Raw genomic sequence first — 53,294 nt, 5'->3', positions numbered from 1 at the left:
TGAGTGCTTTCTGTGTGCAGAGCACTGTACTAACAGTATAAAATAGCTGAGTTGGTAAACACGTTCCTTGCCCACAAGGAGCTTACAGTCCGGAGGGGGAGACAGACATTAATGTCAATAAATAAATTATGGATATGCACGTAAATGCTGTGGGGCTTGGGGTGGGACGAATAAAGCATGCAAATCCAAGTGTATTCCATATTCCTCTATGGTATATGAAGTTTTCCCACATATTCAAAGATTATGTAGCACCAATAGTAATGTCTGGGTAAAAAGGCCAAACCATGATTGACAGTACCTTTCACACGGAACAGAGACACAGATCAACCCTGTTGTCCTGATGTTTTTTCTATTCGCAGTGAGTTTGGCTGTTTTGGATTGTCTCTGTCTCGAAATCTTCTGAAAGCATCTGCTCAAAAAGCCCACCCCGTTTCTTGATTGCTACTTAGGAAGGTCAGTCAACTTCCACTGCCAGGCCAACTCATCATCATCATCATCAATCGCATTTATTGAGCTCTTACTATGTGCAGAGCAGTGTACTAAGCGCTTGGGAAGTACAAATTGGCAACATATAGAGACAGTCCCTACCCAACAGTGGGCTCACAGTCTAAAAGGGGGAGACAGAGAACAAAACCAAACATACTAACAAAATAAAATAAATAGGATAGATATGCACAAGTAAAATAAATAAATAAACTCATTTGAGGCTGGGCTTCACTGCAGCCCTCACATACCTCCTCTCCTCTGTTTCTGGGTACCCCACTTCAGTCCTCAGACCATGTGTCTGGGACTTGGTCCTGGGAGTAATAATGATAATAATAATATCATTATAATAATATATGTTGCCAACTTGTACTTCCCAAGCACTTAGTACAGTGCTCTGCACACAGTAAGCGCTCAATAAATACGATTGATGATGATGATGATGATAATATAATTGTGGTATTTGTTAAGCGCTTACTGTGTGCCAAGCACTGTACTTAGCACTGGGGTAGATATAAGATAATCAGGTCCCATGTGGGGTTCACAGTCTGAGTAGGAGGGAGAAAAGGCACTGAATCATCATTTTGCGGATGAGGGAACCGAGGCACAGAGAAGTTGAGTGATGTCATCAGGGTCACACAGCAGGTAAGTGCCAGAGCCGGAATTAGAACCCAGGTCCTCTGACTTAGAAACTCGTGCTCATTCCATTAGACCATGCTGCTCTGCTCCTCAAACTCTCTCCAGTTTCTGAAGGAAGAGGTAAAACTAGACCGCAAACTCCTTGTGGGTAGGGAATGTGTCTTCCAACTCTGTTTTACTGTACTCCCCCAAGTGCTTAGTACAATGCTCTATACACAGTCAGCACTCAAATACCATTGATGGTGATGATGATGATGATTGATTGATTGATAGGAGAGTGTTATTGTTCAAGATCTCATCACCTTTCCCAATAGAAATTGCCCCAAGACTCTGTTCAGTCCTTAGTAGATAATAATACTAATGATGGCATTTGTTAAGTGCTTACTATGTGCAAAGCACTGTTCTAAGCACGGGGGAGGATACAAGGTGATCAGGTTTTCGCACGTGGGGCTCACAGTCTTAATCCCCATTTTACAGATGAGGTAACTGAGGCACAGAGAAGTTAAGTGACTTGCCCAAAGTCACACAGCTAACAAGCGGTGGAGCCGGGATTAGAACCCATGACCTCTGACTCCCAAGCCTGGGATCTTTCCACTGAACCACGCGGCTTCCCTAAGATGTTAATAGATGTTGGAAGGGACTGGCGGCTGGCAGTTCTGAACCTTGCCCTCACCTCCAGAAAACTGGGTTACCATTCATTCATTCATTCAATCGTATTTGTTGGGCGCTTGCTGTGTGCAGAGCACTGTGCTAAGCGCTTGGGAAGTGCAGATTGGCAACATATGGAGATGGTCCCTACCCAACAGTGGGCTCACAGTCTAGAAGGCTCACAGTCTACCAAATTTTGGGTTGTGATAACCATTTAGAGGGGTGTGCTATCTATATTCAAATCACTATGTATATATGTTTGTACATATTTATTACTCATTTATTTATTTTACTTGTACGTATTCTATTTATTTTGTTAATATGCTTTGTTTTGTTGTCTGTCTCCCCCTTTTAGACTGTGAGCCTGCTGTTGGGTAGGGACCGCCTCTATATGTTGCCAACTTGTACTTCCCAAGCGCTTAGTACAGTGCTCTGCACACAGTAAGCGCTCAGTAAATATGATTGAATGAATGAATGAACCTCCTGGAAGCAGAGAAAGGGGCAGAGGAAAGAGCTTTGCCTGGGAATCAGGAGAGCTATGCTCTAGGTCCAGCTCACCACCAGCCTGTTCTGTGAACTTGGGCAAGTTACAAAATGTCAACTGATTATTTAAAAAGATTAGCCCTGCACTGGACTTTAAACAGTTTACGACTCTTCAGTCCGGAAAGATGAAGGCTGAGAAAGGACTCGTCGGAAATTACAAAATCATGAAAAGTTTGGAAAGGATGCACATGATATCGTTGCTCATCAAATTCTACACCATCAGGACTAAGGGGCCTCCACTGAAGCTTGAAAGTGATTGTTCAAAACAAACATAAGGCAATTTATTTCCACAGAGAAGAGGCTAAACATATGGAAGTGGTTACCACAGAATATCATCCAGTAGGAAAACATCAATAAAAACAAGAAGGGTTTGGTTAGATTCATGAATAAGAGGTTCTTTTGGGTTGCTTTAAGGAAAATGAGGGAGGTAGAGGGAAGTCTGAGAAGCAGCATGGCATAGTGGATACAGCACGGGTCTGGGAAGGTCATGGGTTCTAATCCCAGCTCCACTACTGGTCTGCTGTGTGACTTTGGGCAACTTCTCTGGGCCTCAGTTACCCCATCTGTAAAAGGGGGATTGAGACTGTGAGCCCCATCTGGGACAGGGACTGTGTCCATCCCAATGGGCTCGTATCTACCCCAGCACTTAGTGTGTGCCTGACACATAGTAAGTGCTTAATAAATACCATAATTATTATTAAGTTAAGGGTGTTAGATATTTTTAATGACATTTGTTAAGCACTTATTATGTCCCAGGTACTGCACTACTCACTGGGATAAATAAAAGGTAATCAGGTTGGACACAGTCCCTGTCCCACACGGGGCTCACGGTCACAATCCCCATTTTACAGATGAGGTAACTCAGGCACGGAGAAGTAAAGTGACTTACCCGAAGTCACACAACAGTCAAGTGGCAGAGCCGGAATTAGAACCCACAACCTCTGACTCCCAAGCCTGTGGTCTTGTCACTAGGCCATACTGCTATTTTTGAATTATTGGTTAAAATAAGACTTTGTTGTCTTTGGGGTCTGTGGATTTAAATTCTCCATGGATTTCTATTACCTATTATAGCTCTGCCTCTTTTTATGACTAACTGAGTGTTAGCTATATGGCCAACTACATTGTTCTGTTCCTTCAAGGCCGCCTCTCGTTCAGTGGAGTGAAAATGAGAAATGAGCTGTGGGTTTTGGTGGAGGAGGTGAGATCAGGGAAATGGGTAGCTTAAATAGATGAAATCTTCCTCAACCAACTCTTTTGTTTCATAATCCTCAAAAGGTCTGAAGAGTTACTTAGGCTAATTCTGATGTAAGTAATTGGCTGACCATGGCCTGCAAAGTCCTATGGGTTGCGGGATTCACTGTGTCCCATTTCTCCACCCAAAAAGTACAATTCTGTTCTCCTCTTCCTAAATCTTAGATTGATTTGTTTCCTCCCTTTTCTTCTGCCCTAACAATCACTTGTTTTTCTGAGGTCACCCCTCGGATGTCCATGACTGTTCTAGTCTCTGCTCTAAACTTTCCCAAGTCAAGATTGGGTCGTTTAGGGCAATGACTTGAATGGGGCAATGACTGGGCAGCTGTGGGGTGACCCCAGGAAACTTGAACAACTAATTGTCAGGGCAGGAGAAGCATGGAATAATGGACAGAGCACGGGCCTCGGAGTCAGAAGGACATGGGCTCTAATCCCGGCTCTTCCAAGCTGTGTGACCTTGGTTAAGTCACTTTGCTTCTCTGGGCCTCAGTTCCCTCATCTGTAAAATGGGGATTGAGATTGTGAGCCCCACGTGGGACAGGGTCTTTGTCCAACCCAATTGCTAGTATCCACCCCAGTGGTTAGTATAGTGCCTGGCACATAGTAAGCGCTTAACAAATACCACAATTATTATTATTAGTCCCTCTGCTCCCTCCACCCCTAAAACCTCATGCCCCAATGGCTCCCTCCCAAAAGCCACTGGATCTTTGGCCCCTGGAGATCCGTCAGGGGACCCGGCCGTTTGACTCCAGACAGTTCACAGTTCTCCTCCTCTACCCGGCAGCGACCAGGGAGAGTAGCCGGAGAAAAGGACCAGGCCGCTCCCAGCGCAGACAGGCAGCATGGGAAGCAGCATGGCCTAATAGCCAGAACACGGGCTTGGGAATCAGAGGAAGTGGGTTCTAATTCCGCCTCCGCCACTTGTCTGCTGTGTAACCGTGGGCAAGTCACTTAACTTCTCTGTGCCTCAGTTACCTCATCTGTAAAGTTGGGATTAAGACTATGAGCCCCACGTGGGACTATCTGATTACCTTGTACCTACCCCAGCGATTAGAACAGTGCTTGGAACATAGTAAGTGCTTAGTAAATACTATAATTATTATTATTATCAAGAGGAACGTGGCTGCTCCCGCCCTGGCAGCCAGATGACCAAATCTGCATTCTGAGGTTAGGGGAGCGGACAGAGAAGCAGCGTGGCTTAGTGACAAGAGCACGATCTGTGGGGGGGGGGGGGGGGGGGCGGGGGTTAGAGGTCGTGGGTTCTAATCCCGCCTCCGCCACTTGTCAACTGTGCGACTTTGAGCAAGTCACTTCACTTCTCCAGGCCTCAGTGCCCTCACCTTTCAAATGGGGATTAAGACTGTGAGCCCCACGTGGGACAACCTGATTACGAAGTATCTACCCCAGTGCTTACAACAGTGCTTGGCACATAGTATGCGCTTAACAAATACCATCATTATTCCGAATTGTACTTTTCAAGCGCTTAGTCCAGTGCTCTGCACCCAGTCAGCGCTCAATAAATAGGACTGAATGACCGAATTGAATAACACACCTTTTTGCCCCCAGGTGGAGTGACCTCTCTTCCCCTTCCTCCTCTCCCCTATTCATTCATTCAATCATATTCATTCATTCATTCATTCAATCGTATTTATTGAGCGTTTACTGTGTGCAGAGCACTGTACTAAGTGCTTGGGAAGTACAAGTTGGCAACATACAGAGACGGTCCCTACCCAACAGCGGGCTCACAGTCTATTCATTCATTCAATCGTATTTATTGAGCGCTTACTGTGTGCAGAGCACTGGACTAAGCACTTGGGAAGTACAAGTTGGCAACATACAGAGACGGTCCCTACCCAACAGCGGGCTCACAGTCTATTCATTCATTCAATCGTATTTATTGAGCGCTTACTGTGTGCACAGCACTGGACTAAGCGCTTGGGAAGTACAAAGTGGCAACATATAGAGACAGTCCCTACCCAACATTGGGCTCACAGTCTAAAAGGGGGAGACAGAGAAAAAAAACCAAACATACTAACAGAATAAAATAAATAGAATAGATATGTACAAGTAAAATAAATAGAGTAATAAATATGTACAAACATATATACATATATACAGGTGCTGTGGGGAAGGGAAGGAGGTAAGATGGGGGGGATGGAGAGGGGGACGAGGGGGAGAGGAAGGAAGGGGCTCAGTCTGGGTTCCCTCATCTCTAAAATGGGGATGAAGACTGTGAGCCCCACGTGGGACAACCTGATCACCTTGCTTCCCCCCAGCGCTTAGAACAGTGCTTCGCACATAGTAAGCGCTTAACAAATGTTATTATTATTATTATTATTATTATTATTCTCCCCATTTTACTAAGCGCTTGGGAAGTCCAAGTTGGCAACATATAGAGACGGTCCCTACCCAACAGTGGGCTCACAGTCTAGAATGGGGAGATAGAGAACAAAACAAAACATATTAACCGCGCTGAGACCCCCCTTCCCCCCCCGCCCCCAACTTCACCCGTCCGCCCCCGGCTCACCCTCTCGCCTTCGAAATGGTCCAGGAGGCGAGTTCAGCGTCCTCCCGTTACCATGGCAGCGGCTCGGCGGCTTCCCTCGCCGCCTTCCTCTCGAGCCAATCAGAGGAGACCATCGCGGGCAGCCAATAGGACGCTCGGGATCCATCCAGGGGCGCGCTCCGTCGCGGCCTCCTAGCCCCTGCCCTTATTTGAACGTCAATCAAGCGCCCCGCCCGCCCATTGGCCGCGCCGCCTGGCGTCAGCGTGACGTCACGCGCAGGCGGCTGTCGCGCAGGCGCAGTGGGCCGAGGGGTCGCGGGAGGGCCCGAAGCGGGAGCTGGAGTGGAGGCTGAGGAGGCTGAGGCGGCTGAGGCGGTGAGTTGGGGTGGTTTTGTTCGGCGTGTCCCCCATCCCTGACAGGCCGCTCCGCTCCCCACCATGGCGGCCTTACCTTTCTTAACCCGGAAACGGGTTGGCAGGCCCCGCCTGGCAAGCCTGGGGGGCGAGGTGGCGTCTCCCCCATCCCTCTCCACGTGGCCACCCCCACCAGGACTGGTTTTCGTCGAGGCCCCTACATCAGTCGTATTTATTGATCAACTGTCGTCCGCAGGACACTGCACCACGTCCTCCCCCGGGCCTGGAATGGCCTCCCTCTGCCCCTCCGCCAAGCTAGCTCTCTTCCTCCCTTCAAGGCCCTGCTGAGAGCTCACCTCCTCCAGGAGGCCTTCCCACACTGAGCCCCTTCCTTCCTCTCCCCCTCGTCCCCCTCTCCATCCCCCCCTTCTTACCTCCTTCCCTTCCCCACAGCACCTGTATATATGTTTGTACATATTTATTACTCTATTTTACTTGTACATATCTATTCTATTGATTTTATTTTGTTAGTATGTTTGGTTTTGTTCTCTGTTTCCCCCTTTTAGACGGTGAGCCCACTGTTGGGTAGGGACTGTCTCTATATGTTGCCAATTTGTACTTCCCAAGCGCTTAGTACAGTGCTCTGCACATAGTAAGCGCTCAATAAATACGATTGATGATGATGATGATTTATTATTATTATTAATAATAATAATTGACATTTTTTAAGCGCTTACTATGTGCAAAGCACTGTTCTAAGCGCTGGGGAGGATACAGGCTGATCAGGTTGTCCCACGTGGGACTCCCAGTCTTAATCCCCCTTTTACAGAGGAGGGAACTGAAGCCCGGAGAATAATAATAATAATAATAACATTTGTTAAGCGCTTACTATGTGCGAAGCACTGTTCTAAGCGCGGGGGGGATACAAGGTGAACAGGTTGTCCCACGTGGGGCTCACAGCCTTCATCCCCAGTTTAGAGATGAGGGAACTGAGGCCCGGAGAAGTTAAGTGACTTGCCCAAGATCACGCAGCAGACATGTGGCGGAGTCGGGAGTCGAACCCATGACCTCTGACTCCAAAGCCCGGGCTCTTTCCGCCGAGCCACGCTGCTGCTTAAGCGCTTGCTATCAATCCATCAATCAGTCGTTTTTATCGAGCGCATACTGTGTGCAGAGCAGTGTACTAAGCGCTTGGGAAGTACAAGTTGGCAACATATGGAGGCGGTCCCTACCCAACAGTGGGCTCACAGTCTAGAAGGGGGAGACAGAGAACAAAACCAAACATACTAACAAATTAAAGCAAATAGAATAGATATGTATAAATGAATGGAGTAATAAATATGTACAAACATATATACAGGTGCTGTGGGGAAGGGAAGGAGGTAAGATGAGGGGGATGGAGAAGGGGACGAGGGGGAGAGGAAGGAAGGGGCTCAGTCTGGGAAGGCCTCCGGGAGGAGGTGAGCTCTCAGTAGGGCCTTGAAGGGAGGAAGAGAGCTAGCTTGGCGGATGGGCAGAGGGAGGCCATTCCAGGCCCGGGGGATGACGTGGGCCTGGGGTCGACGTGCCGAGCACTTTTGTAAGCCCTGGGCTGGATATCAGGTGATCAGGTTGTCCCACGGGGGGCTCACAGTCATAATCCCCGTTTTACAGATAAGGGAACTGAGACTCTATTTTTATTTATGTTTGTACATATTTATTCTATTTATTTTATTTTGTTAACGTGTTTTGTTCTGTCTCCCTCTTCTAGACTGTGACCCCACTGTTAGGTAGGGGCCGTCTGTATATGTTGCCAACTTGTACTTCCCAAGCGCTTAGTACAGTGCTCTGCACACAGTTAGCGCTCAATAAATACGATTGAATGAACGAATGAATTAATTGTTCATGAATTAATCGTATTTATTGACCGCTTACTGTGTGCAGAGCACTGTATTAAGCGCTTGGGAAGTACAAGTTGGCAACATATAGAGACGGTCCCTACCCAATAATAATAATGATGTCATTTGTTAAGCGCCTACTATGTGCCAAGCAGAGCACTGTACTAAGTGCTTGGGAAGTACAAGTTGGCACCATATAGGGATGGTCCCTACCCAATAATAATAATGATGTCATTTATTAAGCGCTTACTGTGTGCCAAGCACTGTTCTAAGCACCGGGGAGGCTACAAGGTGATCAGGTTGTCCCACGGGGGGCTCACAGTCTTCATCCCCATTTTACAGTGAGGTAACTGAGGCCCAGAGAAGTCAAGTGACTTGCCCAAGGTCACACAGCTGACAAGTGGCAGAGCCGGGATTAGAACCCATGACCTCTGACTCTCAAGCCCGGGCTCTTTCCACTGAGCCACGCTGCTTCTCTAAGCACTCAGGAGAGTCCGATAGAACAATAAACAGACACATTCGCTGCCCACAACAAGCTCACAGTCTGGAGGGGTGACACACAGTAGGAACAGGGACTGTCTTATCTGATTATTCGTATTAATTATTATTATTAAAAGTATTTACTGAGTGCTTATTGCGTTGCTTATTGCTTGGGAGAGTACAGTATAGCATCAAGCACATCTTGTATCTATTGTACTTTCCAAGCGCTTAGTAATAATAATAATAATGAAGGCATTTATTAAGCGCCTACTATATGCAAAGCACTGTTCTAAGCGCAGTAAGCGCTCAATAAATACGACTGAATGAATGAATACAATATAGCATCAAACACATGTATGTACCCCAGCCCTGTGAGCAGGGATCTTCTCTTTTTTATTGCCGTATTGTACTTTCCAAGTGCTTAGTACAGTGCTCTGCACAGACTAACCGCTCAGTAAACACGAATGAATGGCTGAAATTATCTAATTAATTGTTATGTTATAAAGAGAGGTTTTGATTCCAAGCCCACGGCGAGCTTACAGAAATTCATAACTCAGGAAGACACCGAGCTTCTGTTTGGGCTCTTCCCGCCAACTGCTGAGCCCGCGGGTGGGCGGGAGAAATAAATACGGTGACCTGAGTAACATTCATTCATTCAATCGTATTTATTGAGTGCTTACTGGGTGCAAAGCACTGTACTGAGCGCTTGGGAAGTACAAATCGGCAACATATAGAGGCGGTCCCTACCCAACAACAGGCTCACAGTCTAGAAGGGGGAGACAGACAACAAAACAAGGAGATAGGTGTCAATACCTCTAGAATAAATAGAATTATAGCTATATACACATTAATAAAATAGAGTAAATATGTACAGATATACACAAGTGCTGTGGGGAGGGGAAGGGGGTAGGGCAGAGGGAGGTAGTGGGGGTGATGGGGAGGAAGGGAAAAGGAGCAGAGGAAAAGAAGGGGCTCAGTTTGGGTAAGACCTCCTGGAAACAGCCTCATTGCGGTCTGGGAGTAACTCCTTTCTTCACCCAGAGCCACAGCTTCATTCATTCAGTCAGTCGTGTTTATTGAGCAATTACTGGGTGCAGAGCACTGTACTAAGCGCCTGGGAGAGTACAGTGCAACAATCAACAGCACATTCCCTGCACACAACGAGCTTACAGCCTGGGGAGGGGAGATAGGTAGCAATACAAGTAAATAAAATTACAAGGTAGGGACATAAGTGCTATGGGGCTGGAAAGAGGGAAGAGCAAAGGGAGTGGGAGAAGAGGAAAAGTGGGGCTTTGTCTGGGAAGTGCTCTCAGAGGAGATGAGCCTTCAATAAGGCTTTGAAAGGGGGGAGAATCCCTGTCGGATTTGAGATGGGAGGGTGTTCCAGGCCAGAGACTTCAAATGGCTGAACCTGTTCCTTAAATCAGTCATATTTCTTGAGCACTTACTATCAATCAATCAATCGTATTTATTGAGTGCTTCCTGTGTGCAGAGCGCTATACTAAGCGCTTGGGTCTATGTGTAGAACACTGTAATAAGAGTTTGGAAGTATAAATTCCCCTGGCCTTGAATGCCCTCCCTCCACACATCCGCCAAGCTAGCTCCCTTCCTCCCTTCAAAGCCCTACTGAGAGCTCACCTCCTCCAGGAGGCCTTCCCACGCTAAGCCCCCTTTTTCCTCTCCTCCCCATCCCCCCATCCCGTACCTCCTTCCCCTCCCCACAGCACCTGTATATATATGTACAGATTTATTACTGTATTTATTTTACTTGTACACATTTACTATTCTATTTATTTTGTTAATGTTGTGCATATGGGTATAATTCTGTTTGTTCTGACAATCTTGACACCTGTCTGCATGTTTTGTTGTCTGTCTCCCCCTCCTAGACTGTGAACCTGTTGTTGGGTAGGGACTGTCTCTATATGTTGCTGACTTGTACTTCCCAAGCGCTTAGTACAGTGCTCTGCACACAGTAAGCGCTCAGTAAAGACGATTGAATGAATGAATAATATATCAGATTTGACGGACATGTTCCCTGCCAACAACAAGCTTACAGACTAGATGGGGAGACAAACATTAATATAAAGAATTTATTGATATATACATAAGTGCTGTGGAAGTGAGGGAGGGGTGAATAAAGGGTGAAAAACCAAGTGCAAATGCCTGCTTTTAATAATAACGATTGTTAATTACTGAGTACCAGGCACCCAGAAGCCTCAGGGGTCAGTGCAAGGTAATTAGATTGAACACAGTTCGTGGCCCACTGGGGGCTCATAACCTGAGGAAATCAGTCAGAGCCCGTTATTGGGTAGGGATTGTCTCTATCTGTTGCCGAATTGTACTTTCCAAGCGCTTAGTACGGTGCTCTGCACACGGTAAGCGCTCAATAAATACGATTGAATGAATGAATATTGTGCATTTAATGTGTTAAGAGCACTGTACTAAGTGCTTGGGAGAGTACAGTACTACAGAGTTGATAGATGTTTTCTCTGCCCACCAGGAGCTTACTGTCAATGCCCTTATTGACAGAAGAGGAAACTGAGGCAGGTAAAGGTTGACAATCACTCTGCCATCCTCTTTCCTGTGGCCTGGAATGCCCTCCTTCATATCTGACAGATTATCACTCTTCCCACCTTCAAAGCCTGAGAAGCAGGTGGTGGATAGAGCACCAAGTGGGAGTAGGAAGGATCTGGGTTCTAATCGTGGTTCCACCTCTTGTCAGCTGTGTGACCTTGGGCAAGTCACTTACTTCTCCATGCCTCAGTTCCCTCATCTGTAAAGTAGGGATTAATAATAATAATAATGATGATGATGATGATGGCCCATTTGTAGACTCCCTGAAGGCACGGAGGGGCAGGCCCGGTGGAGCTGGTGGAAAGAGGGGAGTTGAGACTAGGCAGAAGTTGGAAGCTCCTGGTGGGTCAGGCCCCCAGGGAGGTTTTGGCTCAGTTTGGGCCTCCCAGCGCTGGGGCTGAAGAAGGGGATGGGAGAGGGATTACGACAGGTTGTAAACTCTTCCACTAGACTGGAAGGTCCTCCACTAGACCGTATGCTCCTTGAGGGCAGGGATTGTGTTGACCAGCTTTATTGCACTCTCCCAAGTGCTTAGTACAGTGCTTTGCACAGAGTAAGTGCTCAGTAAGTACCACTGATTGATTGGGGCGATTAGAGTCTGCCTGTGGATCATCACGGGATTGAGAATCCAAGGATTCCCCCAAACAATCGCACATCTGGGTCCAGATCCCTTCCTATCCTGGACTGACCCTGGCCTGTCTCGGACACTAGAGCCCTAGAGCTCAAGCCGGCCTGAAAGGGCCAGCGCAGTCATTGGACATGGACACAGCAGACCGTGGGGATCGCTTCCAGAGAGTGCAGAAGCTCAAGCCGGCCTGAATGGGCCAGCGCAGTCTTTGGACGTGGACACAGCAGACCGTGGGGATCTCTTCCAGAGAGGGCAGAAGCTCAAGCCGGCCTGAATGGGCCAGCGCAGTCTTTGGACGTGGACACAGCAGACCGTGGGGATCTCTTCCAGAGAGGGCAGAAGCTCAAGCCAGCGTGAATGGGCCAGCGCGGTCATTGGACATGGACACAGCAGACCGTGGGAATCTCTTCCAGAGAGGGCAGAACTCCAACCACATCATAGGAAGTAATGTGGTCCGGTGGACAGAGCATGGGCTCAGGAGTCAAGGACCTGGGCTCTCATCCCAGTTCTGCCACTTGCCTGTGGTGTGAATTTGGGCGAGTCACAATTCTTCCCTGTGCCTGTTTTGGGGATGGGGATTCCATACCTGTTCCTCCCTCTCCTTAGACAGCAAAACCATGTGGGAACAGAGAGTGTGGAGACACCCTGGGGTCTCTGCCCTGCCCTGTCGCTGCCTCAGGGCTGTTCTGGACATTGCTGATTAGGACAGTACTAAGAGCTGGTGTCCGTCAGTCACTCCTGGGTCTCAGGGCTGGTTACTGCACCCGACTAGGACTGCTAGCCCTCTTGCCATCATCATCATCATCAATCATATTTATTGAGCGCTTGCTATGCGCAGAGCACTGTACTAATCGCTTGGGAAGTACAAATTGGCAACACATAGAGACAGTCCCTACCCGACAGTGGGCTCACAGTCTGAAAGGGGGAGACAGAGAACAAAACCAAACATACTAACAAAATAAAATAAATAGAATAGATATGTACAAGTAAAATAAATAAATAGAGTAAAAGATATGTACAAACATATATACATATATACAGGTGCTGTGGGGAAGGGAAGGAGGTAAGATGGAGGGGATGGAGAGGGGGACGAGGGGGAGAGGAAGGAAGGGGCTCAGTCTGGGAAGGCCTCCTGGAGGAGGTGAGCTCTCAGCAGGGCCTTGAAGGGAGGAAGAGAGCTAGCTTGGCGAATGGGCAGAGGGAGGGCATTCCAGGCCCGGGGGATGAGGTGGGCTGGGGGTCGATGGCGGGACAGACAGCCTGGCCTTCCCAGACTGAGCCCCCCTTTTCCTCTCCTCCTCCCCGTCCCCCCGCCCTACCTCCTTCCCCTCTCCACAGCACCTGTTTGTACAGATTTATTACTCTATTTTACTTGTACATGTTTACTATTCTATATATTTTGTTAATGATGTGCATCTAGCTTTATTTCTATTTATTCTGATGACTTGACACCTGTCCATGTGTTTTGTTGTCTGTCTCCCCCTTCTAGACTGTGAGCCCGTTGTTGAGTAGGGACCATCTCTATATGTTGCCAACTTGTGCTTCCCAAGCGCTTAGTACAGTGCTCTGCACACAATACGTGCTCAATAAATACAATTGACTGAATTTATTAAGCACTGTTCTAAGTGCTGGGGAGGTTACAAGGTGATCAGGTTGTCCCACGGGGGGGCTCACAGTCTTAATCCCCATTTTATAGATGAGGTAACTGAGGCACAGAGAAGTTGTGACTTGCCCAAAGTCATACAGCTGACAGTTGGCAAAACCGGGATTTGAATCCATGACCTCTGACTCCAAAGCCCATGCTCTTTCCACGGAGCCACGCTGCTTCTTAAGATTCTTAAGATTGTAACCCCTATGTGGGACGGGGACTGCATCCAACCTGATTTCTTTTATCTACCCTAGTGCTTAGAACAGTGCCTGGCACATAGTAAGCGCTTAGCAGATACCCTTAATATTATTATTATTGTTGTTGGCATATTTCCAAAAGCCTTCCCTGACCAGGCCCCCCATTTCCTCTTCTCCCACTCCCTTCTGCGTTGTCCTTGCACCGGGATTGGTACCCTTTATTCATCCCTCCATAGCCCCAAAGCACTTATGTTTGTATGCATAATTTGTATTAATATCTCATCCTCTAGACTAAGCTAATTATGGGCAGGAACATGCCTTCTATTTCACTGACTTCGTAGTACAGTGCACTGAAGTCAGTAAGCACTCAATAAGTATGATAGGAAAGAGACAGTTGGTGAACTTAGTCTTCCTTCATGTACTGCCTTTGGGATATGATTTGGTTGAGAACTTCCCGGTTCTGCCACATACCTGTTGTGTGACCTCAGACAAGCCACTTAATGACTCTGGGCCTCAGTCTCCTCATCTGTAAAGTGGAGATTAAATATGTATTCTCCCACTTTGAGGTCATTCAGTTGAATTAATTGAGCACTTTGTGCAGAGCACCGTTCTATGCGCTTGGGAGAGTACATTATAACAATAAACAGACACGTTCACTGCCCTCACAGAACTTATAGTCTAGAGTGGGAGACACATTAGTATAATTAAATAAATTACAGCTCCATGTGGGACAGGGACCGTGTCTGATGTGATTACCTTGTATCTTCCCCAGCACTTTGTGTAGTTGGCACATAGTGAGTACTTAAATTCCCTAATTAATTCTTATGCTGTAATGGGAGAGTTTGATTATCAATAGACTTCATTTGTCCACCATTGCATTAGAATAGAAGATGAGTTGTCTTGGCAAGTGTGTTTATTTTTCCAAAGTTCTTTCACGTCAGTGATCTCATTTGAACCTCACAGCACTATTATGAGGTAGGGAATATTCCCATTTTGCAGGAAATGCACGGGGGAAAGCTCACGGCCAGCACCCAGCAGTCCACGGGAAACCTCCTTTAACAGGCTGGCAAGCCTAGAAACAGAAGTGCACCTCTCTTATCTATTAGCTGATACCCTGGCAAAAACCAGCCTTCGCTGTGCTTCTTAGTTATTGTATTAAATGGTCACTGTAGTGCTGAGCATTGTGCTAAGTCCTGGAGTAAGTACAGTGTAATCAGATGGGGAACAGTCCCCATCCCATACTGGATTCATAGTCCAAGGAATGGGGAGAGCAGGTATCTGATCAATCAGTCAATCAATCGTATTTATTGAGCGCTTACTGTGTGCAGAGCACTGTACTAAGCGCTTGGGAAGTACACGTTGGCAACATATAGAGACAGTCCCTACCCAGCAGTGGGCTCACAGTCTAAAAGGGGGAGACAGAGAACAAAACCAAACATACTAACAAAATAAAATAAATAGAATAGATATGTACAAGTAAAATAAATAGAGTAATAAATATGTACATCTCTAGACTGTAAACTCATTGTGGGCAAGGAACGTGTTTACCAACTCTGTTACATTGTGCTCTCCCAAGCATTTATTACAGTACTCTGCGCAGAGTAAGCACTCAGTGAGCACCACTGATTGATAGTGTTTATGGAGGTCTGCTAAGGACAAGGCAGTATACTAGGTCCTTGGGAGAGACCAATGGAAGCAAAACACAGGTTCCCTGCCCTCAAAGAGTCTTATGGTCTAATCAGTCAATCATCAATCAATCATATTTATTGAGCGCTTACTGTGTGCAGAGCACTGTACTAAGCGCTTGGTCTAATAGCACCATGTGCTGGGTATCAGCTGAGGGGATAACATCTGCCCAAAACTCTGCAAGTGAGCAGAAGTGGAAAAGTCACCCAGTCAGTGTTGCAGCACAAAGGGAGAGTGACTTGCAGAAGCCCATTGTCTTTAGCTTGAGAAGCAGCTTAGCGTAGTGGAAAGAATACTGGCTTGGGAGTCGGAGGTCGAGGGTTCTAATCCTGGCTCCTCCACTTGTCAGCTGTGTGACTTGGGCAAGCCACTTAACTTCTCTGTGCCTCAGTTACCTCATCTATAAAACAGGGATTGAGACTGTGAGCCCCACGTGGACACCCTGATTCCCCTGTACCTACCCAAGTCCTAAGGACAGTGCTTGGCACATAGTAAGCGCTTAACAAATACCACTCTTGTAATTACTATTATTTAGCTCGAGACTGTGTCAGGCTATTCCTCACAGCCATCTCACAATGGAAGCCAGGACAGAGAGCAAACTGTGCCTTTGTATATAGCTATAATTCTATTTATTCTGATGGTATTGACACCTGTCTACTTGTATTGTTTTGTTGTCTGTCTCCCCCTTCTAGACTGTGAGCCCATTGTTGGGTAAGGACCGTCTCTATATGTTGCCGATTTGTGCTCTCCCAAGTGCTTAGTACAGTGCTCTGCGCACAGTAAGCGCTTAATAAATGAATGAATGAAAAATAACTCCAGCACGTGTCCTGACAGCAGGCCCTTCTTCCCTCTTTCCCCAAACTCTAGTGAGATGACAGACAACAGGACCCAACGTACCTAGACAGATAGACTAGGGATGCGATGCACCCAGTAAGATAATTAGCCAGAAACTGTCCTGCCATATTTTTGGCTCCTTTGGTGACACTTGTTCTCATGGATGAAGTTCCAGTGCCAGCAGAGGCATCTTCTATTCAGAAGTGCGTTTTTGAATGCACACACTTTTCCTCACTCAGTAGTGTTCCAACTGCATTGTATTGTACTCTCCCAAGTGCTTAGTACACAGTGCAGTGCACACAGTAAGCACTCAGGGAGTGACTTTTATATATGTTTATGTTCATCCAAGTGCCCCACCTTCTGTGTAGTCCATTAGTTCCTATTTGCCAATACTTAATTAACTAAAATGTTACCTAAATAGTACTATCATTTGAAGTTCATTAATCAGTGGCATTTATTTGGAGAGGAAACATGTCACTCCTTAATTCTGTACTTCTCAAGCAGCTAGATCAGTGCACTCCACCAAATAGGTGTTCAATAAAGAATAATAATAATAATAATTGTGGTGTTTGTTAGGCACTCACTTTTGGCCAGGCACTGTACTAAGCATTGGGGTAGATACAAGCAAATTGGGTTGGACACAATCCCTGTCCCATGTGGGGCTCACGGTCTCTATCCCCATTTTACAGATGAAGTAATTGAGGCACAGAGAAGTGAAGTGACTTGCCCAAGGTCACACAGCAGAGCAGTGGTGGAGCCAGGATTAGAACTCATGACCTTCTGATTCCCAGGCCTGTGCTGTACTATCTGCTCTGTGCAGAGCACTGTACTTCACCGGAAGTAGATGCCGCAGCCCCTACCTCGAGGGTGTTCACAATACATCTCTTTTTAAAAAGCATGCTATTGACTCATTTTCCACATTCTTGAAAATCTGGGGTTCATGAATGTTTAATGGACATAGATCTAAATAGAGGGTCAGATGACAAATCTAGAATTGGTTCCAAAAATTAGAATGATCGATCAGGCCCTTGGGAAAGGATCTTTGTAAGTTTGCATGTGCCACAAGTGAAGACCCCAATTCCATTTGAAATCAATCGCCTAAGGACCTCCCTAGGATATGCAACATGTGTTGCACGATTTTTTTGGGTGAGAAAAATAGAATTATAGGAACAAAAAATGAAAACATCCTCTTCCAGATTTGAGTATCTGGCAGTGTGAATTCAGAATGGCATTGGATGGTAATGTTTTTCTTTTTTCTGTTTGCTTTTTTTCCCCCCACTTCAGGGTTTGGAATCATGAGTCAATTTAATTTTGGCACATCCGGTACTACCGGAGGAGGCTTCAACTTCGGCACCGCCAAGCCAGCAACGACCACGGCCGCCACGGGATTTTCCTTCTCCACCCCGGGGACCGGAGGAGGCTTCAGTTTCGGCACCCCCTCCCAAACTCCTGCCAATACCCAATCCACCAGCCTGTTCTCCCTTCCCACCCCAGCTGCAGCCACCTCGACCCCAGGATTCAGCTTTGGAACACCGGCCACAACGACTCCGGCCCCAGCGGCAACTGGGTTTTCTTTGGGGTGAGTGAGAGCCAGGTAATTTGTGCCACAGAGAGAACCCCTTCAGAATAGGCTTCTGATGTGGAACAAGATATGGGAATGGCTTTTCCCACAGACGCGTCTTGGAAGGAAAGTCAAGTTTGAGGCACAGTGATCTCTCCTTTCTTGACATCCTTTTTTATTTTATTTTTTTTGGTGAGGCACTGAAGAGTCGAAGTGCTTGAAGGGTTTTAGACAGCTCCCTTCTTGCGAAATATGCTGCTTCTTATTAAGTGGTTCTCTCGAGAGACATCTTTTATCGGTTGACTGTTGTAATGACCTTGAACACATTGTGGTTCACTCTTTTCCTTCTTTGATCTCAGTTTTAAAAGATGCTCATGATGGCACTTTTCTTTTTAAAATTCAGTTCCATTCTTTGGTCTCACCTTCCTCCCTGATCCCTTTCCCCCTTTCTCTTCTGTCTGCTCTACATTTTCCCTCTCCCTTTGCCCTCCCTTTTCCATCTTCCCCTTTCGCTATATTTTTTCAGAGTGTCTTCCCCATTAGAGTTTATTCTTTTCACGTGCCAACACAGTGCACTGCATCAAGGGGGCCTTAGTAAATGCTGCTACAACTACTATTAATACTCTTACTACTCTCCTTTTGCTATTTATAGCACGTTTGATAGTGTGAGAGATGCTTTCTTAGTGAATTTTTCTCTTCCCTTCAGACCAGCCTCTAATGGTGTGAGGTGTACCTTTCCTTTGGAAGGCAGTTTGAATACTGGAGTTTTTATCTGGGGCCGTGAGTCACGTGTAGAGCGATTGAGGAACTGAATTTTCCCTCAACGCTGAGTAGATATGGTTCTGGAGAAAGAAATCTGATAAATTACCTCCAACAATAATATTAGCTCACGTTGCGGGAAGGGAATATGTCTCTTGTACTCTCCCAAGAGCTTAGTACAGTGCTCTGCGTACAGTAAGCGCTTGTAAATACGATTGAATGAACGAATGGATTAACAGTAATTGTCTTTTGGTAACTTAGGCTGTAATGCAGGAGCTTAGCTCCAATCAATCAATCAATCAATCGTATTTATTGAGCGCTTACTGTGTGCAGAGCACTGTACTAAGCGCTTGGGAAGTACAAGTTGGCAACATATAGAGACAGTCCCTACCCAACAGTGGGCTCACAGTCTAAAAGGGGGAGACAGAGAACAAAACCAAACATGCTAACAAAATAAAATAAATAGAATAGATACGTACAAGTAAAATAAATAAATAAATAGAGGAATAAATATGTACAAACATATATACATATATACAGGTGCTGTGGGTAAGGGAAGGAGGTAAGATGGAACTCACATCTAGTGAGTTCCACATTCAGCTCTGAGACATCAATCAATCAATCAATCAATCGTATTTATTGAGCGCTTACTATGTGCAGAGCACTGTACTAAGCGCTTGGGAAGTACAAATTGGCATCACATAGAGACAGTCCCTACCCAACAGTGGGCTCACAGTCTAAAAGGGGGAGACAGAGAACAGAACCAAACATACCAACAAAATAAAATAAGTAGGATAGAAATGTACAAGTAAAATAAATAAATAAATAGATAAATAGAGTAATAAATATGTACAACCATATATACATATATACAGGTGCTGTGGGGAAGGGAAGGAGGTAAGACGGGAGGATGGAGAGGGGGACGAGGGGGAGAGGGAAGAAGGGGCTCAGTCTGGGAAGGCCTCCTGGAGGAGGTGAGCTCTCAGCAGGGCCTTGAAGGGAGGAAGAGAGCTAGCTTGGCGGATGGGCAGAGGGAGGGCATTCCAGGCCCGGGGGATGACGTGGGCCGGGGGTCGATGGCGGGACAGGCGAGAGCGAGGTACAGTGAGGAGATTAGTGGTGGAGGAGCGGAGGGTGCGGGCTGGGCAGTAGAAGGAGAGAAGGGAGGTGAGGTAGGAGGGGGCGAGGTGATGGAGAGCCTTGAAGCCCAGGGTGAGGAGTTTCTGCTTGATGCGCAGATTGATCGGTAGCCATTGGAGGTTTTTGAGGAGGGGAGTAATATGTCCAGAGCGTTTCTGGACAAAGATAATCCGGGCAGCAGCATGAAGTATGGATTGAAGTGGAGAGAGACACGAGGATGGGAGATCAGAGAGAAGGCTAGTGCAGTAGTCCAGACGGGATAGGATGAGAGCTTGAATTAGCAGGGTAGCGGTTTGGATGGAGAGGAAAGGGCGGATCTTGGCAATGTTGCGGAGCTGAGACCGGCAGGTTTTGGTGACGGCTTGGATGTGAGGGGTGAATGAGAGAGCGGAGTCGAGGATGACACCAAGGTTGCGGGCTTGTGAGACGGGAAGGATGGTAGTGCCGTCAACAGAGATGGGAAAGTCAGGGAGAGGACAAGGTTTGGGAGGGAAGACAAGGAGCTCAGTCTTCGACATGTTGAGCTTTAGGTGGCGGGCGGACATCCAGATGGAGATGTCCTGAAGGCAGGAGGAGATGCGAGCCTGGAGGGAGGGGGAGAGAGCAGGGGCAAAGATGTAGATCTGGGTGTCATCAGCGTAGAGATGATAGTTGAAGCCGTGGGAGCGAATGAGGTCACCAAGGGAGTGAGTGTAGATTGAGAACAGAAGGGGACCAAGCACTGAACCTTGGGGAACCCCCACAGTAAGAGGATGGGAGGGGGAGGAGGAGCCTGCAAAAGAGACTGAGAAAGAACGACCGGAGAGATAAGAGGAGAACCAGGAGAGGACGGAGTCTGTGAAGCCAAGGTCAGATAACGTGTTGAGGAGAAGGGGGTGGTCCACAGTGTCAAAGGCAGCTGAGAGGTCGAGGAGGATTAGGACAGAGTATGAGCCGTTGGATTTGGCAAGCAGAGGTCATTGGTGACCTTTGAGAGGGCAGTTTCCGTGGAATGAAGGGGACGGAAGCCAGACTGGAGGGGGTCGAGGAGAGAGTTGTTGTTGAGGAATTCTAGGCAGCGCGTGTAGACAACTCGTTCAAGGAGTTTGGAAAGGAATGGTAGGAGGGATATGGGACGATAACTAGAAGGTGAGGTGGGGTCAAGAGAGGGTTTTTTTAGGATGGGAGAGACATGGGCATGTTTGAAGGCAGAGGGGAAGGAACCAGTGGAGAGTGAACGGTTGAAGATGGAAGTTAAGGAGGGGAGAAGGGATGGAGCGAGAGATTTCATAAGATGAGAGGGAATGGGGTCAGAAGCACAGGTGGCCGGAGTAGCACTTGAGAGGAGGGAGGAGAGTTCCTCTGAGGATACCGCTGGGAAGGGTGGGAGAGTAGCAGAGAGTGTTGAGAGCCGGGGGGTTGGAGAAAGGGGGGAAGAGACTTTGGGGAGGTCGGACCTGATGGATTTAATTTTGTTAATGAAGTAGGAGGCCAGATCGTTGGGGGTGAGGGAAGGAGGAGGGGGAGGAACCGGGGGCCTGAGAAGGGAGTTGAATGTACGGAAGAGCTGGCGGGGGTGATGGGCATGGGTGTCAATAAGGGAGGAGAAATAGTTTTGTCTGGCAGAAGAGAGGGCTGAGTTAAGGCAGGAAAGGATAAACTTGAAGTGAACGAGGTTGGCATGGTGTTTAGACTTTCGCCAGCAGCGTTCAGCAGCTCGAGCATAAGAGCGAAGGAGGCGGACAGTGGCAGTGATCCAGGGCTGTGGGTTAGTGGTGCGAGAGCGGCGAAGTGAAAGGGGAGCGAGCGAGTCTAGCTGAGTAGAAAGGGTAGAGTTGAGAGCAGTAATCTGATCATCAAGACTGGGTAGAGAGGAGAGGGCGGCGAGGTGGGGTGTGAGGCGCTCCGAAAGATGGGTGGGGTCCAGAGAGCGGAGATCTCTGTGAGGGAGTAAAACTGATTTACAGGGGAAAGGAGTGTGAGTGAGGAGGCAGGTGAGAAGATTATGATCAGAGAGAGGGATCACAGAGTTGGTGAGGGTGGACACAGTGCAGCGGTAGGAGATGATGAGGTCGAGGGTATGACCAAGTTGGTGAGTGGGTGAGGTGGGGTGGAGGAAGAGGTTGGCAGCGTCAAGGAGAGATAGAAGGCGGGCGGCAGAGGAGTCGTTAGGGATATCCATGTGGATATTGAAGTCTCCGAGGATCAGAGTGGGCATGGAGAAGGAGAGAAGGAATGTGAGGAAGGGGTCAAAGTCGTTAAAGAAGTTGGAAGTGGGGCCCGGAGGGCGGTAGATGACGGCTACAAGAATCTGGAGGGGGTGGTAGAGGCGAATAATGTGGGCTTCAAAGGAAGGGAAGGAAAGGGAAGGGGGAGGAGGGATAGTGCGAAAGCGACATTGGGGGGCGAGAAGGAAACCGACACCTCCTCCTTTTCCGGTGAGTCTGGGGGAGTGGGAGAAGAAGAGGCCTGCACTGCAGAGAGCAGCAGAAGAGACCGTGTCGTCCGGCGACAGCCATGTTTCAGTTAGGGCGAGGAGGAGTAGAGAACTGGAAAGGAAAAGGTCCAGGATGAAAGGGATCTTACTTAAAGCGGAGCGGGGGTTCCAGAGGCCACACTTGGCATCAGCTGTCGAGGGTGGGGAGGGAGGGGGAAGGGTGCGAGGGGTGGGGAGGGTTTGGATTGGGATGAGTTGGCGGGGGCCTGGGCGGGGAGAGTGGAAAGGGGGGTGGCGATGGGAAAGGAGAACTGGGATGGGGTGGGGACGGGGAGAAGGGGAGGAGGGGGGCTGGGAGGGAGAAGCGGAGGACCTGCGCTGGTACAGAGGAATCCTTGGTAGGGGTTGAGGGGGAGCGGTCTTGGTGGGTGAGAGGGAGGGAAACAGCTGGGTGGGAGAGGGGAAGGGGAAGGTGAGGAATGGGAATGGCAGTTGGGAGCAAGGGAACTGAAAGTTCATAGTGAGGTCAGCAGGGCGAGTGACAGTACCGCGGGGGGTTAACAATTGAGATGCAGAAGCAATAAAACAGTAGCAATGATAAAAGTAGGCGATGGCATGACAGGGTGTAGTTGAGCAATCAATATGCTATGGCAATAATAGAATTGGCAGACAATGATGCCACAGAGAGCAGATACAAACTATTAAGAGCTGGAGTAGGGTGGGCCAGTTAAGGGGGGTCAGGGAGCAGAGATACCTGGGGAGGGGAGCGAACAGTCAACTAGCATGGGAGGGCTGAGGAGGTGTGAATGAGGTTGTCGTTAATGTAACATGTAACATGGTGCTAACATGGTGCTAACAAGGTGCTAACAAGGGCTTTTTGCCTGGGGGCGGGGGAGAGTCAGTCAGGACCGGACCGGGAAGATGGGGGGGGATGAGGGGCGCTTTACGGAAGGCCTCCGAAGTGGGGGGGTGGAAGCAGGGGGGGCGTCCGTGGGGGCGCTGAGATGGCGGGAGGGTGGGCGGCCGGGCCTCTCGGGAACGGAGTCCCGGGCGTCTATGACGGCGCTCTGAGGAGAGGATCCTTCCGGGAGCAGCAAGGCCTCGCGGTGTGATGGCGGGCGGGCCTCTCGGGAACGGAGTCCCGGGCGTCTCGCGGTGTGATGGCGGGCGGGCCTCTTGGGAACGGAGACATAGACATAGACTGGGCAAGACAAATATGAACAAATACTTGGAGTTTTGCAGGTAACATCACTTCTGTGGGATGGTAAAATGATGAGTTACTTTTCTATATTAGTGAAAGAGTACTTTGGAAACAACATTACCATTGTGGTATATCAGCTGCCTGGAATGGAGAGCTGAAACCAACTGCCAAAGGGTCAAGCAGATTCATTCTGGATTCGGCGAGACCAAAGAGAGAGGAGCCTTTGCAATGGGGTTCATATCACCTTTAATCTCGCGGCGGCCGGTCGAGGTCCTGGTGCAAGGACAGCCCCCTTCCACGGGACATCCGTGGAGCATCCGCACCGCAAAAGGTGTGGGGCGGGCTTTTATACAGAACCGGACAAAGGTGGCCGCTTCCCAAAGGCTTATCTAAGGCCTACATAAATGTGGCGCAGTTGGAAATATACGGCGCATGAGCAGAAAGCAGAGCAGGGAATTCGAGGTATCGTAACAAAGCGAGGGATCCTGGATATCACAACAAAGCGAGGGATTCTGGGTATTCTGTGGACGTACATAGGCCAACTGGGTTGCTTCGTTATCCGCTGGGCTGACCGTGCTTTTCTCTGTTTAGGGTAAATACACCAAAGCTGAACCTGGGAACCACCAGTACTACACAGTCAACAGGAATCACAGGGGGCTTTGGGCTGGGCAGCAGCACACTCGCCAATTCCGTGCCCAGCAGCGTCCCAACGAGCCAGGCAGCAGCACCCACCAGCTTTGGTTTCGGCACCACCACCGCCACCGCCACCGTGGCCCCCGCCCAGCCCACGGCCTCCACGGGATTCTCCTTCACCAGTGGAGGCACAGCTCAGACCGGGAGCACGGCTTTTAACATCGGCTCGATAGGGAACACGGCCCAGCCGACGGCACTCACGGGCTTGACCTTTGCTGCCGCTGCCCCAGCCTCCACTTCGGCCCCTTCCACCACGCCAGCTCTTGCCTTCAGCCTGGGAGGACAGTCCACAGGTGAGCCGGGAACCCAGCGGTCTCGCCGAGAGCGTTGTGGTCTGGGGGTCTTGAGCTGTTGTGGACTTCCAAGCCAGGTGACTCGTCCCTGGAGAATCTGAGATGGGAGGCCGCGTTGTCTGTCCAGATTGAATATTCCAGACAAAGTGATAATTTCCTTTAATTTTGCCTGCAGGTGTAAGGCCGGCAGCCTGGGTTGATGTCCAGCCAGCTCCACTGAGCCTCTTGCATATGTGTTTCACTCAATCTATTAGTGGTATTTAGTTTATGGCCATACACCTGTTCTAAGTATAGTCCTTTGGCCACATTTTACTTTCTAACCGGTGAAATGGAATCTCGGAGCGGGGCAGAGAAAATGCCACGCCTCTCTCACCGGGAGGATTTCAAAGCTCATTTGGAAAAATAGTTGCATAGTGGGATGTAATGGAACTGAAAATATACTGAGTGGAATCTTAATGGGGGTATAATTGTTTTGTGATGGTTTGATTGAAAAGGATTTTGTAGACCTGGGTGTGACATTTAGTGGCTAAGAAATATTAATCAGAGAAAAAGGGCGTGGATAAGTTTTCTGCAGGTGTATGACATGATGAACAAAATGTTTAACTTCTCTCTTCCTTAAGTCCAGCTATTTATAAAGCAAGACCCACCTCAGAACGCACTTGTCAGATTTTGGCATAGAGTAATTGTTTTTTTAGAATTCCTTTTACAGCACTATGACTCCAGGCCGATAACCCTCTGACAAGTGTGTAGATCAGGTTGCTGTTCTCATTTCTTGTTCGTGAATATGTGATGATGGGATGTAATGCCAGTGCTTTATCCTTGTGCTTTTTAGTGTCTCTTTTGATTAAAAAAATAAGTGGAAGAAAACACTAAGAACTCCAGAAAGTGATTATAGTCTCTGCTGTCCTGCAGTTATATTACTTTTGAACATTGGTTTGGGGAAATGATAGCATTGTATTTATATGTTAGTTTTCACCTAGGAAGAGTCTGAAATTTGATGCTCGTTACCTACCATGTACTCTGTCGGGATTAAATTTGCCGCAGATTGAAAACTAGGATTTGTTACATGGTGTTGAATTGTTCATACAACTTTGGTTCTGATTCAGGAGCAGGATTAGCCATTTTTCCAGGCCATTGAAAATGGGAGAATTTGACAGAGTTAGTAGACCTGATCCCTGCCCTCCAGGAGCTTAAAATCTCCAGTTTCCTCCAGTTCATTGATTAGAATTGCATATAATATTCCAGGTGAGAAGGCATTCCAAGGTGATAATACTAATTGGGTGCTATTTAAGCCCCTACCATATGCCAAGCATTAGGTGGACACAGTCACTGTCCCATATGGGGCTTCCAGTCCAAGAGTGAGACAAAACAGGTATTGAGTTCCTATTTTGCAGATGAGGAAGCTAAGGCACAAATAATTTTTTATTAGTAATAATTATTTTGGTTTAATCAATCAATCATATTTATTGAGCGCTTACTATGTGCAGAGCACTGTACTAAGCGCTTGGGAAGTACAAATTGGCAACATATAGAGAGAGTCCCTACCCAACATTGGGCTCAAGTGCTTATTATGTGCCAAGCACTGTACAAATAGCTGGGTAGGTACAAGATAATCAGGTCAGACACTGTCTCTATCCCACACTGCACTCACAGCCCAACTAGGAGAGAGAAAGGTATTCAAATCCCAAACCGAAGCACAGAGAAGCTGTGAACTTGCCTAAGGTCACATTGCAGGCAAGTGGCAGATCTGGGATTAAAACCCAGGCCCGTTCTCTTTCCACTAGGCCACACTGCTTCTCTAGTGTAAAACACCTTTCATTTTGTTTTCTCTCTCCTTCTTGACAATGGTCTTTTTGGTAGATGCCACCCTTTGGACCAATGCTTGAACCGCAACCCCGAGATCTTTCCTAAATCATGATGGATAGCTCTGGGTCCATTATCATGGGACCAGTGTGGATGATCTTTCCTTCCAGGCTTTAGTCTACGCATCCTCAGTTTGAGGTTCATCTACCAATATTCAAGATCTCTCCTTCAGCTTTGGGGAGACTTTCTGGACTGTAGTCTGTCTTCATGGTATTTCCCGGCCTAGCAGAACTTTGGTAAGGTCATAGGCACGCTTGGAGGCTTCACTGCTTACTCCCTCTTCTAGGTCACTTATGACCAAAACTGGTCCTATCACAACTCTCTGGGAGGTTCTCTCTCCAAGTTCTCTGAAAAGTGAGCTCCTTATCCCTATACCTTTGTTTCTGAACTATCCCATGACTTCTCAGTTAAAAAAAAAAAAAATTAGGGTGGAATCCTTGCCAAGGTCTTTTGACTTTCTCCTTTTCAACCATAAAAGCACCTTTTTAATCCCAGAATCAACAAGTCCTTCCACTGGTTCCCTAAGCTGGCTTCTGGCCTTGGGTATGTCGGAAGGATTTTTTTTTTTTTGGCTTTGGCATCCCTTACAAAATGCTTTTCAAGTTCCTTTTTGATTTATCTAATTTTTTGCCAGCACCCAATCTGCCACTTTTTATGGGTTTTCCCATTTCCTTATATAAGGGAGCATTTATATTGTTGAAAGACTGTCTTTTTTCCTCTGGCACCACCTAGCCATGCAGGGTTGTGGTTTTGTCACTTTTTTGTGGTTGTTGCTCTAGAGCACACATTTTACCTGGGCCTTTCATCATCATCATCATCAATCGTATTTATTGAGCGCTTACTATGTGCAGAGCACTGTACTAAGCACTTGGGAAGTACAAATTGGCAACATATAGAGACAGTCCCTACCCAACAGTGGGCTCACAGTCTAAAAGGGGGTGACAGAGAACAAAACCAAACATACTAACAAAATAAAATAAATAGAATAGATATGTACAAGTAAAATAAATAGAGTAATAAATATGTACAAACATATATACATATATACAGGTGCTGTGGGGAAGGGAAGGAGGTAAGATGGGGGGATGGAGAGGGGGATGGGGGAGAGGAAGGAAGGGGCTCAGTCTGGGAAGGCCTCCTGGAGGAGGTGAGCTCTCAGTAGGGCAGTTTCAGTTTCAGTTTTTTAGCGCCTAGAAGGTAGTTCCAAAGAGGGACCACCGCATGTATGCAGATAAAGCAGGTATTTTGAAAAATTCCCAGGCTTCATACCGCAGCCCGTCTAACCCTAAACACAACTGAGTTTTGGGGGCACCTCACCCTGACCCATTGATCCATAAAAGAGAGGAAGAGCGAAAGCACTGAAGTCCTCCTAGCTGACTAACAAGGGGCACTGCTTTCTTCCAGGAGGCAATTGGCCGACTGATTTTTCCCTCTTAGCACTGTGTGCTCCTAGAGCCCTTTTCTCTTCCTGAAACCAGAAGCTGGGAGGGAGGGAGTGAGAGTTATCCCGCCCCCAACTCTGACCCTACCAGTTCATGGTTGGAGTCCCAGAGAGAACTGCAACTGCCGCCCATTAGCTTGCAGAAGCGCCGGAGAGGGGAGAATGCAAAGGGTTCTCGTGTCACCTGTTGTTACTCCGGCTGCTGATTTTTTCTTTCCCACTCTCGGCGAAACACCCAGCCTTCAGGAAGTAGGAGACTCTGTCTGGTGGGTGAGACATTCCACAAGTAGTTTTTCCTCTGGTGGGGGTTGACTTTTTGTGAAATAAAGGAGCAGTGTCTCTGAAAGGGAAACTTGATGACTCACTGTGGCGGAGGAGCTTAAAATAGCATACAGTTAGTGCTTTCACTATTTTATATAGGATTATTTTTGTCTCCACTCTCTCCCCACTTTTTATTCTGAGTGAGATTTTGCAGCATTATCTTCAAATGTTTCAGTACAAAGGGCGGTGGTCTATGTGAAAGAGAGGAAGTTCTTCCCTGGCATTGCAGTTTGTAGTTTTGAAGAAGTTTGTCACGCAGTTGCTTCCTTTGTTCCTAATCCTTGATTTCTGTCTGGTTCTTTTTTTGCGGGGGGGGTTTCCTCAAGTTTAGGATTTGGAATATTGGCCTCTACAGCAACTGCCGCTGCCCCCACGGGAACACTGACGACAACCACTGGCCAGGGAGCCGGCCTGACTTTTGGAGCTAAACTCCCAGGTAGGAAGCGGCTGAAGCCAGGAGCTCAGTTTCTCAAGTCCTCCCAGCAGGATTTGATGTCAGGGAGAGTTTGGGGCTGGGGAACAGGGCAGAGGGAGGCCCTGGGCAGCTGGAGCCATGCAGTGGTGATCCCATTCCGTCCTTTTCACTGGCCAAAAGCTGGACAGTGACACCAGCACTGGAGGACTGTGACAAGAAGCAGTGTGGCCTAGTGGAAAGAGCACAGGCTTGGGAGTCAGGACACCTGGGTTCCAATCCTGCCTCCGCCACTTGTCTGTCATGTGACCCCTGGCCCACGTCCTACCTCTGGCCTGGAAACCGAGCCTCAGCTTCCTCATCTGTAAAATGGGGATTCAGTACCTATGCTCCCTCCCTCTTAAACTGTGTGCCCCGTGGGGGCAGGGACTGTCTCTCATGTGGTAATCTTACAGTGCTCTGCACACAGTAAGCGCTCAATAAATACGATTGAATGAATGAATTGCTACCCCAGTGCTTGGCATGGGGCTTGGCACATAGCACTTAGAAATACTTGTTTCATTATTGTCATCGTCATCAACGTTATTACATAACATGGTAAGATGATTGCTCCTGGAGAACAGGCAATCTGACCTTTTAGCACTGGTTTGAAGACTTGTTCAAATCCCATCTTCTCCATGGGATGGGACTGACATTTACTAGTACCCAAGAAATTCAACAAAACTCACATTTCCATTTAGATTACAGTTAGTCTGCCTGGGGCAGATAGAGTTTTTAAAGGAGTCATCGTATAGAAAATTCTGCCTCCCTCTGCTTTCCCCAGTTGCGAGAGGCCTATTTCACCACAGACACAGCCTCAGGTCACTGGGGAGTGTGGGCCTGGGAATCAGAAGGACCTGGATTCTAATCCCAGCTCTGCCATTTCCCCGCTGTGTGACTTTGGGTAAAAGTCACTTAACTTCTCTGTGCCTCATTGCCTCACCTGTAAAATGGGGATTAAGGCTGAGAGCCCCATGTGGGACAGGGACTGTGTCCAATCTGATTTACTCGTATCCACTTGCCTGGCACACAGTAAGCACTTAACAAATGTGACAGTTATTATTATTGACCTTTGAAACATTTTTGGAACCACTTTCCAGTCATCCCACTTTTGAGTCCTTGGTATTCCTGTTCTCAGCTTGCCCGCCTGAGGGACAGAAACCGTTTCAGGCTCTTGCCTTTTCCAACCCTGCCTCTTCCATCATGGAGAGCCCAGGAAGCTGCTAGACAAAGCTGACTGATAATGGGGTGAGGTGAGCCGCTCCGCTCCCAGCATTCATTCATTCATTCAATCATATTTATTGAGCGCTTACTGTGTGCAGAGCACTGTACTAAGCACTTGGGAAGTACAAGTTGGCAACATATAGAGACAGTCCCTACCCAACAGCGGGCTCACAGTCTAGAAGGGGGAGACAGACAATAAAACAAAACATGTGGACAGGTGTCAAGTCGTCAGAATAAATGCAATTAAAGCTAAATGCACATCATTAACAAAGTAAATAGAATAGTAAATATGTACAGTGTACCTGCATTCCAGGCAGGTGCTCTCAAGCCGAGGCGCCTGTGGTCTCTGAGCCCATTAGGAAACACGAGTTGAGATAGTATTCAAGTAAAAACACAGGCACTGCAATAACCACAGAAAACGCAGGCCTATGCTGCTACCGGGAAGGAAGGATCCTAGTACAGTGAAGCGCTTATTATGATGTTCTGCGCACAGTAATAACTCAGTAAATATCATCGATTGATCCTTGGGCTCCTTGCTGCCAATGAGCTGAAACAGTCACAGGTCAAGAAAGTTGTACAAGTAGAGATGGTCTAACTTCTGTCTGTTGTCCCCCACTCCTGGAACAAGTCTCCTGGGGCCTCGGGGGTGCGGGGGGCGGTGATGCAGAGTGAAGACACTCGCATGGGGTCTGTAATTTGTTTCTTCCCTGAGATTCCCCCCCTAAAAATTCTACTTACCCAGCTCAACCTGCAAAGAGACTATAGGTGCCTGTAGGCCAGACCAGGTAAGGTAAGGCAGGACTCTAAGGGGATGCCCCAGCGGGGGGTGTGATCTGATTTTGCAGAAAAAAAACCCAGAACCTTCCACTTGCCCCAGCACACATCAGTGATTTTGAATCCTACTGCAGTCAGTTGCACCAAAAAGTACTAGTATAAAATCCGCTCTGCAGTAAATCTATCATAAGGCCATTGTGAAACGTGTGGAGTTGGTGGTAAAAAATTGGAGCCTGCTATGAGCGTAGCCCAGTGCAGACCAACCTGTTGGCCTCGTCCGTCCTTCTAGTTGCCGATCGCTGCTTCTAGGTTGTATTCGCTTTTTCCCAGCACTCAGTATAGGGCCACGGATCCAATGGGAGCCCAGTAACCGTGGCAGTGAGTGCGGGGGATGATGGTTTGGTTTTGCTGTCGTGATCTGCTTGAGTGGAAAACGACCCAAACTGTTTGTCCCTCTTCCTTCCAGGTTTGACTCCAGCTACAACTGCTCCCGCCACCACTTCCGGGCCCACGCTGTTTGCTTCCATAACAAGCTCTTCAACTCCGGCCTCCACTTCTGCCACGAGTCTCTCCCGTAAGCCACTCACTCCACAGAAAGATGTATTTTTCATGACACAAGACTCCTTTACAGTGACATAGCTGGGAAATCCAAGAATCTCCTGACCTCCAAATGTATTTTAGACAGAGCTTCATGTTGCATTTGAGGATTTCCTGTTGGGTCAGGTTATAAATCATCCCCATGGCCTTGCTTATACAATTAGAAGTCAGAACTGTGGGTCTATATGTGTACCCTGTGTGTGTGTGTGTGTGTGTGTGTGTGTGTGTGTGTGTGTGTGTGTGTGTGTGTGTGTGTATACATATATATACACACACACACACACACATATATATATATATAGCAACATTGCAACAACTGATTAGGACTGATAGCCAAGGTGGGAGCTTATATGCTTCACATGGGAGAGTGTCCATTTGAACAAGATGGACTAAGGGGAGGAAGAGTAAAGATTCAATAATGGGTTTTATATCAACCCTGATAAAGGCTGGCACGATTCCAGGAAATCTAATTCTTGCCAAAAAATGCTACCTTTTTTCTTTGGTGGAATAATAGTGGCATTTTTCCCCAGTGAGTTGGCATGGGTGAATACCCCTGACAGTTGCTCTTAATTATCTGCAGGCCATGAACATTTTGTTACCAAGGAAAAATTTCATTTCGTGGCAAAGTTGTAACTTGGAGAGACTTTCTTTGGCCGTCAGCCAGAACAGATTTTAATAACGGAGAGGTGCAGGCTATGCATTAGGATCCCTTGGGCTAATTGTTCATTTCATCATCAATCAAATGAATGACCATCGGCAAGTTCTGTTCTCCCTGGACTTCCCGCGATGGCTCAGTGGAAGGAGCCCAGCCTGGGGAGTCAGGTTGTGGGTTCTAATCCCCGCTCTGCCACTTGTCAGCTGTGTGACTTTGGGCAAGTCACTTAACTTTTCTGGGCCTCAGTTCCTTCATCTGTAAAATGGGGATTAAGACTGTGAGCCCCACATGGGACAACCTGATCAGCTTGTTTCCCCCCCCAGTGCTTTGCACATAGTAAGCGCTTAACAAATACCATCATTAGTATTATTATTATTCCCTGCCCACACAACAGGGCAGGTGAACCCGTGGTTGCCTCCGTGGAAGTATTTGCTTGTTAGATACATTTGGGCAGTTCTCCCATATAAAATGGGGTGATTGTTCAAGTGATTAAGCGCTCCAATCTCTTAACATTTAGTGGGCGCCCCGTCAACGACAGCAACCGGAGCATCTGGTCTTGGGACTTTGGGATTTGGATTAAAGGTCCCCGGAATGACGGCCACGACAAGCTCCACTGCCTCAAGTAAGACCTGAAGACCTTGGGGCTGGGGAGGCGGTGGGGGCTGGGTGCTAAGGATTCATCTTTTCGGGGGCCAGAAAAGGGGAGGCCCAGTAGCTGTGAAAATAAGAAGACGCCGAAATCTCTGACCGCTCACTCAGACTCAGGGCATTGAAGGCTCGAGGCGTATCCAACTTGTACTTCCCAAGCGCTTAGTACAGTGCTGTGCACACAGGAAGCGCTCAATAAATACGATTGATTGATCTAAGAGATTCCACTTTATGTCATGGTGGCTGAGTTGGTGGCCTAGGAGGAGGTTCCTGAGACCAGCAGAGTAGGAGAGAGGCAGCAATAACGGAGGAGCTTTCCATGCCCTTTCGGTTGGCCAGAGATGAGGGAAGCAGTTCCAAGCCAAGACTGTCATCCTGCCTCTCGAGTTGCTTGGTTTTAAGAAGGGTTTGCAGTGTTCCTAAAAGATGTCTCCTAGATAGGTTGTCCCAAAAATCCTTGAGCACGGAGGTGCAAGGAGCTAGTCTCAGCCAGTGATGGAATCTTCACTCTAAATCTCATTGCTTTCCTCAGCGTCAATCAAAACGTCAACATGATGTAAACGTTGCCAGCGATGTCAGCGCTAATTTATGGCTTTTTAAAAATAGGATAAAAGAACGAGGGGGAAACAAAGACAAATCTCAAAACTAGAATAATCTTCCCATTGTGTCTTTGAGTACTTAGGCTTTAAGCCTCTGTGACACTCAGACTGAGAGGAGGATAGTATAGGGAGGTGAAGAGTTCAGTTCCTGTGAGTGGGGAAGGGTTTATTGATGGCCGCGGGGGAGGGTTTCACCAGTTGAGACGATGGAGATGGGTGTTTAGTTGATGGAACTCAAGTGTTTTCCGCTTTGACACCAGGGAAGGTTCAGGGCCCCAGTTCCTTGTGTGAATGAAGCTCTTAGGAATGATGATGGAATCTCCCACACAGTTACCCACGTTTTCTGCCCGCTTTTTGTCAAGCTCTAAACTCCTCGTGGCAACCTCTGTGTCCCATCTTTCCTTCCAAAATTTAGCGTCGTTTCTTTAAAGTTCTGTGACTTGAACTTCTGAATGCGTTTGGAAGGGAAAGAGACTAATGAACAGCGAAGTGGTCTAAAGTCACGTAGCAAAGGGAGTCGAGAGGTAAAGGGCATGGATAATCTTAAGAATTGTTAATTGGGGTTTGAATTGGGAACTCCGTGCCAGAGCCGCTGGTTGGGATTGACGGCTTTGCCCCTGAAAGGGGATTCCAGTGTAATGATTCCCAGCGGGTCCGTCTGTAGTTCATGAGTGACTTGGGTTGTGAGCTGTTCTATGTCCCACGGGTGAGCACCCGTTCACAGAGGCCCCGGGGGTCATCGGGACCGAGCTTCATTGGCAGGACAGAATCCAGGACCGGCAGTAAAGGAGGGAGGGCTGCCGATCTCGATGAAAACCACTCTCTAATTCGAGGGCTCTGTCTTCAGGTACGTCTTCGGCTCCCAACACAGGCTTTGCCTTGAACCTGAAGCCTCTGACGACGTCCGGCACGGCCACCTCCGTGTCTTCCACAGGCCCTTCCGTACCGTCAGTCGCTCCCACTGCCACCAGGTGAGACCTCTTGACTTGTTCCAGGCACAGCCGGAGTCCCGGTGCCTTGATTAGGTCGAGTGAGTGATTGTCTGAAGGGCATGATCCCCTCGAAAGTCTCCACGAGGCATTTCCAGAACCCATGAGCCACATCTAGGTGGAGGGAACTCTGGTAAGACAAAGATGTAGTGCAGTGAGGGGAGCGGGGTGGTACTTGACATTTACAGTGTACTTTTTCTTATCAAGGCCCAAGGGGACGCACAAGATGTTTTAACACGGGTGTGTAATAATAAAAGTACGTTGGTATTTAAGCGCCCACTATGTTCCAAGCACTCGAGGAAGCTCTGGGGTAGGTTCATGGTAATCATGGACTCAGCATTATCAGGTGGGCCACCGGAGGAATAAGTCCAGAAGCTTGAAAAATACCATTCCTTTGGCCCCAGGCTCAGATGGGCCGAAGCTCATTGGCCAGTTCACCTGTGGTGTTTCTGAAGATGATGGTCTGACCGCACCTCGTGCTTGGCTGGCAGAGGCCACTGCTGTGGAGTCAGGGTCGGACCGACCTTTTCACTTCCACATGGGGCTTTTCCAAGCTGCCAAAACCCCATTGAGAACCGGAGGAGGCTCGAGGAAATGTGGCCGAGTATTAGCGCTGCTCTTGTAACCAGGGACTTTCTCCTCATTATAGCTTTGCCAATCCTCACCTACAGGCCCTCTTTTCTGGCCTGACTGCTGCAACCGCGCTCCCACGCCCCGCCAGAATTGGGGAAAATGTTTCTATCAGTGTTGATACTCTGCAGGTAGCATACATCCGGCGATGGAGCTTAATTAACGTTCTTTAGACTGAAAGCTGATTGTAGGCAGGGAAGGTGTCTACCGATTCTGTTGTACTCTCTCAGGCACTTTAGTACAGTGCTCTGCGCACAGAAAGCGCTCATTAAATGCCATTGGTTGGTTGATTGCATCTCATACTCGGTTTTGAAAGCACAGAACACAGCAAACCCAAGCTCCAAATAAGCATGAGGGAATTGTTTGAATCAAGAGGGAGAAGCCATGGTTAGCTCTGGTCGTTCGGGCTTCTTCTCGAGACTTCTTCCATGCTGTTCCTCCGTTCTTCAGTACAACCCCAGTGATGACCTATGCCCAGCTAGAGAGTCTGATAAACAAATGGAGCCTTGAACTGGAGGACCAGGAGAAACACTTCCTGCACCAGGCCACCCAGGTCAATGCCTGGGACCGGACGTTGATTGAGAACGGTGAGAAGGTAGGTCTGTCCGAGCCCTTTGAATTCCAGCGGTAAAGGTGGGCGGGAGTTTTTTTGGTTTTTGGTTTGTTTTTTTAGCTCTTGGTCAGTAGTGACTCTCAGTGACATTTCTCCTATTTGTTGTTGCTATTAAAACACTGACTTCCATATCCGAATTCTGCTTTAAAGGCATTTAGACTATAAGCTCATTGTAGGCAGGGAACATATTATTATTATTATTATTATGGTATTTGTTAAGCGCTTACTATGTGCCAAGCACTATTCTAAGCACTGGGTAGATACAAGGTAATCAGGTTGTCCTGCGTGGGGGCTCACATTTTACAGATGAGGTAACTGAGGCCCAGAGAAGTGAAGTGACTTGCCCAAAGTCCCACAGCTGACAGGTGTGGGAGCCAGGATTAGAACCTATGACCTCCGACTCCCAAGTCCGTGCTCTTTCCACTAAGCCACGCTGCTTCTTGAAATTTTATTTTTTTAATTATTTTTTATTTTTTTTAGATGATTAAGGGAATGTAGAAACTTCCTTAGGAGGGAAGTCTGAAAGAAGGCTCTTTGCTCTGGAAAGGCGCAGGCTGAGAGAGGATAGGATTGAAGTTTCCAAACTCCTGCAGGGTGTGGGCATAGCAGACGCACCATAAACCATAACAACGGAATAAGGGCATATCCATTAAGACCGAGGGAAGTACGTTGAAAATAAAGAAAAGGAAATGATTCGTCAACTGTGGGTGGTAGACATATGGAGTTTGTCACTATAGAAAGCTTTGCAGACAGCAATTTAGGGATGTGGAGGGAAAAAGTTAGACATGTTAGAATATCTCTGACAGCATCAGTGTCAAAGAAGGCAAGCATTTCATAGTACGTCTAAGCTTGCTGGTGCCACAGTGGGAGACAAAACATGGGTCTCAATAGAATGATTTATGTGCTTTTATGTTTCTGTACTTTTATGTTAGATCCCTAAATGAGTAAAACACCATTGTAACTAGAATATACCCTTCTCCCCACATCCAGTCAGTCACCAATGCAAGAAAATAAGTAGGCCATCAAAGAAGAAACCTGGTCTGTACACTGAAATCAGGAAAACAAAGCCAGCTCAAAATATTCCTCTGGGTTAAGAATACTATTGGAGATTCACTTTGTGAGAAAAGGAAGGAAATGGAATTCATAATGAGCATGTGTGTCTTTAGGACAGAAAAAACTTGTATTCCAGTACTGAGATCAGTAAAAGAGCTGCATGACTAACAGGCTGGATTCCTGGTTTTGGATATTGGAAATACAAACTATATAGCTTCTGCTGTTAGGAATGCTCACTAAATACTGCCTAATATTAAGGCCTTTTACCAATTCTGTTGTCTGGTACTCTCTGGAGTGCGTAGAATAGTTCTGTGCATATGGTAAGTGCTCAGTAAATACCTTCGATTGCTTTGGCGACCCCTTAGAAGACTAATATAGCGATTTCAGCATATTCCCATTTTTTCCCAGATTACTTCATTGCACAGAGAAGCAGAGAAAGTGAAGCTGGATCAGAAGAGGTAAAACACCTTGTCTGGAGACATGTTTCAATCTCTCTGCTGAAATGAAGAGGTTTTCCTGGTGCTGCTTTTCGTCCATGTGCTTATCGTTTGGCTTGATTTTATTCAGGTTGGACCAGGAACTAGACTTCATCCTTTCTCAGCAGAAGGAGCTGGAGGACCTGCTGACCCCTCTCGAAGAGTCCGTCAAAGAGCAGAGCGGGACCATCTACCTGCAGCACGCCGACGAGGAGCGGGAGCGAACGTACGTCACTTAATTAATGACAGAGTAGGGGGCCAGAGGCTTGAGCTTTCCCAGCTCCTTTCTAGCAGACAGCCAGAATTGGGTTGGCCAGGCAGGGAGAGAGAGCAGGCTGTAGCTTAGTGGAAAAAGCAATGGCCTACGAGTCAGAGCACCTGCGTCCTAATTCTGGTTCTGCCACTTGTCTGCTCTGTGACCTGGGGCAAGTGGCTTCATTTCTCTAGGCCTCGGTTTCCTCACCTGTAAATTTGGGGATTAAATCCTTCTACCAAGACCGGGAGCCCCGGATGAGGTAACCGAGGCCCAGGGAAATTAAGTGACTCGCCCAAGGCCGCACAGACAGGTGGCGAAGCCGGGGTTAGAACCCAGGTCCTCTGACCCCCAGGCCTTTGACCTACCCATTAAGCTAAGTTGCTTGTCATCCGTGGGGCTTGCATCCCAGGGATTGTAGGCAGAGCCATGGAACTCATTCCAGAAGGCTGATACTTTGGGGGGACAGGGAGGAAGAGGAGGAACAGTACCTTTTTGGAACTGGTTGCCACGGATGGCGGGGGAGAGATGTTAGAAGCCACCGGGGGTGGAGCCAAGGAAGCACAGCATGGCAACTGGGAGTTAACATTTACTGAGCCCCTATTGTATATACAGCACTGTACCATCTTCTCTTCTCTTCCCCCTACAATCTTCATCTGCTACTTTTCCATTCCACCCAACAGCGGGATTTCCAGATTTTCCTTGTTTTATAACGTTCAAGTCGGCTTTCAATAAAGACATTTACTGAGCCCCTACCGTACTTCCCCTTTCAACCAGTCATCACTGCCAGGCATCCCGGATGGAGAGGGACATGCCAATCACCGGGCCGGTGCCAGCCTGCAGCTCCCCTCCCACCCCATCCCGACGGGTGCCGGTCGTAGCAAAGCCAAAGGGACGCTCCACGGAATCTTTAGTAGTGACTCTTGAATACGAGAGATTGCGAGCCCAGATTGCACTCCAGATCTTTAGCCCAGCTCCTGTAATGGAGGAAGAGGTCACCTTGGGGAAACCCGCCAGAGTGGAAGCCCTGACCCAGGACCCCAGTGTCACGGGACTGGGACAGCTGGTAGAGGCTGACTACTTCTCTGATACGAACTAACACCCAAGCCCCATACCTACATCGTAACCCTGCCTCACCTCTTCCGGCTCAACGGGAACACCAATCAATCAATCAATCAATCGTATTTATTGAGCGCTTACTGTGTGCAGAGCACTGTACTAAGCGTTTGGGAAGTACAAGTTGGCAACATATAGAGACAGTCCCTACCCAACAGTGGGCTCACAGTCACCAGAATGCTGTTTCAGATTTTCAATGCTTGAACGTTATAAAACAAGGAAAATTCGGAAATTCCACTGTTGGCGGATGTGTGGAGGGAGGGCATCCCAGGCCAGGGGAAGGATGTGGGCTGGGGGTCGACGGCGGGACAGGCGAGAATGAGGTACAGTGAGGAGGCTAGCGGCAGAGGAGCGGAGGATGCGGGCTGGGCTGGAGAAGGAGAGAAGGGAGGTGAGGTAGGAACTTCTCTGTCCCTCAGTTCCCTCATCTGTAAAATGGGGATTAAGACTGTGAGCCTCCCGTGGGACAACCTGATCACCTCGTAACCTCCCCAGCGCTTAGAACAAGTGCTCTGCACATAGTAAGCGCTTAATAAATGCTATTATTATTATTATAGGAGGGGGCGAGGTGACAGAGAGCCTTGAAGCCGAGAGTGAGGAGTTTTTGCTTGAGTCGTAGGTAGACAGGCAGCCTCTGAAGATTTTTGAGGAGGGGAGTGACGTGCCCAGAGCGTTTCTGCACAGAGATGATCCGGGCAGCAGAGAGAAATATAGCCTGAAGTGGGGAGAGACAGAAGAATGGGAGATCAGAGAGGAGGCTGATGCAGTAATCCAGTCAAGATAAGATGAGAGATTAACCAACAGTTAATGAGTGATTAAGTTTTTAAGAAGCTGAGCTAATCTCCCGAACAATGAGAAGCTTTGTGATTTACTGGAAAGAATAAAGACCTGGTTTCTAATCCCGGCTACTTCTGTGCCTCAGTTTCCTCTTCTGTAAAACGGGGCTCCAACAGCTGTTGCCCCTGGCCCTTAGACTGAGTGCCCCTTGTGGGAACGGATAGGGTCTGACCTAATTATCTTTACCCCAGCACTTAGTGTGCTTGGCATATTCATTAATTCATTCAGTCGTATTTATTGAACGCTTACTGATGTGCAGAGCACTGTACTAATTGCTTTGGAGAGTACAATACAACAATAAACAGACACATTCTCTGCTCACAATGAACTTACAGTCTAGCAAGGGAGACCGACGTTAATAAAAATAAATTACCGATATGTGCATAAGTGCTTTGGGACTGGGAGGTGAGATGAATAAAAGGAGCAAGTCAGGGTGATGCAGAAGGGAGTGGGAGAAGAGGAAAGGGCGGGGGGCTGTCAGGAAAGACCTCTTGGATGAGATGTGCCTTCAGTAAGGTTTTGAAGTCGGGGGAGAGTAATTGTAAGCACTTAACTCTTACCGCAGTAGTTATCATTTAATACTGGGGTCCAGAGGAAATGTTTTGTAGGATTAACTGGGAGCTTTCCATTTTGCAGTTATAAACTGGCAGAGAACATAGATGCCCAATTAAAGCGCATGGCACAGGACCTCAAGGACATCATTGAGCACCTGAACACATCCGGGGGACCGGCTGACACCAGTGATCCTGTGAGTTGCCCCTTTGGGTGTCTGAAGTGCAGCATCTGTCTGTTTACTCTGCTGTTTTCTCCCAAGTGCTGATTACAGTGCTGTGCACAGAGTAGGCGCTCAAATACCATTCGTTGGTTTCTATCTTTAAACTCTGATGGGAATAGGTTCCAGGCTTTGTAAGTAATTATGAGATGTGGAGTACAGAACTGTCATCTGCTGTGCTTAGTTCTCAGCTTCCTCTGCCGAAAACTCTTTCCCTCTGGAGAGAACAAGGGGCCATTTGTGCCTGCGGAATTGCTTATACCAGATTTTTGAAGAGGTTGAGCTCTGCTTGCTGAAATCTGAATGTCTTGTGGGTTGAATTACACCCCATTTGCTGCTTGTCATCCTTTTACTTCCCCTTATGTTCCACACTGCCCTGGATGCCGCCCTCAAAAGCCCATTTGCCAAGAATGTTCCAGCAGTCCAAATTCTGAGAACAGTGGTTATTCATAAATTTGAATCCTTTGGAATGTTCTTTTTGGCTTACCCCAGCAGAATCAGCAGAATCTAAAATAGTGCGTTTCTCTTCAGCTCCAACAGATCTGCAAAATTTTGAATGCCCACATGGACTCCCTGCAGTGGATTGACCAGAATACAGGTATGGACAGCATCTCTGTGTTTGTACACGTAGACAGATGCAACTTCTCATCCCCCTAATTGAGAGAGATAGCCCATTGAGTACTGTTTCCTTACAGAGGGTGCCGCATGTTAGGAGATGGTCCCAAATTCCCAATCGGTCTGGCTCAGAGTAAAGTCAGGGAAGGGAAGCCGATAACCATTTTCTGCCTTCCTGTGAAAGGCGTGAGGGTGGGTGGTTGAAGCCAGCCAACTGGAGCAGTGGTGGAAGAGAAAGGGATTTGGACTTTAAATGTCCAAATCGTTCAAGATGAGTAGTATTTTCTGACCACCTGTATTAGACTTTGTTGACCTGCTAAGTAGTGGTAGGAGAAAAAAATGGACAGTGTTTTTTTAAAAACACACATAATAACAATAATAATGGTATTAAGCACTTACTGTGTGCCAAGCACTGTTCTGAGTGCTGGGGTAGATACAAGGTAATCAGGTTGTCCCACATGGGGGCTCACAGTCTTTACCCCATTTTGCAGATGAGGCTGGGGAAAGTTAAGTGACTTGTCCAAAGTCACACAGCTGGTAAGTGGCGGTGCCGGGATTAGAACCCACAGCCTCTTGACTCCCAAGCCCGCTCTTTCCAATAAGCCACACTGCTTCTGTGTTAAGTTTAATATGAGACTTCAGTTCTTCTCTAAAAAATAAGGCAAAGTGTCTCTTGGCCAGGAGTGTCCTCAAAAACGTATAAAGTCCTGAAAAATCCATCCAGTTTTTCTCCTTCCTCTTTTAAGTTTATGATGCAAGGGTCAGTGAAGAGTGTGAAAGTCATAAATTTTAATTTTTTGCTTGTTGACAGAGAGTTCCCAGGCCCAGATAACAACTATAATTGCGATATTTGTTCAGTTGTTGGTGCTAAGCTCTGGGTTAGAGACATGTTAATTAGGTCAGACACAGTCCTCATCCCACACTGGGGCCCACAGACTAAGGGGGAGGGAGAGCAGGTATTTAATTCCCATTTTATGGTTGAGGAAACTGAGGCACAGAGAAGTCAAGTGACTTGCCTGAAGTTGTCCAGCAGGCACATGGTGGAGCTGATTAGAACCTAAGTGTTCTGGCTCCCAGTCCTTTGTTCTTTCCCCTGGGCCACCTGGATAGTCAGACATCGAACCATCACTCTAGCATTTTATCATAGGAAATGTACCATTCTTTTCTCTTAATGCTGAATAAATCCGATAAATATCTGTTTCCCCCTCTAGACTATGAACTCCTTGTGGGAGGGAATGTGTGTATTGTCCTCTCTATAAAGCGCTTAATACAGTGCTCTGCACACAGGAAGCGCTCAATAAATACCATTGATTGATTGATAATTTTACCCACTGTAGTGTTTATTTTCAAATCAGCATCTTCGTTTTTTGAAAGGTTCTTAATTTTTCTGTGGTATCCTTAATATCAGCGCAGATTTTGTTTTCTTTAGTATGAAGCCTAACAGCTGTTCATCTAATCAGATCATTCATTTAGCAAAGAATTCAAAGATGATTTGCAAATTAGGAAATAAAGTCCTTAATAAGATTATGTTAAACCCACTCAGTGTAATTCCAAGTGGGTGGTCCTAAAAAAGGAAAAGGGCCGAGTGTTTGTTAATAACTTGGGCCGTAACCTAGAATTGAAGTTTCAGTTTCTGATGTGTTCTGTCCTTTAGTGTTCACATTATCACCAGTGTGATTTTTTTTGTTGTTGTTGGTTTTGCTTGATAGGGAATTCTGGCAACACTGGTCACCATCAATTCTTGTTGCTTGAGTACCCTCTGGGTACAAGAGTTTGCATATGCACTATTGTGGTCATTTATCTTTGCTTCTGTCTGCAGGTGTAGCAAAAAAACATTGAGCATTGCTCTACTAAATGCTAAGGAAAGCTTAACCAAGATGGGGAAGAAACAGCTAAAGAAATTTAAAAAAAAACTGGCCGAATTTAAATCATTCAGGCCTGACAGCAGGGATCCTAGGATACTGAAAGAAATGGCAGATTTAATTGCAAGACCACTAACTATAATTTGGGGGAATTCATAGAAAACAGAAGCCTGTGAGAATTGGAAAGGGACACATTTCATTTTATGTTTTAAGTGGGGGAAAACAATGACCCTTGGACTTTGCCTTGGTACCTGGGAAGTTTCTAGATCAAATTTGCAATCCCCAGGACTTCGGAAAAGAGCAAACCATGCCAGACATTAGAAATTGTGGTATTTGTTGAGTGCTTACTACGTATTAAACACTCGGGTAAATGTACCGAAAGCCGATCAGTCGGACACAACCCCCACCCCACTGGGGGTTTCCAGGGTGAGGTGGAAGACAATCTGTTTCCTTCTGTGCTCCGGACAGACCGTGTAGACAGGGAAGAAACAATAGATGGAATCTTTCAAGGCTCCACAAAGGCTTTTGATTCTGCCCAACGCAGCAGTCTCATGGACAAGCTAGGAAAGAGCTAGCCCTGTAAAGGCTTGGCAGTGGTCCAGCCATTTCGAGCCACAGGTAATCAGTGGATTATCTTCAGGGCCTTGGTGTCTACCGAGGAAGCGTATGGGAAGGAACGTAATGAATGGTGTTTTCAGGGCTTGGTTCCATTCAGTATTTTTATTATTGTTGCCTTGAGTGCGGGCCAATCAATTTTGCAGATGAAACTAAATTAGGCAGGGATGCCGGAACTTCAGAAGACAAACATGGCTTAGGGAAATTGGAAAAACGATCCTAAAATTGGGATGAGGTTCAGTAGGGATACATCCCCAAGGTAATACAGGTAGAAATGTAGGCACAAACAGGACAAGACTTGGGAATCTTGTCAACAATCAATCAATCAGTCGATCGTATTTATTGAGCGCTTACTGTGTGCAGAGCACTGTACTAAAGCGCTTGGGAAGTCCAAGTTGGCAACATATAGAGACAGTCCCTACCCAACAGTGGGTTCACAGTCTAAAAGGGGGAGACAGAGAACAAAACCAAACATGCTAACAAAATAAAATAAATAGAATAAGAAGCTGAATGTGCCAGCAGTACAGTGCCCTTATTAAAGAAGGCAACATTGTATCGTGGCTTATCAACGAAAATATAACCTGTGAGAGTCAAGAGTCGGGAAGCAGCATGGCCTAGTGGATAGAGCCCGGGTCTTGGAGTCAGAAGGTCCCGGGTTCTAATCTCAGCTCTGCCACCTGTCTGCTGTGTGGTCTTGGGCAAATCACTTCACTTCTCTGTGCCTGCTACCTCATCTGTTAAATGGGGATTAAGACTGTGAGCCCCATGTGGGATAGGGACTGTGTCCAACCCGGTTTGTTTGAATTTACCCCAGCGCTTAGTACACAGTATAGTACTATGCACATAGTAAGCGCTAAACAAATACTATAATTATTACTTGTTATCATTATTATTAATTATAACTTTTAAGAAATACTCCTACTAGTCTCTTCATGGTCCAGTTTTGGTCACCAGCTTTTTAAAAGATCTTGGAGACACTGTAGAGAGCCTAGAAAGAATGACAAAATGTTTAAATATTTGGAAAAAAATCAGGCCTATAAAGAAAGGCTTAAGGAATTAGCATTGTTTAGCTCAGAGAAAAGGTGGGTACAGGGGACCTAAATTAGGTGTTCATTTAGTAGTATTTACAAGTATTTGTGCTTAGAACAGTGCTTTGCACATAGTGAGTGCTTAATAAATGCCATTATTATTATTATCATTATTATTATTATTATTACTCAGTATCTCTTGGGTTTAGATCCTGCTCTAAGCATTTGGGAGTTCAATAAAAGTAAGAGAGGTGACCCCTGCCTTCAAGGAGCTTAAAATAAAGCTGGAGAGGTTGTAGTTCTGTGGAAGGATTGATATATTTTTTTTTCTGGCCACTGGCGATCAAGGCATTTGGAATAAGATTGTTGAGAGAGGAACGGGAGCCATCTGTTAAAGAAGCAGCATGTCTCAGTGGAAAGAGCACAGGCTTTGGAGTCAGAGGTCGTGGGTTCAAACCCTGGCTCCACCAATTGTCAGCTGTGTGACTTTGGGCGAGTCACTTAACTTCTCTGTGCCTCAGTTACCTCATCTGTAAAATGGGGATTAATACTGAGCCGCCCCCACCCCCACCCCCCCCCCCGTGGGACAACCTGATCACTAGTAACCTCCCCAGTGCTTATAACAGTGCTTTGCACATAGTAAGTGCTTAATAAATGCCATCATTATTATTATTATTATTATTATCTGACATAGGCCGCTGCCATTATGAATCTGCCCGATGGCAGGATCTTATATTGGCTTGTCTGCTGGGGTCCCTTCTGGCCCAGGGATTCAAGCATTTTCTTCTTAAAGGGTCTCATGGTCTTTTATAAACTTCTCATCTTAATCTGATTTCCTAGCTGATTTCCTAGCTGAGCTGATGCTTCCTAGCTGAAGCGCAGCCATATCTGGAACACCGTGGTTCTTTCCAGCTCATGGTTAAACACTGCTCCAGGGCAGAAAGTCAGGAATCTTTCAAAGAGTTGAAACTGTCTCAGGGAATTTTAGAATCAGTGTGTATATTTGCATATGTATACTCCCTCCTGTGAACCCCAAATGGAACAGAGACTGTGTCCAACCTGATTGTCTTGTATATACTTCAGTGCGTAACACAGTGGCTGGCTGTGCCAGTAAGTGCTGAACACATCCCATTTAAAAAGAAAAAAGAAACCTGATTAACTTGTGTCTACCTCAGCTCTTAGGACAGCATATGTATATATATATTTGGGTATATTTGTAGTTGGTCTTGATACTTGAAATTGTGGTCATTTATTGTGGGGGGGCGGGTGTCATTGACAGGGTCAATCAATCGTATTTATTGAGCGCTTACTGTGTGCAGAGCACTGTACTAAGCACGTGGGAAGTACAAGTTGGCAACATATAGAGACAGTCCCTACCCAACAGTGGGCTCACAATGATAGACGCCCAGTCTCAACCACACCATATTCCCAAGTTCCTACCATAAGTGGAGGGTGCACTTGAGATCGTCTCACAGTATCGATGAAGACTCGAACTGAGCCTTCCACTCTCTTTGCCCGATCCCCATGAAGCCAACAGGGCTTATTGCAAGGTGTGTGGTTAGACTAGAGATGCGTCTTTGGCCGTGGAACAGCATGCCTTTGCTCTCCAGTCGATACAAAATATGTGAAGCCAGAGGAAATCGGATGTGAGAGTGCCACTTGTAAATCGTGAAAGAGAGGAATGGCCTAGAATAACAAAACGGGAGGCTTTGCCTGTGAAACAGCTCACTCTACTTCGTATTAAGAAGGAAACTAATGGCAGGGGATCAGGATCCCTCCTTTCCAGGGTCAGGGGAGCGGAGGGCCGTGGAGATGGAAGAAGAAATGCAAACAGAAGGCAGAAATGGCTCGCAGTGCCTGCTGCTCTTCTGCCGCCCCGATCGGATCCGGCTCCAAGATTTATCGTCCCTTCTTTATCCAGGCCCACTCCTCACATCCCACCTCCTACTCTCTGATGATATTGGTCAAGACTTGGATATCATCTATACTAATCATAATTGTGGTATTTGTCAAGCGCTTACTATGTGCCTAGCACTGTCCTAAGCTCTGCAGTAGATAAAAGGTGGACACAGTCCCTGTCCCACATAGCATTCACAGTCTTAACAACTGAGGCAATCAATCAGTCGTATTTATTGAGCGCTTACTGTGGGCAGAGCACTGTACTAAGCGCTTGGGAAGTACAGGTTGGCAACATATAGAGACAGTCCCTACCCAACAGTGGGCTTACAGTCTAGAAGAGGCACAGAGAAGTTTAGTGACTTGCCCAAGGTCACACAGCAGACAAGTGGTGAAACCGGGATTAGAACCTAGGTCTTTCTGACTCTCAGGCCCGGGCCTTATCCACTAGGCCATGCTGCTTCTCTGACTAGCTCAGCCCCTCTTTGGAGAGCCTTTTCATAGGAGCATTACTTTTGATTTAAATCCCACTGCTTCCTCTGTGGTAGAGGTGCTTTTTAATGAGAAGGAACAATGCCAAATCAAGCTCTTTTGTCCAGATTGGAGAGGCTTTGTTTTTTTCCAAACCTTCAGCTGGGCTGGAAGTGAGAGTTGCTGTAATGTACCTTTTGAGAGCTAGTAAAATACCCTGTTCTCAACTCTTAGGCTCTGATGAATTGTTCAAGACTTGGTACTTCCTTGTCCAGTCATTATAATATCTGGTTTACTGTGTGTTAAGCACTTACCATGAGCCAAGCACTGTACTTGACATACAAGATAATCAGGTCAGACATAGTCCCTGACCCACGTGCGGGTTCACCGTCTAAGGGGGAGGGAGGACAGGTATTTAGTCCTTATTGTGCAGATGAGGAAACAGGCACAGGGAAGTTAAGTGATTTGCCCAAAGCAGCAAATGACAGAGCCGGGATTGGAATGTCTCTATATGCTGCCAACTTGTACTCCCCAAGTGCTTAGTACAGTGCTCTGCACACAGTAAACACTCAATTAATACGATTGAATGAATGAATGAATTAGAACTCAGATCAACCCTGAGTTTCTGGGTATAATGGAAAAGGAAAATGCTGTTGATTTGTAGAGGATTGCAGCAGCACAGCCATTAATCAATATTCTAGAAAGTTAAATTTGCAGGTTTCCTTCAGGGATCCGTGGGTTTAGCAGGGAAATAAGGTCCTGTTTGGCTTGGCCTCTCCTCTGTTCTGTTTCTGAGCCCATCACATTTCCCAGGCCTGTACTGCCTCGTGCTCTTTTGTCACCCCATTGACTTGATCCCAAAGAACCTGTGTAATTCAATAGCAGATTAGGAGATGAAGATCAGAGAGCTCAGTAACTTCTTAGCTCTGAGAGTAGGTGGTATTGAACAGCCAGCCTCACTTCTGAAAGTTGCCTTCTAAATGTAAATCCAGATATGGAAGAAAATGCCCTCGGTACACCTGTAAAAGTGCTTTTCTCGTTAATCCTGTTCATGTGCATTTCATGCTTATCTGTACGCCCTCATCTGAGAGCTTCTCTCTCTCCTCCCAGGGGCATTATATGTAACAGGATTAAAATCACCCCCAAATAAAAGGATACCGATCGAGTAGGAAAGTCATGGATTTTCCCCAAGGCCATTTCCCTATTGTTTTAAGAGATGTTTAAATATGAGCAACCGCACTTAGTTTCTTCTCACCCAGGAATCCTACTGCTGTTGACAAGTGTTATCCCTGTTTGCTGGAGAATCAAAATATCCCTTAGATTGTGAGCTCCATGAGGGATAGGGACTATGTCCAATTACCACCTCTACACTTCCCCTTGGCTTAGTCCATTTGCTCCACTCACAGTAAGGGCTCAATAAATAGTACTTCTATGCTATGAGATTGTGATTTGCTCAAAGGTGAGAATGAATCTCAGAATGACTACAGCATTTCCTCTCTGTCCCCTCTTTTCTAACAGTCTTATTTTATTTTATTTTTTTGGTTAGGGGGTCTTGTTCTCTTACAGACCCTGTTCTTGTGGTAGGATCTCTGTGGAGTCCAACCTCCACCTCTCCTTCTCTACGTAGTTTCAGAATTTGTCAGAGGGTTTGTCAAGAGTTTCTAGTGGCTCTTTCTAGAATCAGCAGATGTATTTTTATGGTAAGCCTTCTCTTGTGTGGGGCCATGGAGTGGGTAGGAAAGCTCTGCTTTGTGTTAGGCTGTTGCCTATGGGGATGATAACTGCTCTTAAAATGTCACCCTTCTCTTTCCCTGAGCAGTGGACTTAATCTCCTCATAAAATTGCTCCTCCCCTCCGTGCCTCTCTTGTCGCAATCTTCAACCTTTCTGTCCTCTCTGACTCCTTCCCTCTATCTTCAAGCCAATCGCCTTAATCTCCCCCACATGAAAAAAATAAAAACATCTCTCAAGCCCACTGCTTGGCTACAGTTGTGGCTCATTTCCCTGTTCCTGACCAAAACCATTGAATGGACGGTTTACCCCCATGGGCTCCTCTGCCTCTCCACCAACTGAGCAATCAGGATTTTTGCCTCCTTCACTCTGAGTCCATTTTTCCCCAAGATCTCTAATAAACTCCTGTTAAATCAAATGGGTTCTGTCCTTCCGTCTCTCTGCTGTCCTTGACCTTGACCCTGTCCTCCTCTTTGAATCCCTCCCTTTCCACTCTGATCACCCCATCAATCAGTGGTATTTATTGAGCACTTTCTCTGTGCAGAGCACTGTACTGAGTGCTTGGGAAAGAACAATGAAGTTAGTAGGCACAATCCCTGAAATTTCCTTAGAAGGTCCCCTCAACTTCCTCCCCTATTCAGAGTTTCTTGCTCGGACCCATTGGAATGCTGAAGAGCACATCTGGTGATATTCTGAGGAAAATTGAAGAAAATACCTCCTGACACTTTTTGATGTAGAGCATGAAGGAAGGAGAATTTTTAATCATGTCTTGGCGGGGGGGGCGGGGGGAGAATCAAGTTCTTTAAACTTCAAACAGTGATCCTTCTCTGCCGTGAGGCTAACTTAAGCTATAAATAATTCTTTGGACCAACTAATTTACTGTTTGAAAATGCCTCCCAGCCCCTACGCCGGAGAAAGCTTCCCCATTTCTAAAGGAGAGGACTGTAGGGGCTTGTAAAGATTCATGGTGGGGAGGAGGGAATCAAGCCATTCGTTCTTACCTTGGGAATGGAGCAGTGGGCCACAAAGTAGTTGGTGTAGATTTTACCTTCAAAATGAGAAAAGCAAGAACTTAAATGAAAAGGATTATGCTAATAGTACGGTAGAACTGGGAATTCAGTGTGAAGAGAGCAGACTCCAAAAGGTGAAGTTCCGTTACTGGTGCTGGCTTGGGTTTCCTTTGACTTCAGTGTTACAAGTGTTGTTTGTCCTTATATTTAAAAAGCACACCCCCAAACCCACTCCTTCTGAAGAGAAACTCTACAGTGCAGCGCTTTAGACTCCCAGAATAAGAAAGCATCTGGGGGTTGGATTGGAGAGTGTCAGCAGAGCTGCAGGTATCTTCCTGGATAAACCCTGCATAATCAGGAAGCACCGATTTTATCTGGAAGAAAAGGAGGGTCTCTCTGGTCTCCTTGGACCTCGAAAGAGTGAGAAGCGGCGTGGTCTAGCGGATAGAGCGTGGCCCTGGGCGTCAGAAGGACCTGGGTTCAAACCCGGGTTAGCCCCTTGTCTGCTGTGCAACCTTGGGCAACTTCTCTGAGCCTGTTACCTTATCTGTAAAATGGGGCTTAAGACTGAGCTTCATGTAGGACAGGGACTGTGTATCAACACAGTGTTGTATCAGCGTGGCTCAATGGAAAGATCCAGGGCTTGGGAGTCAGAGGTCATGGGTTCTAATTCCGGCTCTGCCCCTTATCAGCTGTGTGACTTTGGACAAGTCACTTCACTTCTCTGTGCCTCAGTTACTTCATCTGTAAAATGGAGATTAATAATAATAATAATAATAATGGCATTTATTGAGCGCTTACTATGTGCAAAGCACTGTTCTAAGCACTGGGGAGGTTATAAGGTGATCAGGTTGTCCCACTTGGGGCTCCCAGTCTTAATCCCCATTTTACAGATGAGGTAACTGAGGCACAGAGAAGTGAAGTGACTTGCCCAAAGTCACACAGCTGACAAGTGGCGGCGCTGGGATTTGAACCCCTGACCTCTGACTCCCAAGCCCGTGCTCTTTCCACTGAGCCACGCTCCTTCTCAGAAAAACAGAACAGAGATGGGTAAGCGGTGTAGACTGTGAGCCCCACGTGGTACAACCTGATCACCTATCATCGCCCTCAGCGCTTAGAACAGTGTTCACACATAGTAAGCACTTAACAGATACCATCGTCATCATTATTATTATTATTATTATCAACCCCAGTGTTTAGTGCAGTATCTGGCACACAGTGTTCAACAAATGCCATTAAAAAAGCGTCTGCTGGAGGGAGAGTGGTGGAGTGGTGGTGTTATTAGAGAGCAGTAATAAGCCCACTGGTAGCACAGAGTGATGGAAACAGGTTTGAAGGCTGAAATGTGCCAGGGAGTGTGCTAATTGATGCCATCTCGGGGCACGTGGTCCACCTACTGACCTGCTGGCGTTTGTGTCTCCCTAGCCCTGCTGCAGAGGAAAGTCGAGGAGGTGACCAAGGTGTGTGAGAGCCGCCGCAAGGAGCAGGAACGCAGTTTCCGGATCACGTTTGATTGAGCCGCGCGAGAGAGTCCGTAGATCACCCGCTTTACATCCGCTGTGTAAAAACTCCTCGGGGATGGGCGGGAGGGAGAAATAATCACACCAGCAATTATCTAGATTGGGGGGGGCTTTTTAAAACAATAAAAGAGTTGAGGATTTTTCCACGCTGAATTCGTGTGAGTTGGTGAGATGTGATCGAGGAGGTTCGGCGTGGGCACTGAGGATCGCTCCTTTCCTGTCACTATAGCCGAAATGGGGAGGTGCCCCCTTGGCCCGGTCTGTGACTTGGGGGTGGGGCCTATGTGCATGCATGTGTGTATGTGTGTGCATTTAGGCCTCCCACCTGGAGTTTCTAGACTGTGAGCCCGTTGTTGGGTAGGGACCATCTTTATATGTTGCCGATTTGTACTTCCCAAGCGCTTAGTGCAGTGCTGTGCACACAGTAAGCGCTCAATAAATACGATTGAATGAATGAATGAATAAGAAACCGACTGCACTGTGACTCAGGACCCTCAACAAACAATTGGCGTTTGCCTTTGCCACTCAACCTAGTGCACCCACCAACCTCTGAAAGATCGCCATGCTCAGAGGCCTGCCATGCTGCAGTCCAGGGAGGAAGGCCTAGGGCCAGAAGAAGCAGTATCTGAAGGACGGGGCATCCCCAGAAAGCAGAAGGCTGGCCGTCTCCCAGAGATGCTCATCATCATCATCATCATCAATCGTATTTATCGAGCGCTTACTATGTGCAGAGCACTGTACGAAGCGCTTGGGAAGTACAAATCGGCAACATATAGAGACAGTCCCTACCCAGCAGTGGGCTCACAGTCTAAAAGGGGGAGACAGAGAACAAAACCAAACATACTAACAAAATAAAATGAATAGATATGTACACATAAATTAAATAGAGTAAAAAAAATATGTACAAACATATATACATATATACAGGTGCTGTGGGGAAGGGAGGGAGGTAAGATGGGGGGATGGAGAGGGGGACGTGAAAGTCCCGAGGTTGTGCCCCCTCAAGAGCCAACTGTAAAATGAAAATCCCCTCAGGAGAAAGGCCTCAGACCATTCGATAATAATAATAACATAAATGGTACTTAAAGAATTATGTGCCAAGCACTGTAGTAAGTGCCGAGGAAAGTACAATATGAACAGATTGGATCAGGCTCACTGCCTAAGGGGAAGGAAGAACAAATCTCTTATTCCCGTTACTACAGATGAGGGAACTGAACCACAGAGAAGGTAAATAATTTGCCCAAGATCACGGAGCGGGTAAATGGTGGGGCTGGGATTAGAACCCAAGTTCTTTCCACTAGCTCCCCACTGCTTCTCTAAACCTAGGTGTTCTTTGATGTTCCAGACCCTGGAGTGGGGCAGGGTGTGGGGGTGTGCATGTGTGGCCATGCAGTCTGCTGGTTTCTAATGATGGCATTTATTCAGCACTTACTATGTGCAAAGCACTGTTCTAAGCACTGGGGAGGTTACAGGGTGATTGGTTGTCCCACTGGGGGCTCACAGTCTTGATCCCCATTTTACCGATGAGGTAACTGAGGCACAGAGAAGTTAAGTGACTCGCCAAAAGTCACACAGCTGACAATTGGCAGAGCCGGGATTTGAACCCACGACCTCTGACTCCAAAGTCCGTGCTCTTTTCCACTGAGCCACACTGCTCAGGATTACGTATGAGGTGCTTGTTTCATGGGGAGAAGCGGCTTGGTTTAGTGGATAGATCGCAGCCCTGGGAGTCAAAAGGGCCTAAATTCTAATCCCTGCTCTGCCTCTATTTTGTATTGGTGTTTGTTAAGCACTATGTGTCAGGCACAGTTCTAAGCACTGTATTTAATAATAATAATAATAATGGCATTTATTAAGTGCTTACTATGTGCAAAGCACTGTTCTAAGCACTGGGGAGGTTACAAGGTCATCAAGTTGTCCCACCGGGGCTCACAGTCTTAATTCCCTTTTTACAGGTGAGGTAACTGAGGCCCAGAGAAGTTAAGTGATTTGCCCAAAGTCACACAGCTGACAAGTGGCAGAGCCGGAATTCGAACCCATGACCTCTGACTCCAAAGCCCGGGCTCTTTCCGCTGAGCCACGCTGCTTCTCGCTTCTCCAACAGCTATTTAAGCTGTTGTAGCTGGTATCTACTTCCCAAGCACTTAGTTCAGTGCTCTGCACACAGTAAGCGCTCAATAAATACGATTGATGATGATGATCTAAGGATAAATACAAGCTAATCAGGTTGGATACAGTCTATGTTTTACAGGGGACTCTCCCATGTAATCCCTATTCTACAGATGAGGTAACTGAGGCAGAGAAGTCAAGTGACTTGCCCAGGGCCACACATCAGATAAGTGTGGAGGCGGAATTAGAACCCAGGTCCACCTGCCTCCCATACTGCTTCTCACTTGTCTGATGTGTCACCTTGGGCGAATCGCAACTTCTCTGTGCCTCAGTTACCTCATCTCTAAAATGGGGATTAACACCGAGTCCCATGTGGGACGTGGACTGTGTCCAACCTGCTTATCTTGACTCTACCCTGGTGTTTAGTACAGTGCCTAGCACATAGCGCTTAACAAATACCATAAAGATAATGGCTGAATGTCTGTGAAGTCTGCGGCTCCCTATTATCATCATCATCATCATCAATCGTATTTATTGAGCGCTTACTATGTGCAGAGCACTGTACTAAGCGCTTGGGAAGTACAAATTGGCAACATAGAGCCATAGAGAGTTATTAGAGCCAATAACTGTACTCATGCTCACGACCACTACCCGCCGAGCCTGAAAGTTGGTCACTGCTGCTCAGGGACTCCTTCCTGCCCACTGAACCAAGGGC

The 53,294-nt window shown here is 47.1% G+C and overlaps 1 protein-coding gene across 2 annotated transcripts; it reads left to right on the top strand.

Moving 5' to 3' along the window:
- The first annotated feature begins 6,360 nt into the window (after window positions 1-6,360).
- On the top strand, window positions 6,361-50,623 carry NUP62CL (nucleoporin 62 C-terminal like). 2 transcript variants are annotated; one of them, XM_038748140.1, is made up of 13 exons: window positions 6,361-6,445; window positions 17,633-17,927; window positions 24,017-24,411; window positions 28,368-28,472; window positions 30,952-31,059; window positions 32,255-32,359; window positions 33,832-33,955; window positions 35,054-35,198; window positions 36,678-36,727; window positions 36,837-36,971; window positions 39,588-39,699; window positions 40,255-40,321; window positions 50,376-50,623. In XM_038748140.1, the coding sequence occupies exons 2-13, from the start codon at window positions 17,644-17,646 to the stop codon at window positions 50,465-50,467; spliced, it is 1,722 nt and encodes a 573-aa protein (XP_038604068.1). In that variant the 5' UTR covers window positions 6,361-6,445; window positions 17,633-17,643; the 3' UTR covers window positions 50,468-50,623. The 2 variants fall into 2 exon arrangements, with proteins under 2 accessions (XP_038604068.1, XP_038604069.1); XM_038748141.1 differs by having other exon boundaries at window positions 6,376-6,436.
- The last annotated feature ends 2,671 nt before the right edge of the window (window positions 50,624-53,294 follow it).

This window comes from Tachyglossus aculeatus, chromosome 6, assembly GCF_015852505.1.
Source record: "Tachyglossus aculeatus isolate mTacAcu1 chromosome 6, mTacAcu1.pri, whole genome shotgun sequence".
Classification (NCBI taxonomy): domain Eukaryota; kingdom Metazoa; phylum Chordata; class Mammalia; order Monotremata; family Tachyglossidae; genus Tachyglossus; species Tachyglossus aculeatus.
This window is presented reverse-complemented; position numbering and strand designations above follow the sequence as displayed.

Coding starts and splice junctions, on each gene's coding strand:
- NUP62CL (XM_038748140.1), top strand. CDS start 17,644: ATGAGTCAATTTAATTTTGGCACATCCGGTACTACCGGAGGAGGCTTC. Junction 24,412..28,367: donor CCTGGGAGGACAGTCCACAG/GTGAGCCGGGAA, acceptor CCTCAAGTTTAG/GATTTGGAATATTGGCCTCT. Junction 40,322..50,375: donor GTGGATTGACCAGAATACAG/GTATGGACAGCA, acceptor GTGTCTCCCTAG/CCCTGCTGCAGAGGAAAGTC.